The sequence below is a fragment of the Saccopteryx bilineata genome, chromosome 7 (genome assembly GCF_036850765.1).
Source record: "Saccopteryx bilineata isolate mSacBil1 chromosome 7, mSacBil1_pri_phased_curated, whole genome shotgun sequence".
NCBI classification, from domain to species: Eukaryota; Metazoa; Chordata; class Mammalia; order Chiroptera; family Emballonuridae; genus Saccopteryx; species Saccopteryx bilineata.
In genome coordinates, this window is record NC_089496.1 from 74,988,373 (window position 1) to 75,049,320 (window position 60,948).

General features: G+C 45.7%; 1 protein-coding gene across 1 annotated transcript; it reads left to right on the forward strand.

The window, feature by feature from the left end:
• Positions 1 to 27,505: 27,505 nt before the first annotated feature.
• BNC1 (basonuclin zinc finger protein 1) lies at positions 27,506 to 60,252 on the forward strand. Its single transcript, XM_066239855.1, has 5 exons — positions 27,506 to 27,719; positions 44,170 to 44,269; positions 45,256 to 45,491; positions 47,811 to 49,675; positions 58,039 to 60,252. Exons 1-5 carry the CDS (start codon positions 27,711 to 27,713, stop codon positions 58,721 to 58,723), a joined length of 2,895 nt encoding a protein of 964 aa, XP_066095952.1. The 5' UTR covers positions 27,506 to 27,710; the 3' UTR covers positions 58,724 to 60,252.
• Positions 60,253 to 60,948: the final 696 nt, after the last annotated feature.

Genomic DNA, 60,948 nt, shown 5'->3' on the forward strand with positions numbered 1-60,948 from the left:
AATAGAACCTGGCCTTAATTATTCATGATAATAGCCCTTAATATACTAGTTCGCTGCAGTATATTTTGTATCAGTAATGGAGGTCTCCATCCTTTAAGAACTTATTACAACTCTCTGCTATTAAATCTTCACTGAGAGGTGGGGTAAGAGCCTGACCAGGGTTTTCATGGGAATGTCATGGTCAAAGCATAATAATCAGGCTTTACTGTTCTGAAGACACTTTCATCCTAAGGAGCTCAAAGTGTTTTACAAGCCTTTATTAGTGCCAGGAATACCCTGAAGGCACCGGGGTTTTACTGTCTTTGTTTTATAGGTAAAGAAACAAGGCACAGGCTGGTGAAGTGACTTGCCCAAGGTCACAGGACAAATCAGCGGGACATCTGGGAGGGCACAGGCAGGTTTAGGCAGTGACTGTTTCTCTTCAGCCTCACAAGAAACCATTTGTGTGTCTTTTGAACTAGAGGGCAATGGCCGTGACTTTCCATGTTTGGGTAGCCCCCATCTACTCTGGTACATTCCAGGGACATCACAGCCCTCGGTGCCTGCTGAAGTGAAGAATAAACTTCCGATCCCAAAATTCTTATTAGTTACTCACACTTTTTTATTCACAATTTCTCATCCACTTCAAATCGCTTGAGGAAGAGCCCTGTGAAATATGCTAATAGCTACCACTGTCACTCCTTCACGGGCACACTCTAAAAAGAATTGAGTTTTGGGGGGTTCGTTCCATCTTCGATTAAACAGGATTTTCATAAAGGAGTATTGCTCAGTTTCTATTCTGCTGTTGTGTTGGAGAGTTCTAGATAATTAAGTGGCAGATTCTCCTTATAAATCCAGCTAGTCTTTCTAAACCCTCAAGAAATCTGAGAAATAGCTTTAAAAAGTTTTGTTTTGCTAGCAGCATCCATAACATGGGTCCTACTTTGCGGGTGGGTAGGGGGGAGTCTTTGCAGTTGGTGCTGCTTTAAACGTGTGCTTTGGATCCCAGCTCAGATTTACATTTAAAACATTGTAAAAACCCACGCACTCCCAGTTGTGTGGAATGTCAGGGAACGAGTTCATTCTGAGAGGAGGGAGCTTTCAGCTCTGTCCTTTGTGACAGATTCCAGAGCGTCTCTACCTTAAGGCAGGCGGGTCACCAGGCCGTTTCTTTGACCCCCCCTAACCTGTACCAGGCTGCCGGCAAGCACTCCTGTCAGCTCTGTTTACTCTGGCAAGACTGATGGCATCCAGGTGGATTTCCCAACCTCCGCGCCTCCTCACTCTCCGCCCCCACGGCTCTCCAGCCCATGACGACTGTTGTTGCATTTGCCAATTGAATAGTTAGGCAGTGAGCTGTCGCGCAGAAACTCCAGTCTGCGAAACGCTTTGCTCCCGAGGTTAACCGTTCCCCAGCATCGTGCCTGCCCGTGTGTCCCCTAGCCTCTTGGAAAATGTGCCTAGAAGATGTGCCTGTGTGCTCATAACTGCCCCTGCGTCCCTCGGTGAAGTCACCCCCCTGGGAGGGCTGTGCTGCTGGGCAGATAATCCTGTTAAGCATCTGGAGGCCTGGTCAGGAGATGCTCAGCTCAAGAATGTCAGGAGTAGATGGAATGGTGCTGGAGGTGGGCTCCTGGCTGGTGCTGAGGGAAAACAGGCTGCTGCCCTGGTCGGCATCAGCCCCCAGCCTGCCAGCTCCCACCAGCGGGTGATAAGCTGCTGATCATAAGAACTAATTATTAGTGGATGACTGTGTAACCAACCAGCTTTGTTATCCTGTTGGACGTGGCAGTAAGCACTGGGGACATGAGTAAGAGTCCTTCCCTGGAGTAGCGTGTGCAGAGGTGAGGGAAGGGAGGGGAGAAGTTAAAGGACAGGAGGGTACAAGCTGAATAACATGGCAGGGAGTCCAGAGAGGGAGTGGTCTGGAGAAATGGAAGGGGTCAAGGTGGTACCTGAAGGAACCAAAGGGAAGGCCAGGCGGGAGAGACGGGAGGGTGTTCCTGATGGGGAGAGACGACAGAAGCAAAGGTGCTGGAGAGGTCTGCTGGTGTCAGGGATCACAGGAGGCAGGACGGAGAGTGACTGGAGAGCCAGGTGGGGCCAGGTGAGAGGGCTTGAGTGCGGGTCAGAGGGCTTGTTCAGCAGGTAAAAGGAAAAGTTCAGGGAGGATTAGCCAGGAAGGTGGGAGGGTGACATGATCCAGGTGCTGTTCTAGAAAAATTAATCTGGCATCAGTGCGTAGATGGAAAGAGAGTGAAAGCAGGAAGCCAGTTGACTGTAGTAACACACACACTTTGATAAGGGCTGGGCGGTGGCTGCTTTACCTATTCATAGTCTAGAGCCCTCTTCAGCCCCTGCCTTCCACACCCTTTCATGGTTAACTTCATTCATCCCTTAGATCTTGGCTTAAATGCCACTTCCTCCTTCCTGCACAAGAGACCTCCCTGACTGACAAGAGATCAGGCAGGGTCCCCCTACTCTCTGTTCCCATAGAAGCCCACTTGCTTTGTCATAATTACCTCCTTGTAGTTTGGAGAGGGGATTAAAATAATACAAAATTTAACATCTTAACCATTTCTAAGTACACAGTTCAGTAGTGTTAGGTACATTCATATTTTTCTGCAACCATCATTGCCATCCATCTCCAGAATTCTTTCATCTTGCAAAACTGAAACTTTGTCCCCACTAAACACTAACTCTCCATTTCCCCCTCCCCTAGCCCCAGTCACCACCAGTCTACTTTCTGTCTCTATAAATTTGACCACTCTTAGGTACTTCATAGAATATATGGAATCATAGAGTATTTGTCCTTTCGTGACTGGCTATTTTACTTCAGCATACTGTCCTCAAGGGTCATCCATGTGGTAGCACATGACAAGCTTTCTATCCTTTTTGAGGTGAAATACTATTCCATTCTTTATGTATATATTACATATATGTCATACCACATTTTATTTATCTATTTCTCTGTTGATGACCACTTGCAGATTTTATTTAAAAAAAATATGGACTCTGCTAGTAGAGAACAGACTAAAAATGTCAGAGTGCATTCTGGTAACGGGTAAGTATTGAGAGGAAGACTCACTTGTCAGAGCTCTAATATCGTAGAATTAGCAAAACGGGAAACGAGATTTATATCGTGTCTCCAGAATTTAGTAACATGGGCCAATCCCTCCTCTATCTTGCATGTGGCACAAGTGTTAGGCTCAGTATGGAAGGCTCTATACCTGACTCCTCACTTTAAACTGCCACAGTGAGTGGCTGAGGAGTGATTCGGTGCTATTTCTCGTGGCCCACGTACCCTCCGTTCTTCGGCATCATCTGTCTCAGAATATGCACAGGCTGGCTGAGTGACCAGACCTCTTGGCTGCACGACCCTAGAGGCTCTCACAAAACCGGGATGCAAGTCTCTGTGACGCAGCTTCGTTGGCCACTGGTGTCAGGATTTGCTCCTAGTATGATCTCTAGAGCCCTCTCTCTCTCAATGCCCTTCAGTGTGCGCTCCTAGCACCTCTTGTTAAAGCCCGGACAGGAGTCCTCCCTATAGAGCAGGACAATGGGTATAAGATAGCTCTTCGAAAAGTGTTAACCTTGCAGCTACAGGTACATCAGTGTGGGGAGGAGACACATGTGCGCGCGCACACACACCCTGGGGCCAAGGGAGGAAAGAGAGGTTGCAGTTATACCTTGGTGACTGTGGGATACTAAGGAGAGGTTATGAGTGACTGTTACCACAAATCCTTCCCCTAGTTCATCTTCCCTCTCCCCGTGTTATCGCTTAGTTCTGGCTATTACACAGATGTCTGCATAATGTAAGTGAGCACCGAGATCCAGAGCCTCCCTGGGTGCAGAGGGGCCCCTCCTGACCTATGTCTACTGTGCTTGATTGCCCCCAGACCCCGGGACTGCACTGAGCTGGAGCACAGTCATCAATAAACAGCTCTGCCTGGGAGGACCGACCGAATCTCTGTAAACAAAAACTGAGAGTTGGAAATAACTTACACTGGTAGTTGTTCGATATAATGGCCACATCCCTTGACATATACACCCACAGTTTAAAGATTCATAAGGCATTTATGTTTAGATAGAAGCTCTGGTTGGGAGGATAGCACGTAATATGATTATGCTCATTTTCAATACAGCTAATGAAATAGAAATTCAAAGGTAAAGAATCATACCTAGCCTTGGCTGGGTGGCTCAGTGAATAGAGCCGCATCCCGGCATGCCGAGGTAACAGGTTCGGTCCCTGGTCAGGGCACATATGAGAAGCAACCAATGAGTACACAACTAAAATGGAACAATTAAGTGGAACAACAAACTGATTCTTTTCTCTCTCTCTCTCTTTTTCTTCTGCCTTTTCATTCCCCCCTCCCCTTTCTTCTCTCTTGAATCAATCGAAAAAATTTTTTTAAAGAATCACATCTAATACTTGCTTGTTGTAAGTGAACTTTAAAATTGTTCTTGGAAATTGGAACATGTTATTGAGATGTAGAGACACTGAAGATATGAAACTGATACTGAACTTTCAATATAAATTATAGTGGACACTTGAACCACATGGGTTTGAAATGCACAGGTCCACTTAAAATCCGTATTTGTTTTTCAGTAAATACCTGTACTGTTTTCAGTCTGGCTGGGAGTCCATAGATGCAAGGAGCTGACTGTTTGCATAGATCTACATCATTTTATATAGAGGACATGAGTGTCTGTGGATTTTTGTATCCATAGGTACTGAGGGACAACTAAATTCAGGGGGAGTCAAAGTTATATGTGGATTTTTGACTGCATGGGGTCAGTGCCCAGTTCTCCTATGTTGTTCAAGGGTCAAATGTATACATTTGAAAGGTCTTAGTCAAATTCAGTTCAGTTCATACTCTCATTCCCTCTCTAACTCCAATCACATGACAATGATAAATAAAAAAACAGAACACTAAAAATATATAGCCATGCTCAAAAAGAAAATAAACACCTCCATGGGCCATAAATGTATCAGAAAGTCAAGCTAATGAGTGGTAAGCAGAGCTGATGTGTTCAAAAATACTCTGTGAGAGCTCCAGGGAAAAGCAACCTGGCCTCATCTCTCCAGGCAGAGGAGAACAGAAGCTCCATCTCCACACATGCTGCAGATGGCTTTTCCAGTCTACCTGAATCATTACCAGCTAGAAGCAGCGGTCATTGGGACTTGGACGTGAGCTGCAAAGTATAGAATTGTGACAACAATTCCAGTGCCATGCGGACTTTTCCTGGATGTGGACTTGTCCTGGGCTCCTGCTCCTTGGGACAGCTCCTAACAGACTGAACTGGGGTTGGGTTGCATTTTTCAGGGATTTGGCATGGTGTTGGGGCCAACTTGGACTTGGTGAACATGTTAAGGACACTACTCTTTTATGGATTCTTGCTGTATTGGCCAAGAGTTTGCTTAAAGGCTTTTTTTTTTTTTTTGTATTTTTCCGAAGCTGGAACCGGGGAGGCAGTCAGACAGACTCCCGCATGCGCCCGACCGGGATCCACCCGGCACACCCACCAGGGGGCGACACTCTGCCCATCCTGGGCATCGCTCTGTCGCAACCAGAGCCACTCTAGCGCCTGGGGCAGAGGCCAAGGAGCCATCCCCAGCGCCCGGGCCATCTTTGCTCCAATGGAGCCTCGGCTGCGGGAGGGGAAGAGAGAGACAGAGAGGAAGGAGAGGGGGAGGGGTGGAGAAGCAGATGGACGCCTCTCCTGTGTGCCCTGGCCAGGAATCGAACCCAGGACTTCCTCACGCCAGGCCAAAGCTTTATCACTGAGCCAACCGGCCAGGGCCTAAAGGCTTTAATCACTGTAAAAAAAATAGAAGACTAGATAAAGAAGATGTGGCACATATACACCATGGTATACTATTCTGCCATAAGAAATGATGACATCGGATCACTTACAACAAAATGGTGGGATCTTGATAACATTATACGGAATGAAATATGTAAATCAGAAAAAAACAAGCACTGCAGGATTCCATACATTGGTGGGACATAAAAATGAGACTAAGAGACATGGACAAGAGTGTAGTTGTTATGGGGGGCGGGGGGGGGGGGAAGGAGGGAGAGGGGGAGGGGGAGGGGTACAAAGAAAACTAGATAGAGGGTGATAGAGGACAATCTCTCTTTGGGTGATGGATATGCAACAGAATTGAATGACAAGATAACCTGGACATGTTTTCTTTGAATATATGTACCCTGATTTATTGATGTCACCCCATTAAAATAAAAATTTATTTATAAAAAAAAATACTCTGTGAGAGATGGGGAACCAAAGGCAGCATCATTGCAAATCAGAGTTCCAAACACTGAACAAGGAGATGGCTGTTCTCAGGTTCTGGATGTTAGGTGAAGCTTCTGCCACCACCTAGATGGCAGAAGCTAGATGGCTTTTTTTTTTCTTTTTTTTCTTTTTTTTTCATTTTTCTGAAGCTGGAAACAGGGAGAGACAGTCAGACAGACTCCCGCATGCGCCCGACCGGGATCCACCCGGCACGCCCACCAGGGGTGACGCTCTGCCCACCAGGGGGCGATGCTCTGCCCATCCTGGGCGTCGCCATGTTGCGACCAGAGCCACTCTTGCGCCTGGGGCAGAGGCCACAGAGCCATCCCCAGCGCCCGGGCCATCTTTGCTCTAATGGAGCCCTGGCTGCGGGAGGGGAAGAGAGAGACAGAGAGGGAAAGCGCGGCGGAGGGGTGGAGAAGCAAATGGGCGCTTCTCCTGTGTGCCCTGGCCGGGAATCGAACCCGGGTCCTCCGCACGCTAGGCCGACACTCTACCGCTGAGCCAACCGGCCAGGGCGGCTTTTTAAGAGCCATAGATCCAGGTGGCGGTTTAATGAGTAGGGGAGTCCCAACTTAATCTGTGTTTTATATGGTGATCCTAACCATGTCCCCACTCTTGCATTTAGCTTTAAATCAAATGTGATTAGATAAATTCCTTCCAGATGAAATGACAATAATAGAATTGTCTAAAAACAAATTTAAAATAATGACGTTAAGATCTTCAAAGACATAAATGAATGAGTAACATCCATAAAAGAATAAAAAGTTATGAAACAAAATAAGCAAACATGAAATAAGAACAAAGGAATATGAGAAAGAACTTACAATAAAACTTAGAATTGGGCCCTAGCTGGTTGGTTCAGTGGATAGAGTGTCGTCCTGGTGTACAGACGTCGGGTTCAATACCCTGTCAGGGCACACATAAGAAACAACCATCTGCTTCCCTCCCCCTCCCCCTCCCTCTACTCTCTCTCTTCTCCTCTCATAGTCAGTGGCTCAATCGTTTTGAATATTGGCCCCAGGCACTGAAGATAGCTTGGTTGAGTCGAGCTTCGGTTCCAGATAGGGGTTGTCGTGTGGATCTTGGTTGGGGTGCATCAGGAGTCTGTCTCTCTATCTCCCTTTCTCTCACATAAAAAACAACAACAGCAACAAAAACTTAGAATTGAAAAATATATTCATTAATGTAAATAAGACTCCTATATTGGACACAAAAAGAAAAGTACCAAGTTGATAGTACCAGAAATATACCCAGAATGGAGTATAGAAAAATAAAAATAAATAAGGAAGAGTTATTCAGAACCCCAGGTGATGGATAGAGAGTTTCTAGCATATGTGTAATCATAGTTTGTTGTAAGAAGATAGAGAAAATGAGGGAGATCAACAGTGGAAGAAATGTTGGCTGAGAATTTTTGTTCACACTGAAAGAATGAACCAAATACTGGGCAGGATAACTGAAAATAAATTGCTCCTAGACACATCATCATGAAACTGCAGAAAATCAAAGGTAAAGAGAAAAAAATTAAAGCTAAGGTCAGCTTACATGTTATAAAATAATAATACACCAACAGTGGCCCACTCACCAATAATATCAAAAGCCAAAGGGTCCTAATGGAATAACATCATCAGTGTGCTGAAGGAAAAAACCATCAGTTCAGAATCCTCAACAGCTATACTATCATTCACAAGTGAGAGCAAAATAAAGGCTTTTCCAGACTTACAACCCCCAAGGGCATTTTCCATGCACAGAGCCTCACTGCAAAGACTACCAAAGGATTTACTTCAGCAAGAAGAAAAGCAAACCCAAAGAGATGAAATGGGTGCAAAGACTGCCCAAAATAGAGAAAAGGATATTGGAAGGTTAACTGTGGAATATAAATCTGGGCCAAAAGTCACCTGAAGATGCATAAGACAAAAGGGAAATGCTGAAATATGGGCAAAACAAAGAAATAATTCATCAGCATTAATAAGGAAGAACTTGATATGCTCCAGACCCTCTTTATTCGGCCATTCAGCAGAGGAGGGATGAGTGACCTGCATCTACTGATTGATTTATACTCATCTTATTCCAGGAGAGATTTCGGTTAGCTAACCTGCATCTATTCCTGGTCTATTCTTCATTTTCAGATCCAGGAACTTCCTAAGGGAGTCATTGGCAAGCTTTTGATTGAACCTTTGGCACCAGTCCCAGGGAGAACTCTCCATGTTCAAATGAATCATGGGATGTGAGTTTTTATGCAATCCAGTCCCTCAAGTCTTCCAGACTAACACGGTAAAAACTAAAAAAACAAACAAACAAAAAAAAAACCAAACACCTCAAACTGAAAGGAAAAATGGGACCTATGAAGAAATTCTGCAGTACACAGAGTATGTAAGATCCCAAAGGAACATATTCCTTCTCAACTAAGTTAACTTCAAGGTAAAGGTGCTTTATATTTCCAATGAGATAAAGGAATTCGTTATGTCAATCAATGAACAGGTCAGCATACTAAGAGAATGTAACAAAATTACACCCATAGTAGCAGAAATTGGGTCTTCATTAAAAACAGTAAAAGCAGAATGAAAACTACAAAGAATCTATTAATTGAAATAGATGATAATTTCAAGAATGACATACCAAATGCCAAATAAATCAATATAAAATATTTTAAATGAAGCAAAAGAAGACAAGTGTTGTGAAGAACAGAACACTGATCTGACAGCCAGATTGTGACTAAAACATTCCTGATAAAGAAGGAACAGCTGATTAAAAAATAATTATTATAGTTCCCATAATCTGAGGGCAGGGGGACTGACATTGGAAATCAAGAAGACTTACCTTATCCCAAATAAGATCAATAAAAAGGAAACAATATTAATACATATCTTGATATATTCTTAAACCTCAATGGAAAAATATAATTATAATTTGATCATCAATTTGGGAAGGAAGAAAGGTCATATTAAAAGGGTTAAATGAAGCTTACTTCATGTGTCTTTTCTAAAATAGTCAATGTCAAAAGAGAAAGGAGACCCTGGCTAGTGGCTTAGAAGATAGTGTCGGCCCAGTGTATGGACATCCTCAGTTCAATTCCTGGTCAGGGCACACAGGAGAAGTGACCATCTGTTTTTCTCCTCCCACTTGGCTTTCTCCTCTTTCTCTCCCTCTTCCCCTCCTACAGCCAGTGGCTCAGTTTGTTTGAGTGTGGCCACAGGTGCTGAGGACGACTGAGTTAGTCCAAGTGCGTCAGCCTCAGGCACTAAAAATAGCTCAGTACTCGAGCATCAGCCCTAGACAGGGTTGCCGTGGATCCCAGTCTGGGTGCATGCAGGAATCTGCCTCAGTATCTCCCCTCCTTTCACTTCAAAAAGAGAGAGAGAGAGAGAGAAAGGAGAAAATCTTCAGCCCACTAAAGTGTAGATGTGACACAAGGATTTTAGTCCTGGCCACTGTTTTTTTATTATAAAGAAAACAGAAAGATATTCTCAGATTTGCAGAAACTGGAAAACACAAATAAGCTCAGTGCTGTTTATGTGAATGTTCTTCAAAGATATTCACATCATTGTGGTCAAAATTAGTGAAAGAACTATTAAGGTTCAGGTCTGTGAATTCTTTTACCTTGCAGTTGAGCTGTACCTAGTGACACTCTTCTAACAAAGCTGAGGGGAGGAGCTGTCACCTCTGAGATTAGGTTACAAAAATATTCTGGCTTCCAGCTGGCTCACCATCTCTTGTTCTCTCTTGCTTTCTCCCTGCCGTGTTGTGAGCTGCCCCATGGATAGACCCACGTGACAAGTAGTTGATAACACTGGCAAACAGCCAGCCAGGATCTGACACCTGCCAACAGTCACATGGCTGAGCTTCCTTGGAAGCACATTCTCTCTCAGTTAAGCCAACACCTTGATTGCACTTTTACAAGAGACCCTGAGCCAGAGGACCCAGCTAACCACACCCTGTGAGATAATAATTGTCTGAAGCCACTGAATTTTAGGATAATTTGTTACACAGCAACATATAACTAATACACCTATTGTCTGGTTATATCTTAGATTTTTAGAAGAATGGGGAAAGGAAGAGAAAGAAGAGGGAAGCTCAGAAAGGCTGAATACTTCCTTCCTTTTTTCCATGAAAAGGAGTAAAAAAATAGCAGCTTTGATTAAGTATAGAACAAAAAAATTTATAAAATGTTTTAAGAAATTATTACCAGGATTAACAACATGGTGATTGGCTTTCAAGTAGCCAAAAGTCAACAGAACATATTTCATATGTCACCACAAAAATAGAAAAGAAAGACTGAGAAAGCATGTCATGAAATCTCTCAAGTCAGAGCAAGTGTAGCAATTAGATCAGGTACCATTTTAGAGAAAAGGAATCTCAGGTTGGCTTTAAAAAGAGAAGCCAACAATACTTATTTACTCAGTAAACAAATATCTAAAATATCTTTTGAATATCTACTTGGATTCCTGGTGAGCAAGGCTAAATTAACCTGATGTTGAATTCCAACAAGTGATTATAACACAGGATAAGGCCTGACTAGTGGTGGCTCAGCTCAGTGGATAGACATCCACCCAGAAGACTGATGTCCCAGGTTCAAAACCCCGAGGTCTCCAGCTGGAGCACAAGCTCACCAGCTTAAGCGCAGGGTCGCTGGCTTCAGCGTGGGATCATCGACATGATCCCAAGGTTGCTGGCTTAAGCAAGAGATCACTGACTCACTCTTGAGCCCCCCAAGGCATGTATGAGAAGCAATCAATAAAGAACTAGTGAAGCAACTATGAGTTGATGCTTTTCACTCTCTATCTTCTCTCTCTCTCTCTTCCTTCCTGTCTGTCTCTCTCTCTCAAAAAACCCCCAAATAATTTATTTTTAATTTATCATATAGGATAGTAAATACAACAATGAAGAAAGGACAGGACATAAGAAAAGTTGACTGATGTAACTATTTCTACCTTAATATTTTTAAGTTCTTTTTGTTTTGGGCTATCCACCAATCAGCACCACTCTCCAAGCAGCCTTCCAAGATTCCCAGCCCCTAACCCTCACACACCCACACACAGAACTGCAGTGAAAATATGTAATTCACTGTTATTAGGTGGTGACAGATTAATAGAATATGTACCAGGAAGATAATTAGAGAATATGAACAATAGAATTTTAAGGTGGAATTAGTAGATATTTTATAAGCAGAAACACAACTTATTTTTGTGTAAGACTCTCTCAATAAATTCAAATGAATAGAAATTGTATGTATATATATATATATATATATTAGCTATAATATCAGACCATAGTGTAGTAAAATGAGAAATCACATAGTTTAAGCAGTCATTAATGAATTGGAAAGCCTGATATGTCATTTGGCTCAAAGAAGAATAATACAATAAGAGATGGTTTAGGAAAATACATAGTTACAGAAATATTACATAAGATACCATAGAAAATGTGGCTAATGATACACTCAGAATTGAATTTATAGCATGAAATGATTTTTTTTAAAAGAATTTAGTGTTCAACTGAAATTTTTAGAAATAGAACACAGAAGAAATCCTGAAGATAATAAGAGTGAAGAAATAATAAAGTAAAAGAAGTTAATTTGTTGAAGGAACAAAAAAAGCAGACTATACAGCAGTAAATCTAATTAAGAAAAAAAAAAGAAAAATTAGAAGTGAGGAAAAATGATATAAGAATAGCATGTCCATGTTATTGAATTTAAATATAGCAATTAGATAAACATTTCTCCCTAAAAATAAGCAAAATAATTGAAAATAGAAGAAACAGAAAACTTGAAAAGAATAATAGAAGAAAAAGAATAGAAAAAAATTATAAAAATAAAACTTCTCCCCCTACCAAGAATTAGGAAAAAGGGGCCCTGGCGGGTTGGCTCAGTGGTAGACCGTCGGCCTGGTGTGCAGGAGTCCCGGGTTTGATTCCCAGCCAGGGCACACAGGAGAAGCACCCGTCTGCTTCTCCACCCCTCCCCCTCTCCCTCCTCTCTGTCTCTCTCTTCCCCTCCCGCAGCCAAGGCTTCATTGGAGCAAAGTTTGCCCCGGCGCTGAGGATGGCTCTGTGGCCTCTGCCTCAGGCGCTAGAATAGCTCTGATTGCGGCAGAGCGACAACCCGGATGGGCAGAGCATCGCCCCCTGGTGGGCATGCCTGGTGGATCCCGGTCGGGCGCATGCGGGAGTCTGTCTGACTGCCTCCCCGTTTCCAACTTCGGAAAAATACAAAAAATAAAATAAAATAAAATAACAAAAAATTAGGAAAAAGGAAATATACAGGTGAATGCCATAAAATCTTATAGAAACAAATCATTTCTTTTAATTTTTTTTTCTATTTTATTCTTCCTTTTCCAAGTGAGAGGAGGGGAGATAGTAAGACAGACTCCTGCATGCACCCCAATCAGGATCCACCTGGCAACCCCCATCTGGGGCCGATGCTCTGCCTATCTGGGGCCATGCTCACAAGGGAGCTAGTTTTAGCACCTAAGGTGGAGGCTCCATGGAGCCATCATCAGTGCCTGGGGTGATGCTATCTAACCAATGAAGCCATGGCTATGAGAAGAGAAGAGAGAGAGAAGAGAAAAGGGGGAGAGGGAAGGGAGGTAGTAAAGCAAATGGTTGCTTCTCCTGTGTGCCATGACCGGGAATCTAACCCAGGACATCCACACACTGGACTGATGCTCTACCACTGAGCCAAATGGCCAGGGCCAACAAATAATTTCCATGTTAGAAAAACTTTCCATAGCATTGGGGAAAATGGGAAGCTACCAACCAATTTTTACAAAATAAATGTATCCATGGACTCCAAACTTCTTTTAATTTACATGCATAAAATTACAGGCCTATTTTGCTAATAAATATAAATATGAAAATCTCAAATGCAATAGAATTCCATAGGATATTGACTACAATCAATCCTTCAATGATATTTTATTGAATACCTATTACTAGGCATTGTGAAACCCTGGAAGAGACTAAATTAGTATATATGGTCCATGCCATCATGGAGCTCAGAGTCTAATGGGAAGAAGAACACATAAAAGAACAATTAAAATATGTTAAATGCAAATGGAACTCATTCTCAGGGTATAGCGAGGAGTCTAGCCCAGCATGGAAAGGGAAACCATGGTGCTTTCGCAAAAACTTCTTGGAGGATGGTGTGCTTGAGTCTAAAAGAAGGGTAGGAATTAGCCAACAGGGAGGTGTGGGGAGCAGTGTGCCGCCTCCGTGGGTAAGGCTATTTCAGAAAAGGGAATAGAGGAATGGTGACTGGCATGCTTTGAAAAACTATTATGCACCTCAGTTGTCTACAAACCTAGAACTATGCATACTGATTTTCATATTATATCCATAGGGTCTAAAGCAGTGGTGTTCAACCTCTTCACATTTGGGCCCTGTTGAAACTAGGAGAATTATTTCAGGGACTGCCAAGGCAGAAATCATCCTAAGCACAAGTGAATTTGACTGAGATCATTGGGTCTATAAAGTGTGTGTGTGTGTGTGTGTGTGTGTGTGTGTGTGTGTGTCAGAGACAGATAGGGACAGACAAGCAAGAAGGGAGAGAGATGAAAAGCATCAATTCTTTGTTACGGCACCTTAGTTGTTCAGTGATTGCTTTCTCATATGTGCCTTAACGGGGGGCGGGGGCTACAGCAGACCTAGTGACCCCTTGCTCAAGCCAGAGACCTTGGGCTCAAGCTGATGAGCCTTGCTCAAACCAGATGAGCCCACACTCAAGTCAGAGACCTCAGGGTTTCGAACCTGGGTCCCCCGTGTCCCAGTCCAATGCTCTATCCACTGTGCCACCACCTGGTCAGGCAGAAGCATCAATTCTTCGTTGCAGATCCTTCATTGTTTATTGATTGCTTTCCCATATGTGCCTTGATTGGGGGGGGCTATGCAAAGCAGAGTGACCCCTTGCTCAAGCCAGTGACTTTGGGCTCAAGCCAGCAACCTTGGGTTTCAAGTCAGCCACCATGGGGTCATGTCTATGATCCCACTCTCAAGCCAGCAACCCCGCACTCAAGCTAGTGAGCCCGTGCTCAAGCGGACCTTGGGGTTTCAAACCTGGGTCCTCCGGGTCCCAGTCCAATGTTCTATCCACTGCGCCACTACCTGGTCAGGCGGGTCTAGAATCTTCATACAACATCAGGGTGGTTCACTCTTTTGTGGACAGGCACGAAATTACTGACAAACTGGCTGTGAACCCGTGATTGAAAAACATTGGTCTAAAGCAAATGAGGCTAGTGTGAAGTGTGCAGAGACTAATCCAGCAGAGAAGAGTGGTGCAGACACCTGGGAGTGCCCATTAGATTGGCAATCAAGGAATCAAGACCACAAGTTTAGACTACTTTGAAAAGCTTGGGGCCCTGGTTGGTTAGTTCAGTGGATAGAGTGTCCGTCTAGCGTGAAAATGTCTCCAGTTCGATCCCTGGTCAGGGCACACGTGAGAAGCGAGCTTCTGCTTCTCTTCCTCTGCATCTCCCCCTTAACTCTTCCCATAGCCAGTGGCTTAATTGGTTTGAGAGTTGGCCTCAGGCACTGAGGATAGGTCAGTTGATCCAAGCATCGGCCCCAGATGGGGGTTGCTGGGTGGATCCAGGTCAAGGTGCATGCAGCAGTCCATCTCTCTATCTCCCCTCCTCTCACTTAAAATAAAAGAAAAAAGAAAGAAAGAAAAGCTTGGGCAAGAAGAAAAAGAGTGGATTAGGTGCGAGATCAAGGGAACACTGTTCTGGGTTTTGTTTTTAGGGATGTTTCAGATACCTGCCACTACATACCAAACCACTCTAAAACTTAGGACTTAAAACAAGGATTTATTTGTCAGGATTCAATTAATGAAGTAGTTCTTCTGCTGGTCTCTCCTTTGGTCAGTCTTGGGTCTTCATTCAGTTAGGGGGCCATCCGATTGGGCTGGTTGGGACACTAGGCTTCTCTCTCCATATAGTCTCAGAGCCTCTCCACCAAAAGTGGTCTCTCATGCTCCAGGGCCTCTTCCACATGGCTACCCTCCCCAGCAGGACCCTCTGGCCTTCCTCATGACTTGGTATCTAGGCTCAGAAAGGGGATGATCCAAGGCAGGTAAATTCCATGCGTAAGCACTTCCCCGGTCCCTACTTGCATCACACCTGCTAATGACCTTTCAGCCAAAGTGAAGTACATAGGCAAGTCTAGAGGCCACCTGCTTGGGGATTACCCAGGAGTATGAATTCTGGGAGAACTGGGAGGGGGAATCTATCAATATAACAGTCTGCTATAAGGGTGGGGTTTTTCCCTTTAATACGTAAGAGAGTTAACAATGTTTTTAGGCTGAGCCCCAAAGAACTAGATGAAAGTGAGACTTTGAAGATATAATAGAGATTATTACTGATAGGATCCCAGAGGGTGTGCCTGGTGCAGGGAAAAGGAGAGCACCATCTTCTGAAGCCGGATAAAGAGAGATTAAAACTGGGTGTATTTTGGTTAAATCACTGAGAGAAATAAAAGGGAAAGATACCACGGAAATGTGGCCCTGAGGGAGAGACTTGAAATCAGTGGTCTCACCAACTCCATCAACATTTTGCTTCTCTGTCAACACTTAGTGTGCATGCTGAAGCCAAGGAGTCTGATGGTAGTATTGATCCAGGTTTAGAATTTGGTTATTAAATGCTACAGAAAGATAGAGGCACCAGGAAAGTATGGGATACTGGAGTTAATAACTTGAATAATAGAAACAGGGTTCTGATTCCATAGATAAGAAAGAGAGACCAGGAGGGGACTGATAGAGGAACAAGGTGGGGGGTAGGGGGTCAGGAAACTTGAGGTCTCTACAGGATCAAAGTGTGAATAAAGACATGAGAAAAGGAAGGGAAGTTGAAGCCCACTGAGGTCTGAGAATTATGGGGCCACATTCCTGGAAGGGCAGACCACATGGACATTTAAACCCAGGAATTAATGAAGACCCAGGTGGGGTGGAAAGTTCTCAGCCAATCTCCACTGTCAGCAGTGAATAAAGTGACAGTACCACTGAAGGGCAGCTCGCTGGGACAGAAACTCGGTCCGTTGTGTCCTTGGCATTGGTACAGTGCCTGACACATAGAAGACACTCAGTCTTAAGAATGATTCATGGGGCCCCGGCCAGTTGGCCCAAAATGCAGAAAGTTCTGGGTCTGATCCCTGATCAGGGCACACATAAGTAAGCGCCATTTCCCTTCCCCTCCCCCTTCCCCTCCTCCCCCTTCTCTCTCTTCTCCTATCGCAGCCAGTGGCTTCAGAAGTTCAAGCATCGATCCCAGGTGCTGAGGATAGCTCAGTTTATTCGAGGATCGGCCCCAGAGGTGAGTTGCCAGGTGGATCCTTGTCGGGGCACATGCAGAAGTCTATCTCCCCACCTCTCGCTTAGAAAAAAAGATTTATTCATGGAATAAACAAATGACTTTAATGCATCTCCCTCAGTGTACAGATGACAAAACTGAGGCTCCAAAAGGTAAAGTGTGTTGCTCAAAGTTACACAGTTCAGCCAGCCAAAGTATCCTACCTCCTTACAAAGCCATACTGAATGTGAATCTCCTTCCCAACCTTCCCAGAGGGGACTGATGATTTTATTATTTTATTATCTCAAAACTATTTAAATGGCATGTTGTCATTCTTTGGGTGCTGGCGTGTAATATGCCAAAGTTGAATGAAAAGAGTGATTTTAAAAAACTATTTGTGTCCTAGAGGGGTTTATTGGAAATACATCAGATGTATTTATGAGGCATTTCCAAGGAAGCTGGGCCTCACCAGTTTACTAACATTTCATCGTTCTTCCCTCTGCTGGTGCTGTGGTCTCACCTTCTTTGTTAAAGACTCAGAAAATCAGGAAGAAACACACACACACACATCCCATAGCTGTCCCCGGAGAGTCACCATAGGTTTTTCCACAGACACTACAGGATTAAAGAAATTAATTAGCCTTCAGCTGAGCAGGTCTGAGACGGCTAAAGCCTTCCTGACTATTATCCTGGAAAGAATAATGAAACCATCTCCCCCTGAAGGCTATTGTCCATTATGGAATCCAACTGAAGGAGAGTGGTGACATGCTCCTCTTTCCCACTGGACCGGAATTTCAAAGCTTCGAATGTGTGGTAAATCTAACCAAAGATAAAGATTTGCAGGTGTTTTTTGCATAAAAGCAAGAAGGGCAGATGTATCAGAAACGTGCTTCTAACCACATGGGACATCTGCAATCCATTAGGGGTGTCCTGGAGAGAGAAAGTGAGAGGGGAGGTTCAGGCAGAAAGCCTGCTCTGCAGAAACGCAAGTGTGAGGATGTGTGCCGGACCCTTCTGTCAGGATCTGAGGACACCGAGGTCCTCAGAAAGGTAACCTTTCCAGGGCTAAACTTGCATCCCTGCCAAATAACCCAATGCCTTTTTTTTTTCTTTCCTTCGGTCAACTTATCTTTGAAATGTCAGTGCCTTCTCTTCACTCAAGTACACCTACATGTTTTACTGTTTAAGACTTGGCAGCCACCGCAGATAAAGAGAACATTCTCCTCTTTGAATGCGTGGACCTTCCTTTCCCAACACTCACAGGAGTGAGCCATGTCCTGACTCGGCTTCTCACACTCCACAGAACAAAGCAAAATTGTCACCACGGGCATGACTTGCAGGTTACTCACTGGCTATTATGCGCCCTGTTTCAGACTCCCAAGAAAACCACTAACTTTTATTAAAGCGTGTTGTTACAAAATACCCACAGCTGTTAAAATAATCTGGAGGTGTGTGATACTAGAATGGACATTAAAAAAGTCGCTGGAGGCCCTGGCCGGTTGGCTCAGAGGTGAGCGTCGGCCTGGCATGTGGAAGTCCCGGGTTTGATTCCCGGTCAGGGCACACAGGAGAAGCGCCCATCTGCTTCTCTACCCTTCCTCCTCTCTCCTTCCTCTCTGTTTCTCTCTTCCCCTCCCACAGCCAAGGCTCCATTGGAGCAAAGCTGGCCCGGGCACTGAGGATGGCACCTCCGCTTCAGGCGCTAGAAAGGCTCTGGCAGCAACAGAGCAACGCTTCAGATGGGCAGAGCATCGCCCCCTAGTGGGCATGCCAGGTGGATCCCAGTCAGGTGCATGCGGGAGTCTGTCTGATTGCTTCCCCTCTTCTAACTTCAGAAAAATACAAAAAATGAAAAATAAAACAAAACAAAGTCGCTAGATTTTGTTTAATATGCAGTATCTGTACCCAGGGCTTGCTTTTGGTGTCCCTTGATAATCTTAGATTGATCTTCAGTGACTGGGCTCAAATTTGAGCATAATATGTAACCAACATGCTCCTTAACTGTGTTCCTTCAACAGCAGACCAGGTCTGTTTCCTGTACAATGTCTCTTACTTGCTTTACTGGCCTTTTGATAAACCATTAGTGCTGGGCATTTTGTTAATTACTCAACTCCTGGTGACAGACAAAATTAGCCTGTTACAACTTGTGTTGTAATTTGAAGATGAAAAGCCACACCTCTGGGAAACGTTGGTATCAAAACTGATTTGGTGTTGGAGAGAAGGTGTTAGGAGCCACCATTTGACAAAGTGGATTTCCAAGTGCAGTTAGCAATTACCTTTTTAGAAGTCTTCAATTATGCCATTTACAAGAAAGTACTTTTATGGAACTACAAGTCAGGAACGTGTTTTTAAATCTCTTCATTTATTCATTTATGGGTAATGCTCATGTTTATGAAGCACCTACTGTGTACAGAAGAGCACTGTGCTAAATTCAGTAAAAATCAACAGTGCCTTCCCTCCAAAATCTCAAAAGCCAATGGAGAAAAGTCTTTCCAAAAATTAAAGTATGTGGTCAGTGTACTTCTGGACAGTATTTTACTTTAGATCAAGGAGAAAATGATAATTAAAGCATGAACATGCTTTGATTGGAAGGATCTCCCCACTTGGCCTGGGGGTTGTGTATTATGAGCCTATGGTCGAGGGTCTCTCCTAATCCTCTATCATCAATGTCATCTAAAAGTGAACGAATGAACAAAGACATTATGACTGATGACACTTGATATTCTATTTATCCTTCAATCCAGAATAATCCCCAAGTAAAACTGAATGTAAGTTTTTATATCAGTTGAGACACTTTCTATTTTTTTTTCTTTTCCAAGTGAGAGGAGGGGACATAGAGAGACAGACTCGCATATATGTCCTGACTGAGATCCAGCCGGCAACTCCCGTCTGGGGCTGATGCTCTGTCCATCTGGGGCCATGCTCGCAACCGACTTATTTTTAGCATCTGTGGCAGATGCACTCTAACCAATCGAGCCATGGCTGTGGGAGAGAAAAAGGGAAAGAGAAGGGGAGAGGGAGAGATGGAGAAGCAGATGGTTGCTTCTCCTGTGTGTCCTGACCAGGAATTGAACCAGGGACATCCACAAGTTGGGCTGATGCTCTACCACTGAGCCAACCAGCCAGGGCTAAGACACCTTCTATTGAAAATGAGAAAAAAATATCTCATGTTAGTATAAATGATAAAAGTGATTTAATTGTTTACAAATATAAAGAGGCCAAAGGCTTCGGGCATCGTTTTCAGAGCATCAGCTGAATTTCCCTAAAATTCTCTCAACTCCACTCATCCTCGTGTATCAGTTCTGTTCTCTTTCCAATTTTTCTTTATTATTAACAAGATGGCTGCCTGTGATAACAGGAATTACATGTTTCCTTCTTCACAACTATGGGAAAAACACTTAACTTTTCATAACTATTGTTCTGAGAAGTCAAACAAATAAAAGTCCTGAGCTTTGAGCTGATTGGACCACCCTAAAACCAATCCCTGTGGCCACGAAAATACCATAGTGCTGATTGGCTTAAGCACAGGTTATTGAACCAATCACCTGTGAGATCGGGGTTGGGTACCTACCCAGAGCACATGGCAGCTACATGCTGGGGAAGGACTGAATTGGAATTTGAAGAGAAAATCACAACATAGTGTCTCCTATAATCCTTCCAGATTCATAGACTCTGGATTACTAAGTAATTTTTATTCAGTATCAGAGATAAACTCTGTAAGGAGTAATCTATTTCTTCTAAATTTGTTAAGTCAGACATTTAAAGATGGTTTTACTTTTTCAAAAATGTAAAATGGGTAACTTTAAGTTTGATTTTTCATAGCTCTTTTTTTCCCTGAAGAGTACACTGAGCCCTGGCTGGATAGCTTGGTTGGTTAGCATTGTTCTAAAGCACAGAAGTTGCCAGGTCGATCCCCCGTCAGGGCATATACTGGAACAGATTGATGTTCCTGTCTCTCTCTCTCTCTCTCTCTCTCTCTCTCTCTCTCTCTCTCTTTCTCTCCCTTCCTCTCTCTAAAATCAATAAGATAAACATTAAAAAATTAAATTAAAATTTTAAAAAAGAATACACTGAACTCCTCCTAAAAAAATGCTTTTAGCCTGACCAGGCGGTAGCGCAGGGGATAGAATGTCGGACTGGGATGCAGAGGACCCGGGTTTGAGACCCCAAGGTCGCCAGCTTGAGTGCAGGCTCATCTAGTTTGAGGAAAAGCCCACCAGCTTGACCCCAAGGTCATTGGCTCCAGCAAGGGTTTACTCAGTCTGCTGAAGGCCTGTGGTCAAGGCACATATGAGAAAGCAATCAATGAACAACTAAGGTGTTGCAACGCACAATGAAAAACTAATGATTAATGCTTCTCATCTCTCTCCGTTCCTGCCTGTCTATCTCTTTCTCTGACTCACTCTCTGTCTCTGTAAAAAAAAAAAAAAAAATGCTTTTAAAGAGTGATATCAGGTATTAATTGAGAATGATTCAAAATTCATCCTCTATCCCATCTTCCCTAACACTTTCTTCCCAATTTCCAAAAGCAATATGATATAATTTAGAATTCGCAGTTATAGTAACACAAATATTTTCTCCTTCAACTTGGATAATAGATCATTAAATTTGCAGAGGACACCATGTTCTAATGAGCCTAAATGTTTTCTTCAGATGCATATTCAACAGCCTCCCAAAATTCATCAAAGCAGAGCCCATCCTGTCTTCATAAAACTCACTCCAGGCCCTGGCTGGGTAGCTCAGTTGGTTACAGCATCCTCCTAACATCAGAGGTTGCAGGTTCGATCCCCAAGCAAGGCTCTTACAAGAATCAACCAATGAGTGCATGAATAAGTAGAACAACAAATCAATATTTCTCTCTCTCTCTTTGTCCCTCCCCTCTCTCTCTAAAAATCAATAAATTTTAAAAGTCACTAAAAGAGGACATTTGAAAACTCCCCCAATTCATCAACTCAATATGCAAAGTGCCAGTCTGAAAGATTTCAACAACGAAATATTTCTTCAATACTTTAATCAGAAATATATATAGCTCCTTGAGTTCAGAGATGTAATTGTAGCACTGAATAAAGTGTCCAGGGAGGCATCTACCTGTAACATATTCCTCCCATTGCCTTGGTGATGAGAAAATGAGCTGTTAGAAAGTCAGGACACAGCCTTCTTCAAACGATCACTATCATCGATCGTTTAAAGGCCACGGAGGACAGACTAAATAAGAAGCTAATGTCACGCACTTCAGACATATCAAAACAATGGTAGTGAACTTGCAATGTGTTCTCCAAGAACTACATTTGAAAGAACCATCCTAAGCTTTCAACCTGTCCATGTCAAAAACAGTATTCCTTCCTGACTGCCGAGGGTACCTGCCGCTGAGGCTCACATGTGGCATCCCAGGCAGATGTGTTCAGGGAAGAAGAATAGAATCAGGCTTGGGTTCGTTTTCAGTTTGGAATTTACTCGTACCCCTCACTCTTTCTCAGACATGCCCTCCTTGATTCTGGCAACCATGGCTGCCCAAACCCAAAATGCAAGGCACAGTACATTCCCCTCTATGGAGTAGGATCTACAGGCATTTTGGTCTCTTACACCCCCCGTGTTGTGTGAGTAGGGGAGCAGGAACAGTTTAGTGCCACCAAAACGCTATGCTACTTTGGAATGCCTCATCTCCTCTCTCAACAGGGAACAGCCTGGGGCTGGAGGGAAGAAGTTGGGACACCTGGGCCAGGTCTGTGGAGGGCTGGCTGTCCCCTAGAAGGCAGCTGTGTGTGTGGAGGCGGGGGGGGGGGGGGGCTGCTTGCCCCAAATGCTGCTTAGTCAGGCTCCAATGCCTCGCTGAGCTGCAGATGTGCCCAGACCTGCCACCACCAGGTGTCTGGGCTGGGAAGTGACAGAGCAAATGTGGCTCTTGTCTGCTGGTGTTCCCCTACAGTGCCCTCAGAGGTATGTGGAGGACTCATGCGAGGCCACCGCTGGAAGGCCTGTGACAGAGTAGCAGCTCTCTAAGCACCCTGTCATTGTCCAAAGCCCTGCACTGCTGGCTGTCACAAAGCCTTTCTGCCAACAGCCCCAGGGCCGGCTCCTCCTCCAGGCCATTGATGGGCTCAGGTGGGAGGCAACTACCCACCTGCCCTGCTGTAATATGCTCTTCCCATCATTAGTGCCCAAACCTCTACAGCTAAAGGTATTTTTTCTTTTTACTACAATGATCCCATGATTTAAAATACTTTTTTTAATTAAAATATTTTTTTCAAGCTTATTTGTCCCCACTGGGGAAAAATTTCTTGGGACAGCTTCCCAGAAGGAGAGGCTCTTCTGTATTTAATAGAATTATTAACAACTCCAGGGAATCTTATCAGGGTGTAAATACTAGAAAAATTTACCATCCCATTAGTGGACTCTGAATTCAACATAAAAAGGTTGTTACTAATCTCTGTGTGGCTTTGGAGAATTCGTTTTATTTATTTTTTTTAATTTAAATTTTTTTTTCAATTATAACATTCAATATTATTCTGTATTAGTTTCAGATGTACCGCATTGTGGTTAGACAATTATGTCCTTTACAAAGTGGTCCCCTGGTTATTTCAAGTACCCACCTGTCCCCATACATACTTATTATGCTACTATTGACTACATACCCTATGCTATAATTTACCTCTCTGTGACCATTCTGTAAATTCACTTTAAAGCTCAAGTGGGCTGTGAACCATTCTCCATCAAGAGTGATATTTACTCTACAAATATTTATCGCACACCTACCCATATACTACAAGCCCAGGCTTCAAGAAGCCATCACTATAAATAGCAGAGGGTGCAAATGAACATCACGTTGGTCAGATTCAGCCCACAAACATATTTTGTTTGACTCACAGCATATTTATCAAAAACTGTATTAGTTGCCATCTTTTCAGCATCAGAATATTTCTAGCTTCTCTTGAAAACTCGGGAAATCTGGCAAAACTGAGCACACATTCCTGGCTGATGACAAGCAGAGCAACAACTGCCCACTTCAGACAGGCACTGGCACTGAGTTCACACTGACCCCACCTGCCCAGCCTTTGGCATAAGCCATGGTTCCTGGGATGGGAAGTCACAGAAAACCCGCCCTGGGAACGGCCTCACTCTGGGACAGAGCGATCCAACCAAGCCTCTCATCTCAGAAGAGGTGCTTCTCACCTCCGTAAGAACAGGTCACAGCTATTTGCTGATTTTGTGTCTTTTCAACTCGTCCCCTTTTTAAAATAAAGATTTTTTTTTGTTTATTTGTTTGTTTTTTTTGTATTTTTCCGAAGCTGGAAACGGGGATAGACAGTCAGACAGACTCCCGCATGCGCCTGACTGGGATCCACCCGGCACGCCCACCAGGGGGCGAGGCTCTGCCCACCAGGGGGTGATGCTCTGCCCCTCCGGGGCGTCGTTCTGTCGCTACCAGAGCCACTCTAGCGCCTGGGGCAGAGGCCAAGGAGCCATCCCCAGCACCCGGGCCATCCTTGCTCCAATGGAGCCTCGGCTGCGGGAGGGGAAGAGAGAGACAGAGAGGAAGGAGAGGGGGAGGGGTGGAGAAGCAGATGGGCGCTTCTCCTGTGTGCCCTGGCCGGGAATAGAACCCGGGACTTCTGCACGCCAGGCCGACGCTCTACCACTGAGCCAACCGGCCAGGGCCAAAGATTGTTTTTAATCCTTGGTACTGTAAAGTTAGAGAAGACATTAAGGAGAGTAGTAGCAAGGTTGAAGTACAGAAAGATAATGAGGACTATGAGAGCCGGTGGCACTCCGGGATGCCCCCGATGGCCAGATGAAGAAGTTGAGGCCTAGAAAAGGGAACAGTCATGTCCAGGTCACATTATGACCAGCAGGAGAAACGTGTTCTGGATGGCCATTACCAGCTGGTAGCATGTTCTTTTCTATACGCAGGCATGGTTTCTCTGTCCCATTTTCTGCTTACATGTTTCCAAGGAGTGACAGAGAAGTCTGTCAAATCTGGGACTAAATGCAAGGACTGACTTTAGCATATCAGGAACCTAATTCTAAGTGAACTTGCAGGAAATTAATTCTCATCTAAACCTACTGATTTTCTCTATGTGGGTCATAGTATCTGAAGAATGCTGATCCTGGCTCTGGCTGGGTAGCTCAGTTGGTTAGAGCGTTGTCCCCACACGCCAAGGTTAGGGGTTCTATCCCCTATCAGAGCACACACAAGAATCAACCAGTGAATGCACAAACAAGAGAACAAATAGATGTTTCTCTCTCCCTCTCTCTAAAATCGGTTAAAAAAAATGTTGATCCCAATAGAGTGTTGATGACAATAGGCAGACTATTTTCAAATTATGTATTGCCAAAATCTTCCTTCTATTTGTAACCAGGAATAGAGTTAAACAGGTTGACCCTGATATTTGTTGCTAGTGGAGTTTTACTAAAATGAATATAATTCACTTGCAACAAATACAAAGATATTGATCAAAACCTTCAATAGGACAGATTAAAGATGTCTATGTGGGCCATTGCCTGGGACTTCTATACATTTTGGTATATTTATCATAAGCATATTATGGCCATTCAATAATACTGTGAGCAAGAACTCTTCTGATAACAAATTTAAATTAATCCAAAAATCAGTTTTATGTGTAGCAGAAAGGAAATGAGGAAGTATTTGCAGAACAGAGACTATCTTCTTTAGCCCTAGCAATCTGTCCAAGGACAGTTTCATACCTACTTTAAAATTTTTTGATTTATTGATTTTAGAGAAAGAGACAGAGGAACATCAATTTGTTCCTGTATGTGTCCTTACTGGGAATCGTACAGGCAATCTCTGCATACTGGGACAATGCTCTAAACCAGGGGTCCCCAAAATACGGCCCGCGGGCTGCATGCGGCCCCCTGAGGCCATTTATCCGGCCCCCACCGCACTTCCAGAAGAGGTGCCTCTTTCATTGGTGGTCAGTGAGAGCATAGTTCCCATTGAAATACGGGTCAGTTTGTTGATTTAAATTTACTTGTTCTTTATTTTAAATATTGTATTTGTTCCCGTTTTGTTTTTTTACTTTAAAATAAGATATGTGCAGTGTGCATAGGGATTTGTTCATAGTTTTTTTTATAGTCCGGCCCTCCAACGGTCTGAGGGACAGTGAACTGGCCCCCTGTGTAAAAAGTTTGGGGACCCCTGCTCTAAACCAACTGAGCTATCTTGTCAGGGCATACTTACTTTTAAAGATGATGACAGTAAGGCCAAGAAAGCTGACTTCTTCAGCCAATTTCTAATTGCTGGGAACCAGCTACACCCAAGGTCATTCTAACTCCAAAACCTGAGCTTTGTTTGCAATAACCCAATGGCAGCACAGAAGTCACTAAGATGAGTGGTGACCAAAGAAGTTAAGACAGGACACGTCAAAACTGGGCTAGAGGATGCGATAAGCACCATTTGAGAGGCAGATAAAAGTGCTTGGAGGTCAGAAAAGAGCAAAAGCACATGAAGTGGAGAGTTGGTGGGGGATCAGAGAAGGCTTTGGGGAGGCGGTGACATTTGAGAAAAGCCTTGAAGGATGCACTGTGTTACAACAGGCAGAGAAAGGAGGAGGAGCAAAGGCGGGGGGGGGGGGGTAGTTGCCACCAGCTAAATGGAAGGAAAGCAGCTGGGTTTGGAATTTACAAAGTAAAGCTTCATAAAGATGTTAGCCACGTGAAAAAAACAACGTCCTCACACCCGTGAGGCAGGGCCGAGTCCATCACCTGCCTGAATCCTGCCTATGGAGAGGCAACAGAGCCTTCTAGACCAGCGGTCCCCAACGCCCGGGCCGCAGACCGGTACCAGTCCGCAGAGAAAGAATAAATAACTTACATTATTTCCGTTTTATTTATATCATATTTAAGTCTGAACGATGACCAGATTCCCTCTGTTACATCCGTCTAAGACTCACTCTTGATGCTTGTCTCTGTCACATGATACATTTATCCGTTCCACCCTAAAGGCCGGTCTGTGAAAATATTTTCTGACATTAAACCGGTCCGTGGCCCAAAAAAGGTTGGGGACCACTGTTCTAGACCCCATGAAGCCACCTGAGATACCCACACTCTTCACATGCACCCTCTTCTCTCCTTTCCCTCCGCTTCCTCTGGGGCCTGCACTTCTCAGAGTTCAGGCACCCTCTGTCTGACTGCCGCTCTCTTCCTTTCATCTCCCTCCCCCCCACAATCTCCGATTATAGAAGGCTTTTGTTTCCCAGTCAAGGGTCTCCACCAGCAGCAAGGTGGGTGGGTGGAATAAATCGGGGAGGAGGCAGCAAGGGCCCCCAAGTGCAGCCTTCGGAGAGAACTGCCTTCTGCTGAGGTTCTGCGTCAGCCCGCCCTGGTCCTGCCGGCAGCTGCGGCCCATCTCTGTCAGCTCCCAGGGGTCAAGGAAGCCGCTTCTCGGGCAGGCCCTCCCCGTGGGCTCACGGGCTCGGCTCCGGCTGGGTATTTTAGGACACTTAATTTCATTTTATCCTCCGCACACAATAAGGGAGGTGAAAGTCTGATCCCACTGACAACCGAAGCACGTGAGGTTGAGAAAGGAAGCCCCTTGTCCTGGGAACGCCGGTCAGCTGGGGCTGTAACTCCCGCGACCACAGCAGGGAAAGGGGCTTATGTGGGTTGTCAGTAAAGCCTACGGCGACCCCATCTCCACGTCAGGGACAGTCCCCACACGGCCGCTGGAAATAAGCTCCCGGTGGCGCGCGCGGCGGGACCCCGAGGGCGCCCGGGGGGAGGCAGGCAGCGGCCTCGCCGAGACGCGAGCCAGCGAACTTCACAGCGCTTGGCCTCCAGGGGAAGCAGACGCGGACACGTCTGTGTCTCCCGACAAGTGCCTTCAAGCCCAGCGGGGCAGACACCTCCGCGCGGCCGCCGGCGAGGTCTCCGCGGGCTCCGCGCGGCCGCGGGCGGCCCCGGCGGGCGGCGGGCGGCGGGCTTCCCGGGCGGGGGCCCGGCGGCCGGCGGAGGGGGAGGAGCGGGACGAGGACAGCGCGGGGGGAGGCCCCCGCCCGGACGCAGGGGGCGGGCGTGCAGGGAGCCGCCCACTTCGCCGCGTCGCCCCGACGGCCAGAGCTTGGATGCGGCGGCGCCCGCCGAGCCGGGGCGGACGCGGACCGGGGACACGCGCTGGGAGCCGGGCTCCGCGGCGACCGCAGTATGGCTGAGGTAAGCGGGGCGCTGTGCGCGCGGGGCGGCCGGGGCGCCGCTCGGACCCGGTCCCGTGCGTCCCGGGAACGCGTCCTGTCCGCCGCCCGAGGCCACCTGCGCGGCGGCGCGTCCTGAGTGGGTGCCCGCGGCCCCGGGACGGCGTCGGAAGTGCGGGCCGGACCACGGGCGCCGGGCCGCCCCCGCCCTCAGCGCCGCGGCTCCGCCGAGTGCGCTTGCCTCTCGTCCCGCCGCCGACAGCTCGTACCTGGGTGCGGTTTCTGTGGAGAATGAAGCGCACGGTGGCCGTCGGTCCCTCTGGGAACCGCGGGGACAGGTGGGCGGCAGTCACCGGGATCCCGGCCGCGAGCGGGGACGCATCTTTTGTGTAAAGCCGCGGAGCAAGGTGCAGGCGGGCGGGGCGGGGGCGCCCTGAGCGGCGGCGACAGCGCGGGACGCGCGTGCTGTGCGGGGAGCGCCGGGACGGAGACCCGGACGGAGACCCTGACCGAGCGGGGATGGGCTGGGCGCGCAGAAGCAGGACGCGCGTCCCCGGCCGCTTCATGATGGCACACCTGCAGTGACAGCGGGGACTGGGCGGCTGGGCTGTGCTGGAGGCGCCGCGGCCGCCAGCGCCGCGTGCCCTTGTCGACTCTCCTCAGGAGCGCCGCGTCGGTTCCCTGCGGGCGGAGGAGGCCGTTGCGTGTCCCCGCGGCCCCCCGGCTCTGCCCGAGAGGCTCAGGATTTGTCAGCCAGATGTGACAAGATCGTGGCGAGGCGAGGCGAGGGAAGGAGGAGATCTGATATTAATCAGTGCATAGCTCGAAGCCAAACTTTCTCAAATGCGGTGTAGGAACATGTTCTTCTCATTTAAGGCATCCCTTTGTGGCTGTGCGGCTGCCACCGGCCTGGCTTTGACAGTTCAATGGAATGCCAACGAGCAGCCTTAATTGTAGGAGTGAAATTGTGTGTGCTGGGGGTGGGGGGGATCAGACACTCTAAGGTTCGGTAATGTCCCCTGGTTTTATGGCTGCGCTCACCGCAGTCCTCTGAAGACAGGGCATTTAAATCGGGCCAGACGCCTGGTCGCAGCCAGGCCTCTGCTGTTAACACTTAAGGGGCCTAAAAGAGGCCCCACTGGTGTCCTGGGAATCCCTGTCAGAGGGTGTGAGTGTGTGTAACTGTGGAGGGGAAAACATGTGTTACTACAGCTTTGGGTCCACACAGCAAATCTAGCAACAGTTTTTTGTTTTGTTTTGTTTTTATAAGTTGATTTCTTCTCATCAAAGCGACAAAGATTCTGGCTTGACCGTGGTTTGAAAAACAACACTTGGCAGGTCTTTTTTTTTTTTTTTTTTTCTTTCTGGTGTCATTTTAGTTCTTGTTTATTGTTTTAAATCACCATCGCGTTTCATGGGATCTTTTTATGAGATTTCTTGGATTCTTACATAGTTTGTGGATATGTTGTACATGTTAAGATTTTGGTGCAGTGATAAATATACTGGCTTCTCAATTGACCCTTAACAAATCTGTTGAGATATATTATTAAAACATCATTAAAATTGGGTATGTCAAAGTGAAATTTTTGCATATCATGTAAAAGAACATTACTTTAGTAGTTATGAATTGTCCAGGTTTTGATTTTGCTTAATAGGTGTGAAAAGATGGCCACCATTTTTGCTATGATGAATTTTGATACAAAACTTTATCCTTTTTGGCACACCTAAAAGAATGAGTTGTGAGTCATCATTCGATTTCTCATCCAGTAAGTTTGCCAACTTTAATTTCCCTAAGAAAGTATTATTATTCCAGCTCAACTATTGGTCAGATGTGTTCCTATTATAGTAAAATCGCTGAAAAGAGGTGGTGAAATCTTAACTGAGCACAAGTGCTGCTCATACTTAGGGAACTCATAATAATGTTCAGACACTTGGGTAATCTAATTTGGAAGAGCTTCTGTACCCATAGATTCTTCAGAATAGCAAAGGATGTAGAACATACTCCTCCTTCAGTCAGAGAGAAACTGGTTGGTTAGTTTGGAAGCCATTGATATCTACTAGGATGTGACAAAATTAATCTGTTTGCTCTGATTAGAATTCACATTAGAAGCGTTTAACCAACATGGAGTAATTGCCCTGGAAGCATAAGGTTTGCACTGAAGGCTATTTTTATTCCTATTTTATATCTCTCCCATGCAGCGCTTAGGCCTGCACCCAGGGCTCATGCCCTCGCCCCATTCTGTGCCTCAGAATTCTCAGTGTGGTGAGAAGGGTGAACCAACCTCTCGGGTGAGAAAAGCCATATAGATTCTCCTGTGGGATAAATAATAATTGTCCTGTAAGCACACTCTTATCATTTAGGAACGCTTAGGGAGAAATATAAATGGGAAAACGATTTAAAAGTGCGGTTTTTCAGTAAAATTAAACCGCAGTATGCAGGGTGATGGTCAGAAGTATCTTTTAGCTTTTCTATATGGCTTCAGAAGTTATTTTGACAGTGGCGGTTAAAGAGTTGCCCTGAAGGTTCCACGAGGTAAATTACTTACAGGAGGAGCATGCTTTTACCCCAGGGCGAATTTCCACCTCTACAGATGTCATTTTCGAGTGAGTTTCTTTTCTCAGAAGCAGCCCTGTTTAAAAAAGAATTAGAAATATCCTAGCTAAGGTGAAAAACACAATGCTGAGCCACTCACCTTTTTTGATATTTAAGACCAATGTTTAGGGAATCACTAAATTTTTAAATATATTTTGAGTATTCTGCTCTAGGTTTTTAATTTTATTTATGTAGATGTTTTATTTCTCGTGACTTATCTGGGAGATGTGAAAGATAACTGGGTTCTGCACAGAAGAGGCATCTGGAAAGGTTTTAGTTTTTTTCCTTTTAAAATCGGTTTCCACCTGAAAACCTTATTTCCTCTTATCTTGTCATTCTTTGAAGCCCTTTTTCCTAATTCTGGAAATTCCAAGATTCCTGTGTGGCCCCATTTCTCTACCCAGACATATGCCTATTTCATCCAAAAAGGGCGGATATGAAGGGCTGTTTGATATCGTGGTAAAAGTACAGAAAAGATAGGTCTAAGCAGAGAGCAGATCTTCTTCGCCAGGGTCCAATTTGGTGCCTTCTCAAACTTCGCAGAGTGGGAAGCAAACTGGCTAATCGCTGTTGCCGCGCACACAGAGACTCGTCATTATAACCCAGCCAAATGTATCACAGGAGGACTCGGCCTTGGGGGGATGATAATTTCACTCAGTTAATGTGAAAGAAAAGAGAGATGGAGAAATAAAATGTGGTGAAGGCCAGTTACTAGCAGCCAATGTCGAGGGAAATAGTTGTCTCAGGTAAACTCTAATTCAGGCTACTTTTTTTCATATAGTTATATTAATTTGTCTCCTCTTAAAAGTGATTTCTGTGATCCTTCTGTGCACTCTAACAAACATCAAAATTACTTACCCGCTCTATACTAGCTTCTAGAAGCGTTGGCCTTATTCTGTAACCTGATTGTTTCTTGCATTACTTACTATGAAGGTAAAATTTTTTCCCCAAGGTCTTGTGTTTCACGCTACACCAGGCTGAATTTTGAAGACAGTAATCAAGATAGCATAATTAGCTGTCAGATTTTTTTTCTTTTTCAAAAGTTGATTTTGAAAATCTAGGCATTCTTTTTACATTTTGTTTTTAAGATTTTTAAATCCAGTTCTCTTGTAAGTCCCTAAAAGAAATGTTCTCAAAGTTATACTTAGACATGTTCGCAGTTTCATTACTATTTAGCCTCAGCAGCAACATGAAATTGCATTGCTTGTGTAACTGGCCACCTTAGTTAAAATGATCCTAACATAAAAATGTTTTTTTTCTCCCGTTTTTCTTCCCACCACCACCACCCACACTGACCGTTTTATTCAGAAGTTCCCTATATGTACAGTTAGTGTCCTTCTATTTTTCTGTATCAAAGGTTTCTGAAGATTACCACTGAACTCTCCCAAACTTAACGTTACGAAGCAAATAATATATGTGTCACTTATATTTCTCTATAGTTTTGTTGTGGTTGTTAATTTAAAAAAATATATATTTGGTTTGGTTTCTACGAGAACATTTGCATGTTTCTCCTTTTTGTATTTTTTGTTTCTAGAACTAATAATTTTAAGAAAAAAGGCACAGCTCTTAAATTATTTTGGCACACAGTTTATACTTTGATTTATAGAGATCAAAGAACAAGTATTTTCCCCATCACTTTCTTTGAACTGAGCAGCAAGAGAATACGATGAGCGGTGTCATGTCTACTTTCTACTCACAGGTAGACTTGGCCCGACATCTGTCCCCCGGGTTCCACCTCACACCTGCCCGTTTGCTGCCAGACCCTTCCCCATGTTTCCAGTCTTCTTTGACTGGCTTCTTTCTTTTCATCCCCATGCTTGCGGTGAGAAGCCAAAATCTGTCAGTTTTCTTTCCGTGTCATTTTTATGTTGCAGATGCTGCCTACCTGGTTTCTGAGGCTTCCCAAGTGCCATCTTTCAACCGTGCTCATGGCAAGCAGTGTCTCCCATTGTGCAGAACCCTGGTGGCTTCATGAAGCCAACAGAGAGACTCCCAGCTGCCCATCTGGACAGCCCACCCCCACCCCACCCTGTGTGTAACTGTCTGGGCTGGCTCCCGCTGCCCATGATAAATCTGTGCTCTGAGAGGCTCAGCCTCCTGCGCTTGACACACATGTGCAGGGTGAGCCTTCTCTATGGCTAGGACTGTGGTATTTCCTGCACACACAGATGAGCACATGCGTGCTGCCTCCTGGAGGAAACCTCGTCTGGCCTCTCTGCCTAACATTGCTTTCTCCCTCTGTGTTTGCTGTCTCTCACTCAAAAAGGAAATGTTGGAGAGAGGGGGATTTTTGTTTTCTTTGCTTTTTTTTTTTTTTTTTTTCATTTTTCTGAAGCTGGAAACAGGGAGAGACAGTCAGACAGACTCCCGCATGCGCCCGACCGGGATCCACCCGGCACGCCCACCAGGGGCGGTGCTCTGCCCCCCAGGGGGCGATGCTCTGCCCATCCTGGGCGTCGCCATATTGCGACCAGAGCCACTCTAGCGCCTGAGGCAGAGGCCACAGAGCCATGCCCAGCGCCCGGGCCATCTTTGCTCCAATGGAGCCTTGGCTGCGGGAGGGGAAGAGAGAGACAGAGAGGAAAGCGCGGCGGAGGGGTGGAGAAGCAAATGGGCGCTTCTCCTGTGTGCCCTGGCCGGGAATCGAACCCGGGTCCTCCGCACGCTAGGCCGACGCTCTACCGCTGAGCCAACCGGCCAGGGCTTTGCTTTTTATTATAGAGAATTTCAAACAAAATAATTTAACGTAGCTGAGTGTGATACGTGCTTAGGGGTTCCACAGTGATCAACTTTGAACCAATCCCATTTCACCTACACCCTCTACCCCTTCCCCTACTGGTCCCAACTCTGGAGCATATCGAAGCACATCCAGGATGTCCTATAATTTCATTCATAAACATTTTAATACGTGGCTCTAAAAGAAAAGTCTTTTTTTAAAAGACAGAAGCAATAGACCATATATAACACCTAAAAAATTAACAGCTCTTTAATGCCATTTAATTGCTGGTATTCAGATTTCCTTGATTGTTTCATAAACTTCATATTGCCGTTGTTTTTTTCACATCAAATTTCAAAAAAGGTCCATTTGTTATCTCTCTGAATCTATAGGTTTACACTTTACCTTTTTCCTTGTAGTTTATCTGTTGAAAAAGCTGCGTTGTTTGTCCTGTAGCGCGCTCTTCAGTTTGGATTTTTCTTCCCTGTGGTATCAGTTCAACATTCCTCTATCTCCTGCATTTTCCATAAGCCAGAGTGGACCAGGACGCTTAATTCAGATTTGAACTTTTTTAGCAAGAACACCCCATTTATAATAGTATGTATCCTTCCACCCAGAGGCAAATGACCTGGTTGTCATCTTTTTAATTAGGAGTTGAGAAATGCTGGTATTTGAATTCTTCATTTATTTATTCACTGGAATACTTCTGTAAAGAGAATCTTAGTCTCATTGGCATTCTGTTGCCCTAAAGTACAGTTTTATAAAAAAGACTATGTACTTGAGTCTTCCCCTTTATTTACAAGTTTGGGGAATCGCTGGTTAGTTCCCTAGTATCTCTAAAGATGATCAATGAGTTTTACATTTGTTTTGAGTATCGTTTGAATTGCTAGATTTAAATAGAGTGAATGGCTCACACTAATTTTTGACAGATTGTGGCGTCTCTTTGGCTCTTCGGCTCTTCTTGACCAATCAAATTGTAAGACTTTTCTCCCCTGCCCCATGCTCCCTTGGATTAGACACTGGAAGACCCTCATCTCTGTTTCCCCGAGAGGCTCCACGTGATACCTGTATGTACATGGTAGATGCCTTAGCAACAAGCAAACAACAACATAAAAAACCAGTTTGTTAAATGGTAACGTTTTTGTTAAACGACTAATGGAAGACAATGGGCATAAGATAGACATCTACTGTGTTTCCTCAGTGTGTTTCCCCAGGTGAGCCTGTCACGTGCTGCAATCAGCAGGAAGATGGACCTCCTGGGTGTTATTCTCTCTTCATCCCAGTTGTTCTGAGACATCTAGTAAATCGTTATCATTTTCAGAATCCTAATCGTACCTCTGTGGGTTTGCAGATGTAAGAAAAATAGTAGAGCCCTGGCCGGTTGGCTCAGCGGTAGAGTGTCGGCCTGGCGTGCGGGGGACCCAGGTTCGATTCCCGGCCAGGGCACATAGGAGAAGCGCCCATTTGCTTCTCCACCCCCACCCCCTCCTTCCTCTCTGTCTCTCTCTTCCCCTCCCGCAGCCAAGGCTCCATTGGAGCAAAGATGGCCCGGGCGCTGGGAATGGCTCCTTGGCCTCTGCCCCAGGCGCTAGAGTGGCTCTGGTCTCGGCAGAGCGACGCCCCGGAGGGGCAGAGCGTCGCCCCTGGTGGGAGTGCCGGGTGGATCCCCGGTCCGGCGCATGCGGGAGTCTGTCTGACTGTCTATCCCCGTTTCCAGCTTCAGAAAAAATACAAAAAAAAAAAAAAAAAAAAAAACTAGTAGAAAATTTAAAAAATAAAAAATGAAAGAAGTTAGAAAAAATGAGAGGAGGGACAGTAGGGAGCAAAAAAAAAAATCTGGTTCTAATAAGAGACGTGAGAAAAAACACTATGTGTAAGAGGCAGGCAGAGCAGTAGTTGAACGATACGTTTGAATGGTACGTTTTCCTGAACCAAAGAGGCTAGTTCTGTAACCACAGAGACAGTGGGAGCGACAATGTCATTGTAGGCGAAGAGAAGCCCAACCCGCTCCCCACAAGGTGAGGTGGTTTAGCTGCTTGTATTATAAGATCGGCAGTTTTTTTCCAGGACTCTAACATTTTAAAAGCAATCGTCTATATTTAATATTTAAAAATACAACTTGGAAAAACCTGAGGCATTTTTATTCTAAAGCTTGGTGACTTGTAAAAACTGATTTGTGACTTAGCAGACTGAGCCATTCTCTTTTAAGTTTGGAAATTGGGATTTTTACCTCTGAGATTCTGGCGCAACCTTAGAATCTCACACTTAAGAGAAGACCACACACTCTAAACTTGGCCATAGTGATCTCTGCTAGTTAGCCATGTTTCACATGGTTTTATGTGGCCCTCCCCGTGTAACTTAGGAACCGTATTTGGCTGCTAGAAAAAGAGCTTCTATATAAGATACCATCTTTTCTGCTCAGTAGTCCTTAGGTTATGACTCTGAGGTTGCCTCATGATTGCAAAATAGCCTGTGAAGTCCAGGCATCATGTTTTTGTTCTGAGGAGAAGCAAAGAAGTCCCTCAGCTGAGCCACCTCCGTTTATAAGGAGCTTTCTGTAAAGCTCCACCTAACTTCTACTTGTATATCACTGGCCAGTAATTAGTAACCTAGCCACTAAAGGAGATAATGGAAATTAAGGTTCTTTTACCAAGGCGCAGACTGGGCAAAAGGATATTGGGTGGGCATCTATAATTAGTAAGCATGGTACAGCTCTCTATTGATCCATTTGTTATGCTCTTAAATAATACATTGAAGCCCTGGCCGGTTGGCTCAGCGGTAGAGCATCGGCCTGGAGTGCGGGGGACCCGGGTTCGATTCCCGGCCAGGGCACATAGGAGAGGTGCCTATTTGCTTCTCCACCCCCCCCCTTCCTCTGTCTCTCTCTTCCCCTCCCGCAGCTGAGGCTCCATTGGAGCAAAGATGGCCCGGCGCTGGGGATGGCTCCTTGGCCTCTGCCCCAGGCGCTAGAGTGGCTCTGGTTTCGGCAGAGCGACGCCCCGGAGGGGCAGAGCATCGCCCCCTGGTGGGCAGAGCATAGCCCCTGGTGGGCGTGCCGGGTGGATCCCGGTCGGGCGCATGCGGGAGTCTGTCTGACTGTCTATCCCCGTTTCCAGCTTCAGAAAAATACAAAAAAAAATAATAATAATAATACATTGAAAGTCTTACCAAGTGTCAGGCCCAGGGTCAGCTGCTAGGTGTTGATTTTAAGTTGCAGTTTTGTTGCCTCTTTCAGGAATGATTCATTGTGAAGCAACTTTTATATAGAGGTTTTTATCATAAGTGATTTTGGTAGCTCTGTCTGTGCAGAGTCAGACCCCCCCAGAGCCCAGAGGACCTAAGAACCTACTTGCTATTGGCCTGGCAGTAACACCACTGTTACTGTGCTAATTGGTCTTTTCAAGTCTCTGTCTATATCTTCTCATTAATATGGCTAATGAGCCTCTGAAGAAGGCAGGAGCAGACATCCAGCCCAATATATAGTTGGGCTCCAAGTCATGGACGCCCTTATACGACTTAACAGGAAGTAAGACACAGGTTGCCCGAGGCCAGTCGTAGATTTATATTACCACCGCCCCCAACCCCGTGAAAGATGCTCAGTGTGTGAGGGCAAAGGAGCCCTTTCCCCCCAGCTCCGCATCCAGAGATGGCATTTTATTTCTTTTAATAAATTTTTTATTGATTGATTATTTTTAGAGAGAGAGAGGAAGGGAGAGACAGAAACTTGATTTGGTGTTTTACTTATTTATGCATTCACTGGTTGATTCTTGTGTGTGCCCTGACCAGGGATTGAACAACCCTGGCATGTTGGGATGATGCTGTAACCAACAGAGCTACTGCACCAGAGCCCAGAGGTGTCATTTTAATAGGAAAATCACACTAATTTTATCCCTTGTTCAAAAGCTTATCGTTAGACTTACAATAAAACATACCCCTTGGCTGGCCCCCAGTCCTATGCAGAGTGATCCCTGTCACCTCTCTGACCCCCATTTTCTACCTTTAACTGTATTAACTCCACTCCAGCTCTACAGAGGTCTCTTTTCTGTGCCATGAAAACTCTTGCCTCTTTTGTGCCTCGGTGCCTTTGCACTGGCTGTACCTGCTACCTAAAACACTCCCTCTGCCTCCAATTCTACACAGGCTTCTTGCTATCCTTTAGGACTCAGTTCAAATGTTACCTCCTCAAAATCCTTTGGTGATGACCCTATCAAAGAGGCACTTACTTCTACCTCTGCCCCTCCTTGCCACCCAGTAAAATTGCTAGCAGAGATTTTTGCTTGGTTCTTTCATAGCATTTAGTCTTATTCTGTGTACAGTACTTATATATTTTCTCTCTCCTCTAGAATATAAACTCCTGAAAGGTAGGGACCCTGATGGTCTTTTCAACACTTGAACACTCAGAGGTTAGAATGTCAGCATCATAAATGCTTGGTAAATATTTGGATGATAATGCCTAATTCTCAACGTTGTTGTAGGGATTAAATAAACCCATAAATGTAAATGTGGTTAACACCAAATATTAATATTGCAAGAATAAATCTACTTTGGGTATTGAAATTTGAGGCTACCCTGATAGTCTGTAAATTCCTCAGTTTCCTTGTCTATAAAATGGGAATAGTCATACCTACCTCCTGGGTGGGTTTAAGAAATGCGGTAGCAGCCCTGGCCGAGTAGCTCAGGTGGTTAGAGCATCGTCCTGATACACCAAGGTTGCAGGTTTTATCCCATCAGGTCAAATACAAGAATCAACCAATAAATGCATAAATAAGTAGACCACCAGACTGCAGTTTCTCTCTCTCCCTCCAAAAGTCAATAAAAAAAAAAAAAAGAAATGAGGTAACACATGGGCACTGTTTACTGCTGCACACGTAATAAATGCTCGGTAAAGTTCACCAACTATGTGACTTTGGGCAGATTACAAATCTTTCAAACATTTAAGTTTCCTGAGAATAATTCCCTCATCACAGCTCTGTAGTGAGGATTAAATGAGCCCACCTAAATGTGAAGGCTACCCCGTGGAAGGGCAGATACGGGAAGAGGAGCTAGCTGGTCTTACCGTCGGACTCAGAACTAACTCTCCAGTGGTACTCTCTATAATGACAGAAATGTCCTCATCTGCACTCATAGTAGCCACTGGCCACATGTAGCTGAGCACTTGAAATATGGCTGTTACCAAAGAACTAAATTTTTAATTTTATTTTTAATTAATTTTAATTTAGATAACCACTTGTGGCTAATGGCAGCTGCATTGGCCAGGGCAGATGAACATACTTGAACCTGCGGAGCCGCCTGGTTGGTGCCTGGTTGGCTTTTGTTCCTGAGCCAGATCACAAGTGACCCCCTGAAAGGATCAATGCCGTGAATCTGGAAACCCCAAAGTTCCTCTGTCATTTTTTTCCTCCTCCCTTCCATCTAGTCCCCCAAGAATATCCACCTGAATGTATCTTCCACGATATGAAAATATTTGCATGTAGTAGAGATGAAAACATCTTTGAAGTAGACATTTTTATACTCTAGTTCAATAATTCAAATCCCATCAAAGACACACACTGTCCAGCAGTGGTCTGGGCATCTACCTCAGTGTGTCTGGGCTGGCCACTGCTAGAGTTTCAGAGCAGCATCTCCCTGACAAGAGGCCCATGGCAGCATCTCTCCAAACTGAAGGTGTAGCACAGGTGTCCAGAAAAGGGACCCTCAAACCTTCCTAAAGACTAGGTCATAACTGCATCCCAAGACTGCAAGTAACCGAAGCACCCATCACATATTAGGTGTGTTAGTAATTTCTGGATGGATGAATGAATGAGCAAAGGATAATTACCAGAAAAGCAGACCAGAATTTTGAAAGTTGATTTGTAGCACATCGAAGTATCTAATAACAATCGAGTGATAGTCTGATTAAAACTGAGTGCACAAAAAGCAACAATCGTGTCTTGATGAGTTGGGAATATTGTAAACATCTGCTTTGTGTTTCCAAAGAAAGGCATGTCTATCAGGAGTCCAGAGGAAAGGATAAGGATGTACGTTTCAGGAGTTTTCCATTTTGATTTTACATGAGCCTCTTCGACCTGTAATTAGAATTTTGGGGTGGTTTGATTTCATTTTAGAAATTTTACTTTAGATAATGGTGCTATAATTTTACTACATTATGGAATTCTGAGATAGGTGGAAAGCTCAAGGGACTTATTTTAAAAGTTTTCTAAGACCACGATCATTAGCTTTTTTAGTTCATAAATAATTCCTCTGAGATTTACTTCCAAAGATGTCTAATGAGCTTTATTAAGCCTTATTCAAACAGTTTCATGTAGAACCACATGAACATTTCTTACAAAGTAGGATTCATACATTGTGATTATAGATAAAACTACTTAAGTTTCTGTCCCTAGACTAGAAACTGCTAAAACTGAATAGTCAGGTTAGGTCAATGGGTCTCAACTGGGCATGGTTTTACCCCCAGGGGCATTTGGCAGTGTCTGGAGACATTTTTGGTTTTCACAACTGGGGGACGGAGTGTTACTGTGGCATCTGGTGGGTGGAAGCAGGGGAGGCTACAAGACATCCTACGCTGTGTGGGCAGCCCCCACCACCAAGAAACCACCAAGAACTGATTCAAAATGTCTATAATGCAGAAGGTGAGAAAGCAAGTCTCGGGTATCAAGAGAAGGAGAAAGAAATGTTTCATCCTTAGGCTTTGACATGTGCTGTGAGTTGTGCCCTGTATGGTTTTGCTGTCCTAGCCCTCCGGCAGTCACCCAGGGTGTCCTAGGGCTTCACATGAATCCTTAGGGAGGAGCATCTTGTTTTTAAAGAGTGAGTGGCATTTTCAGGTACCTCATCCAAAATATGAACCTTCCTCATTTTTACAATTTTCTTTAAAACAGTCATAGAATGTAGGTTGTAAAATACCTCAGAGGCTTAGGACTGAGTGTGCTGGTAGCTCTCAGGAGTACAGATGATTGTTTCGTCTGTGAGCTGACAGTCAGAGAGCTGTGGGAAAGTTTGAGAAGCTGTATAACATATCATGTGTGCCACAAACTAAACCTTTTTTTTTTTTTAATTCAGTGAGAGGAGGGGAGACAGAGACAGACTCCCCGCATGTGCCTTTACCGGGATCCATCCAGCAGCCCACTAGAGGGCAATGCTCTGCCCATCTAGGGCTTGGCAACTGAGCTCTTAGTGCCTGAGGTGAGGCCATGGAGCCATCCTCAGCACCCGGAACCAACTCGCTTCAATTGCGCTATGGCTCCAGTAGGAGGAGAGAGAGAGAACTGAGAGAGAGAGAGGAGGGGTGGAGAAGAAGATGGGTGCCTCTCCTGTGTGCCCTGACCAGGAATCAAACCCAGGACATCGACACACCAGGCTGACGCTCCCTGAGCCAACTGGCTAGGGCTTAATGTGTGTGCCACAAACTAATAGTGCCCTTCACAATTTTTTTTTCACAGTATATAATAAAAATTAAGTTATTATTGATTTTTATCTTTTAAATGACAGTCAAGATAACTATAATTTTGTATACAGGTGTATAGATGTATGTGTTCACTTATTTTTAAAATACTAATATATGTATATATAAGTAGAGACCATATAACTAAAAAGCAAATTAATTTCTGGCATTTAAGCAGTGTTTCTCAATCTTTTTTTCTTTTCTTTTTTTTTAAAGTGAGAGGAGGGAAGATAGTTAGACTCCGGCATGCACCCTGACCAGGATCTACCCAGCAACCCCCATGTGGTGCCGATGCTTGAATCAGCCAAGCCACTGGTTGCGGGAGGGTAAAAGGGAAAGGAGGAGGAGAGGGGAAGGGGGACAGAAGCTGATGGTCACTTCTCCTGTGTGCCCTGACCAGGAATTGAACCTGGGACCCAGGATGTCCATATGGCAGGCTGACACTCTATCCAATGAGCCAACTGGCCAGGGCCTTCATGTTATTTTGAATTTCTCCCTGCACCTTCACATCTAAGAAGACTTCAGAAGTTTTTCCCTAATTATGATTCCCCAGTGAAATTTTATTGTCATATCATATATTATATACCTGTTTATATAAGGTTTACCAGAAAGTTCTGTCCATTTTTGGAATAAAACAAAATACAAATTTTTCTTACTGTCAATAAACTTTATTAAATAATATAATTGCCATTATTATTAATGATTTCTTGCCAGCGTGAAGGCAATTTGTATATCCCATTTTTGAAAAATGTTTTATCTTTTGATGCGAAAAATGGAACCAGTGCTTCTTTGATATCTTCTTCATTTTTAAATTTTTTGCCCTTCAAAAAATTTTGTAAGGACAAAAACAAGTGATAGTCTGAGGGTGCTAAGTCTGGGGAATATGGTGGATGTGACAGACATGCTTCTGTAGCATTTCTTCCTTGTTGAAATTCGTAAAAATTATAGTGGCGTAAATGAACTTTATCAGTAGCCATGGGTACACTATTGCTTCACACATAAGACTAATGTGAATCAACTTTGTTTTAATTTGCTTCATCAGTATGTATACATTAAGTGATAAAAATAGAGAGGCACACATGCGCCAAATAAACATGTGCTTACGTGTCGAAACTTGTTGTGATAGAAACGGACAGAACTTTCCGGTAGATCTTATATATGCATATCTGTGCTTTGCACATAAAAAAGAGTAATATTTTTTCACATACACACCCCAGTAACAAATTGCCACCTCGTTGGGACAATATCACCTGCATTGGGAATGAGTACATTTAAGAAGAGAGTGTTGTGCTTATTTGGAATTCTTTGTGTTATAAGACTTAACAAAGACTAAACCCTTTTGTTCCGTGTTTCCTGTTTGTTAGTAATTAGATACCACTGTTGCTGTCTGCTACACATCTCACTCATGAACAGCCCTAGTCCTTCACCTGAAAAAGCTCTATCTAGTTGCTCCAGTCGGGCCTGTTGTAATGTGAAAAGACTTGTAGATGACAGTCAAATCATGTAAATTTTAACTTGTATCACTGATTTGTTTTTATGACTTTATTTTTTAGAACACTTTTGGATTCACAGGAAAATTGAAAAGTACAGAGACTTCCTATGTGCTGTCTACCTCTACACATGCACAGCCTCCCCCATTATCAACATCCCTCACCAGGGGACACTCTTGTTACAAGGATGAACCTAGGTTGATTCATTATAACCACCCAGAGTCGATCATTTACCTTAGAATTTGCTCTTGGTGTTGTACATCCTGCGGGTTTGGACAAATGTATAATGATTTATTATATCTACCATTGTGGTATCGTTGGGAGTATATTCATGCCATCAGAGTTGTCTGTGGTCCACCTGTTCATGATGTGTTGGTGAGGATGTGGGGAAATTGGAGCCCTCATCTGTTGCTGGTGGGACTGTAAAATGGTTCAGCCACTTTGGACAACAGTTTGGCAGTTTCTCCAACAGTGAAACAGTTACTATATGAGCCAGCAATTCCGCTCCTGAGAATATACCCAAAAGAAATTAAGACAGTGATGTCCACCATAAACTCATTACCAGGGTTCCTTTTGGGAATGATGAAAATTAGATTGTAACAATGGTTGCACAAATCTGTGAATATACTAAAAAATCATTGCATCGTAGACTTGAAATGAGTGAATTTTATATGTGAATTGCATCTCAGTTTAAAACAGTTTTTTTAAAAGGTGAAAACAAAGAAATCACTACTCTCCCCTCACTACCACCCATTAGTAGTCCCTCCCCACTTCTCATCCCTACCTTCTCCCCACATCCCTCATAAACACTGGTCTGCTTCCTGTCTCTATGGAATGACCAGTTCTTGACATTTCATGTAAGTGGAATCACACAGCGTCCAACTTTTTATACTTCTTTAATTTTTTGTGTTCTTTTTCCTGTAGCCTCATGTTTCCAAGATTCATCCATGTAGTATAGCATCTATGAGTACTTGATTTTTTCTTTTGTCTAATAATATTCCATTGTAGGATGTACCACATGTTTATCCAGTTATCAATCAAAGGACATTGGGGTTGTTCCGGCTTGGAGAACAGGTTTTTGTGTGGACACATGTTTACATTTGTCTTGGGCACATACCTAGGGGTGAAGTTGCTGGATCGTGTGGTTTTTGTAAATTTCTGCCCCGCTGTTTCCAAAATGTCTTCACCCTTTGCAGTCCTACCAGCAACTGCTTTTTAAGTGAAGACTAGTTGTAGACTCCTTACAGTGAGTTTCCCAAGTCCTAGGCCAGATTTCCCCTTTCTGTCCCCACACAAGGCCACATAGTCCCTTAATTGGCAGATGGAGGTTTAAACCCTTAATTGTGGGGCTTTTCCATCCCCCCCTCTAAACACACACACACACACACACACACACACACACACACTTCCCAGTTTCAAGGCTCTCTTGAATCACATAGATCCTACCCAGCAACTCTTCCTGGGAACCTCTCTGTCCCAGCTCCCGTGAGACCTTTTTCTCTTTAATAATAGATTACATTCTGCAGGCCTCTATCCCCTTTTGAGGAATTCATCTTAAAAATATATGTGAAGCTTTAATGCTAATACTAGACTTTTGTCACATCTCTTTTTTTTTTTAATTTCATCCATATGTTAGCACACTACACACCCACACAGCACATACAATACTTGAACATGCAACTGGGCATCTGTGCAGGGCTGGTCCAGCCTGTGTCTGTCTCCCTCAGTCACACAGTCCAGTGCGTGGAGTTGGGGCCATCAGCCCCTACATGACCTCACCTCTATTTTGGTATTTGGCTTCTTCCACATCTTGATGAGTAACAAATTCCACGTGTGGGTTACTTGTGGGTTGCTCTCAGTTCTGATCAATTCCCCTTTACTTGTTCAAAGGCAGTCTCGGTGTACATTTCAGCATTGCTGCTCTGGTCAGCTTAGAGATTGAGTGAAAATATGTCTCTTCACCCTTTCTCTGTCCATAATAATAACAAGCAAGGTATTTCCTTCCAAGCCATAATCTTACAAAACATTCTGATGTGTGTAGCCTAGTCTCATGCAGAATATCTGTGTGACATATTCGCCATCTCCAGGTCCTGGGCCAGCTATGCCTCTTTCCAGGAGTTCAATATGCAGGTCCGGGCCTGGCACAGAGTGAGCATGCATTGCTTGGTGACTGTTGCTGAATGTCCCACACACTGCTAAACAGGCTAAGTTTTCCTGTGTTCTCTTCTGCAGGCTATTGGCTGTACTCTGAACTGCAGTTGCCAAAGTTTCAAACCAGGGAAAATAAACCACCGTCAGTGCGAGCAGTGCAGGCATGGATGGGTGGCCCACGGTAACTATTCTCCCCCCTCTCTTGGCTGGTTGTAGTCCCTCTAAATAACTTACATTTATTCAGGAATGGATGTAATGTCTAAGAATGACGGCGAACATTTAGTAAGTTAGTACTGTGTGCCCTGTAATAGGCTAAGTGCTTTATATAGGTTATCTCTTAAAAACTCCTAGCAATAAATGTTTTGTTAGACCTGTCCTCCTAAAGATGTAGGCCCTGGTGCCTCAGTGCCTTCCCTTTGCAATGATAGAACTGTTCTGTGCAGTCTAATACAATAGCTCTAGCCCAGTTAAAATGCAGACTGCTCAGTTAAGTTTGAATTTCAGATAAGCAATAATGATTTTAGCTTAAGTATATCCCTCTTGTTTGTGGTTTGTCTGAAACTTACATGCAGATCAAACTGAGCATCCTGTATTTTCATTTGTTAAACCTGACCCGACCCTAACCATGTGTGGTTACCAAGTGCTTGAAATGTGACTGCTATGACTGCAGAATTGAATTTTGATTTTCTTAATGTTAACGAATGTAAATCTAAATCTGAGTAGCCATATGAGGCTGATGTCTGTGTCATCAGACAGCGCAGATTCTGGGGGTTCGATTTGCCACGCCTGACAGCCAGAAAGCGTCAGACCAGGCTCCAGCCCAGGGCTGCCGGGTTCCCAAGGCCACGGTCGTCACTGGTGATTCCTGATTTTCCTTTTTCTTGCTTAAGCTCCTGCCTCCTTTGTTTTACCCCTGTTTTTTGCACTTCCCCTCCTTGTGGCTATTTTCCTCCTCTGGGATGCCACAGGAAAGGGAGACCAGAAGGGTCTCAGGCCCATCCACTTCATGAGTTCCCACCACAGCTGTTAAGATAATTCATCATTTGTATAGTCATGTTCTGTTCTGTGGGAACAGATCACTGAGAGTTAGCGCTAGCCTATCCTATGCAGTGTTTCTCTTGAAAGTAGAATCTTTAAAAACACTGTTCCTTCCATTTGGTTTTCCAGCTCTGAGTAAGCTGAGGATCCCCCCCATGTATCCGACAAGCCAGGTGGAGATCGTCCAGTCCAATGTGGTGTTTGACATCAGCAGCCTCATGCTGTACGGGACCCAGGCCATCCCCGTGCGCCTGAAGATCCTCCTGGACCGGCTCTTCAGTGTGCTGAAGCAGGACGAGGTCCTCCAGATTCTCCACGCCTTGGACTGGACCCTTCAGGATTACATCCGCGGATACGTGCTGCAGGTACGGTGACCACGGCCACCCTTCTCCTCAGATGTCCTCAAATCCCCATCCATGTAACTGATGTCACCCAGTTGCCTGCCACTGCTACAGCCGTTGTGCTCATCCTTCCTTTTATTATTTTTTCTAAAATATACCGCTCACAAAAATTAGGGGTATTTTATTGCTTTATATTCATTTTGAAATATCCCCTAGTTTTTGTGAGCAGTGTATTTTACTTATTGATTTGAAAGAGAGGAGAGAGAGAGAGAGAAATGGGGCGGGGGAATGGGAAGCATCAACTCATAGTTGCTTCTCGTATGTGCCTTGACCAGGCAAGCCCAGGGTTTCAAACCAGCGACCTCACCATTCCAGGTTGACACTCATCCACTCTGCCACCACTGCTTAGGTGCCTTTTTTTTTTTTTAAGATTTTATTGATATTAGAGGAGAGAGAGAAAGGCGGTGGGGGAAGAGTAGGAAGCATCAACTCCAGTTGTGGCTGTTCATTATGTGCCTTGACAGGGCAAGGCTGGCATTTCAAACTGGTGACTTTAGCATTCCAGGTCAACACTTTATCCGCTGCACCACCGCAGGTCAGCTACCTCTCTTTTTATAACGAGCTACAGGACAAGCCTCCTGTTTGACACCCAGAGGTTATCAAGGTGTTTTCATGAGCAAAGAACACATTTCCTGATATGAATTATATCCTTTCTCTGACATATGGAACAGCTACAGCATTTTTTTCTCTTGCCACTACACTAGAAAATGTCAGCTAACTTGGGTTAAAATTTCAGTGAAAGGAGCGTATGAATATATTTCTAAGACTAACATACACGTCGGTGTTAGATAGGCTGTATCTCTAACATGAACACTACTAACCATTTTTTCACCTAGACCCTCTTCCAGGAATCTTAGGAGGTAGGTAGATTATCCCCATTTTTCAGTTGAAAAACCAGAGGCTCAGAGCGCTTCTAAATCTTGCTGAAGTCATTCAATTCCCAGGTGGCAAACCGTGAATTTGAACCTGCATCTTTCTGAATTTAAAGGTTGTAGTCTTCCTCTGGAAATGCTTTTGCTCCTCTCGCATGTAGGACCCCAGCAAGCTAGAAATAACGTTTTATGTAGAATAGCATTATGATCTTACATTATGACATAGATCAATATTTAATGATCCTAATAATCTTGCTTTCTAGTGTTGGGATTAAAAATATGGAATCAATTACCTTGAACCTCCAGTGCATGAAAAATTTATGATGTTACATTCCTCATCATCTTCAAAACTCTTACATGCACTGTGAAAAATCTCAGTAGGCCATCAAATACATGCTCTGTGATAAAATATTTATTGTAGTTTTGGGAAAAGTTAGGCCTTGCTAGAGTTTGAAAGATCTCCAACACTCCAGTGTAATTATGGCTCTGCTTGAACACGGGCCGTAGATCAATACAGGTTCATTTGTTTTCCGATGGTAGTTGCTTGGGAAGATTATTAAAATTCAGTGAATAAATAAATAAATACTCGAGCTATATCTGTAGGTCTGATTGCTTCATCTAGAGTCTCTAAATAAAGTTACTATTGTTCAAAAGATACATATTTTAATTTTTGTGGGGAGGATTATTCTGCCTAATGCAGGATGTCCACTTCATTTGAAATAAGATGGGAAATAATCACCGTTTCCCTGAGGCATGACTAATATAATTTTATGTCTCTCTTTTGGGCCGCTCCTTAGGTTTGTGCATATATTTTCTTTTACTTTTTCTCTCTTTTTTATTAAGTAAGAGCAGGGGAAGCAGAGAGACAGACTCCCTCATACTCCCCGACCGGGATCCACCTGGCAACCCACATCCAGGACTCACGCTCTGCCCATCTGGGGCCATACTCGTAACCAAGCTATTTTTAGCACCTGAAGTGGAGACTTCACAGAGCCATCCTCAGTGGTCTGGGGCCAAGTCGCTTGAGCTAATTGAGCCACGGCTGTGGAAGGTGGGGAGAGAGATAGAGAGGAAGAGGGGGAGGGGTGGAGAAGCAGATGGGCGCTTCTCCTGTGTGCCCTGACCAGGAATCAAACCCGGTACATCCACACACTGGGCCAACACTCTACCACTGAGCCAACTGGCCAGGGCCTGTGCATATATTTTCTGCACCGAGTTCCTGGCCTGGGAGAGTGGTGTGGATGGGCTGAACTCAAGCCCCCTGATCATCCAGAAGGAGTGTCATTTTCTTATATGCACAGAGGTGCCCCGTGGTGGTACCAGCGGAGGTGTGACCAGGTGGCTCCTTTCTTGGGGTAAAGGGTAAGGAGTGGGAAATTAACCGCACTTTTAAATTCTGGTTTGGGTGTAGGACGCGTCGGGAAAGGTGTTGGATCATTGGAGCATCATGACCAGCGAGGAGGAGGTTGCCACCTTGCAGCAGTTCCTCCGTTTTGGGGAGACCAAGTCCATAGTTGAGCTCATGGCCATTCAAGAGAAGGAAGAACAGTCCATTGTCCTCCCACCTTCCACAGCGAACGTGGACATCAGGGCTTTCATCGAGAGCTACAGCCACAGGGGCCCCAGCCTCCCCACTCCCGTGGACAAAGGGAGCCCCAGCAGTGTGCACCCCTTCGAGAACCTCATAAACAACATGACTTTCATGCTGCCTTTCCAGTTCTTCAACCCCGTGCCTCCCGCACTGGTAGGCTCGCTGCCCGAGCAGTACGTGCTGGAGCAGGGTCGGGACCAGAGTCCGGACCTCAGGCAGGAACTCCACGGCCCCTTCCCCGACGGCAGCTTCCTGACGTCCAGCTCCACACCGTTTCAGGCAGAGAAAGAGCAGTGTCTAAGCTGTCCCGATGCCATCGCTAACAAGGAAGACAATGCCCATTTAAGTGACTCCAGCTCCTACAACATCGTCACGAAGCTGGAAAGGACACAGTTGTCCCCCGAATCCAAAGTGAAGCCCGAGAGGAACAGCTTTGGTGCGAAGAAAGGCCGGGTGTTCTGCACTGCCTGCGAGAAGACCTTCTATGACAAAGGCACCCTCAAGATCCACTACAACGCCGTCCACCTGAAGATCAAGCACAAGTGCACCATCGAGGGGTGTAACATGGTCTTCAGCTCCCTGCGGAGCCGGAACCGCCATAGCGCCAACCCCAACCCCCGGCTGCACATGCCAATGAACAGGAACAACAGGGACAAGGACCTCCGGAACAGCCTGAGCCTGGCCGCCTCTGAGACCTACAAGTGCGCCGGGTTCACAGTGACATCTCCAGACTCGAGGCCTCTCGCCGGCTGCCCTGGTTCAGGCGAGGATTCCAGGGGCCAGTCAGCCTTCCCGAGCATTGGACAGAACGGTGTGCTTTTTCCCAACCTAAAGACAGTGCAGCCGGTCCTTCCTTTCTACCGCAGTCCGGCCACGCCAGCTGAGCTGGCGAACACACCCGGGATGCTGCCTTCCCTCCCCTTGCTGTCTTCCTCAATCTCAGAACAGCTGGTTTCAAATGAAATGCCATTCGATGCCGTTCCCAAGAAGAAATCGCGGAAGTCCAGCATGCCTATCAAAATAGAGAAGGAAGCTGTGGAGATAGCTGACGAGAGGAGGCACGCGCTCAGCTCGGACGAAGACGTGCCACTGCAGGTGGTCAGTGAAGATGAACCCGAGGCCTGCAGCCCTCAGTCCGACGGGGCACTGGAGGAGCAGCACATGCCAGTGGCATGCTTAGGGAAGGTTCTTCCTGAAGGGCAGAGGGTCTGCCACCTCCAGTCAGTGATCGAGCCCAGGGGAGCCCTTAGCGGAACCCCTGAGCAGGCCACACTCAACTTGGAGAGGGAGATGGAGCAGAAGCCAGCGCTGACCATGGTGCCAAGGGAGGTGGAGGACGGTGGCCAGGAGCTGCACCTGCCACCTGGGATGGAGCCCTGTGTTCCATTCAGAGACTACGTCAGACTGCAGCAGCGCCTGCTGGCTGGGGGGCTCTTCAACACGTTGTCCACCAGAGCAATGGCTTTTCCTTGCTTCGAAGAGTCTAAAGACCTGGAGCACATGGGTCAGCATGCGTTGGTGAGGCAGAAGGAGGAAAGCCGCCACCAGTGTGACATCTGTCAAAAGACCTTCAAGAATGCTTGCGGTGTAAAAATGCACCACAAGAACATGCACGCCAAGGAGACACACGTGTGCACAGTGGAAGGCTGTAAGGCCACCTTCCCTTCCCGCAGGAGCAGGGACAGGTAAGGTGCCTGTTGGCAACTGTGTGCCCTAAGGTGTTGCTTCTTAAACTTTAACCTGCATCTTAATCACTTGGAGAGTTGTAAAAGTATACTTTGGTGGCCTTGGCCAGTTGACTCAGCAGTAGAGCATTAGCCTGGCATGTGGAATTCCCGGGTTCAATTACCAGTCAGGGCACACAGGAGAAGCAACCATCTGCTTCTCCACCCCTTCTCTCTCTCTCTCTCTCTCTCTCTCTCTCTCTCTTCCTTTCTCCTCCCCCTTCCCACAGCCATGGCTCAGTTTGAGCAAGTTGGCCCCGGGTGCTGAGGATGGCTCCATGGCCTCACCTCAGGCACTGAAATAGCTTGGTTTCTGAGTAATGAAGCAGCAGTCCCAGATGGGCAGAGCACTGGCCCTAGACAGGGCTTACTGGGTGGGTCCTGGTCAGGGCACATGCAAGAGTCTGTCTCTCTGTCTCTCTGCCTCCCTGCCTCCCCACCTCTCATTTAATTAAAAAAAAATTACCTCGGAGCCCTGCTCCCAGGACTTCTGTGTCAGGAGGTATGGATGGGGCCTGAGAAACTCGCTTTTCCAAGTGCCCAGGGATACAGATTTTGCTGGGCTGGGGACCACATTTTGAGAAACACAGTCCTGTATCCATAATTTTCAACCTTTTTACACTTGGGGACCCATGAAAATAGGAGAATTAGTTCAGGAACCGTTAAGGCAGAAATCACCCTGAATTTGACTTAAGATCATTCATCTAGTAAGGTCTATAATCTTCGTTTATAAGGGTGGTTAACTCTTTTACAGACAGCTCAAAATTTCTGGTGGACAGGTCTACAGACCAGCAGTTGAAAAACACTGTTATAGATCCACCTCCTGAATTTTCCATTCCAAAACCTAAATTCATTTGGCCACAAGACGTGACCAGAACAGATGTGAGACTATTTGTTATTGTTTAATAAACACCTTTTAAGTGGCTTTTTGTATCTATTCAGTGCAGAAATATGAATGGATTTATTAAGAGGGCATCAGTATGCTATTACAGTATATGCATCGTTCTGCTTTTTCAAATGTTTGAGAAATGCTGGATTCAGAGACATGTCTGGCCCCAGCGGTTTGGCATAAGGAGTCTTGAACTAGTCCTCACATTAGATGAAGAAGGAGGGCGCTTATAAAATGGTCCTTGTAGCTTCCTATAACTTGTCTAATTTTCATTTTATAACATGAAGTCCATTGAATGGAACATTTTCTCTGATTTCTAGTAACCCAGCTATTCAGTCCCTCGCCGTATCGCAGTTCACTTTTCATGGTCTCACTGAATTGCGGATCTTTAAATTGTATATATCTAATTTTGTATCACGGATTTTTTTACTATATTGCGGGATTTTGCAGTATATAGGTATTTTTATATGTTCTTTAAAATTATATAGGTTTAAGAGTGTAGAAAGTGTTTAAGAGCATAGGAAGTGTTTATAAGAGTGTGGGAAAGGTTAATAACAGTGTGGGAAAGGTTTATAAGAGTATGGGGAGGATTTATAAAGCCTTAAAATATATATAAGTAATAAAATAAATATAAGGTCACTACTTTGCAGATTTTTGCCTATCACAGGGGGATTCTGGAACCTAACCCCTGCGATAGATGAGGGACCGCTGTATTTGAAAGGAGTAACTGCTTGATTAAAGATTTTTAAAATAGTGAGCTATCAGAGAATAAAGACACTTAGCAGGTTATTGCAGAGAGGTTGGGATGAAAGATGAGAAGTCGGCCCGACCAGGCAGTGGCGCAGTGGCTAGAGCATTGGACTGGGACGCAGAGGACCCAGCTTTGAAACCCTGTGGTCACCAGCTTGAAGCACAGGCTCGTCTGGTTTGAACAAGGCTTACCAGCTTGAGCATGGAGTCACTGGCTTTTGCTTGGGATCATAGACATGACCCCATGGTTGCTGGCTTGAGCCCAAAGGCCGCTGGCTTAAAGACCAAGGTCGCTGGCTTGAGCAAGAGGTCACTCACTCTGCTGTAGCCCCCTGCCCCATCAAGGCACACATGAGAAAACAATCAACGAACAACTAAGGTGCCTTACAAAGAATTAACACTTCTCATCTCTCTCCTGTCTATCTGTTTCTGTCTGTCCCTCTCTCTGTCTCTGTCACACAAAGAAAGATGAGAAGTCGATCACTGTTGGGTGTTCATCACACTCAGAGTCAAACCTTTTACAGAGTGCCAGGGTACAAATTGTGTCTCATCACTCCAGGACATAGCACTGGCATTACCATCTTGAGTATGCTTTTATTCATGAACTTGAGTCATGTGATCCCTCTTCAGGTCACCTTGCTCCTCAGCCTGTAAAGGGAGGAACCTACCAGCAGAAGACCCCAGTAGGCTGTCAGGAAAGGACCAGTTCTCTGATGAAATGCAATCTGATTAATGCTAAACATGGTTTGCAAAAGGTTAAAATGTTATATTTTTTACCCTGGCTAGTTAGTTCAGTCAGTAAAAAGCCTAGTCCTGAAATGACAAGGTTGCGGGTTCGATGCCCAGTCAGGGCACACACGGGAAGCGACCACAGAATACACGACCAAGTGGGACAGTAAACAAATGCTTCCCTTCCACCTGCCTTCTCTCTCCCTTCCTCTCTCTCCCTTCCTCTCTCTCCCTTCCTCTCTCTCCCTTCCTCTCTCTCCCTTCCTCCCTCTCCCTTCCTCCCTCTCCCTTCCTCTCTCTCCCTTCCTCTCTCTCCTTTCCTCCCTCTCCCTTCCTCCCTCTCCCTTCCTCCCTCTCCCTTCCTCCCTCTCCCTTCCTCTCTCTCCTTTCCTCTCTCTCCCTTCCTCCCTCTCCCTTCCTCCCTCTCCCTTCCTCCCTCTCCCTTCCTCTCTCTTCCATCCTCTCTCTCCCTTCTTCCCTCTCCCTTCCTCCCTCTCCCTTCCTCCCTCTCCCTTCCTCCCTCTCCCTTCCTCTCTCTCCCTTCCTCTCTCTCCCTTCCTCCCTCTCCCTTCCTCTCTCTCCCTTCCTCCCTCTCCCTTCCTCCCTCTCCCTCTCTCTCCCTTCCTCTCTCTCCTTTCCTCTCTCTCCCTTCCTCCCTTTCCCTTCCTCTCTCTCCCTTCCTCTTTCTCTCTCTTCCTTCCTCTCTCTGTCTGTATCAGTATATTAAAAGTTAAGCTCTGGTTGGGTAGCTCTAGAGCGTCATCCTGGGGCATGCCAGTTAGATTCCCTGGTCAGGGCACATACAGGAACAGCTCGGTGTGTGTGTGTGTGTGTGTGTGTGTGTGTGTGTGTGTGTGTCTCTCTCTCTCTTTCCTTGCTTCTCTTAAAAAAAAAAAAAAAAAAAGTTAGGCCCTGGCCGGTTGGCTCAGTGGTAGAGCATCGGCCTGGCGTGCAGAAGTCCCGGGTTCGATTCCTGGCCAGGGCACACAGGAGAAGCGCCCATCTGCTTCTCCACCCCTCCCCCTCTCCTTCCTCTCTGTCTCTCTCTTCCCCTCCCGCAGCCAAGGCTCCATTGGAGCAAAGTTGGCCTGGGCGCTGGGGATGGCTCCTCGGCCTCTGCCCCAGGCGCTAGAGTGGCTCTGGTCGCAACAGAGCGACCCCCCGGAGAGGCAGAGCATCACCCCCTGGTGGGCAGAGCGTCGCCCCCTGGTGGGCGTGCCGGGTGGATCCCGGTCAGGTGCATGCGGGAGTCTGTCTGTCTCTCCCCGTTTCCGGCTTCAGAAAAAAAAAAAAAAAGTTACATGTGCTCAAACAAGCTTGATTTGGGGCAGTTCAACACCACCACTACCTTAGTTTAGTCCAAATTGTAAGGCCTGATTTATTAAGAGGGTGAAATGCACAGGCTCCCACACTCATCCTGGACAGGGCTCACAAGGACACATGTGGAGGATAGAGCACAGGTGATATTGGTTAAAATGCCTGTTTCTGTGGCTGGGCTGTTGGACCAAACTACCTGGATGCCCTAGTTATTTAGTGAGCTGATCTTCCCCGTCCATCCTCCAGAGGAGTGTCTCTGTCCACGGGTAAGCTGCTACTGTGCAGAAGAGAGAGTTACTGTGCCTATTGATGATACTGTTCTGACCTAGGATGTCTGCTAAACTAGGAGTTACACTGAATTCCAGGTGTTTTCTATTTCTTTTTTTCGTATGTTTAATATATTCTGATTTTCTGACCTACTTGGACAGACAAGTGTCCTCCCCCCAGCACAGGAAGACAGCTTGCATTCTAAAGTTAAAGGACTAATTCTAGTAGCCTAGGAGACAGCATGCATCCTACCTAGAATCTGTGACTCTAATGGCACCACTTTAACTAGGACTTTGTGGGCGGGCCCAGGTCCACCACCATTTCTGAGTCAGAGGTGAGGACTGTGTTGCTGTGAGGTGACTGTCTTCCCCTCTTCGAGAGGCTCTGCTGCCAGCAGCACCCGCTGGGCCCGTCAGGAAGCGACTGGGGCAGCACCCTGGGTGCTTCCGGTACTGAAGAGCCTTCTGTGTTAGATGCTACGAACATGTCCTGCCCATGAAGGCCAGTCATGGGGACAGACCAGTAAACAGGGGATTGCAGTTGATGTGGTGGCTGGTGGCTGCTACAATGGGAGAACATAGGCCACTGTGGGCACATGGGAGGGTGCACCAAGCTCTTGGAGAAGTTAGGGAAGGCTTCCCAGAAGAAGGGGTATAACTAAACCAGCGGCTCTCAAAAGTTTGGTCTCACAGTCCCTTTATAAATTCTTAAAAGCTCAGGACCCTTAAGAGTTTTTTTCTCTTTGGTTTTATATCTTTCAGGATTAACTATATTAGGCCCTGACCAGTTAGCTCAGTATGTTAGAGTGTCGTCCTGAGATGCTAAGGTTGCAGGTTCAATCCCTGGTCAGGGCCCATACAGGAAATAACCAATGAATGCACAACTAAGTGGAGCAAATGAATTCGAATTCTCTGTCTCTCTCTCTCTCCCTCCCTCTCACCCTTCCTCTCTGTCTCTCTAAAATCAAGCAAAAAAAAAATGTTACTGTATTAGAAATTAAAACTGCAAAAAGTAATTTTATATCACTTAAAATAATATTATATGTTAACAAAAATAACATTTTAATGAAAAATAACCACATTTTCCAAAACAAAAACTTGGTGACATGAGTGACTTTGTTTTATGTTTTCAGAAATGTCTTTAATGTCCGGCTTAGTAGAAGGCAGCTAGGTTCTCACTGTCAGCTTATGCATTCAACCGGTGGCAGTGTCACCTGTCACTCGGCCTCTGGAAAACTGGTCGGTACACACATGAGAGAATGAGGCTTAAAAAGGCAAATAATGTCTTAGAATCATTATGAAATGAGTTTTCCCTTCAGGGACCCCTTGAAAGGGTCTCAGGGACCACTAGGGGTGGCAGACCACACTTTGAGAACCATGGATCTCAACTCATCTGAGTGGTCAGAAATGGGGGTGGGGGGAGGCAGGGGGGATACAGCCCCGGGCAGTGAGCATGGCGCCACCCAAGTCAAAAGCCAGATATGATGCACAGAGGGTTTCTGCAGTTGTGGTCGTCATTGGTTTTAGGGGACATGGTACCTCGGAAATGCATCTAACTCTCTAAGGCTTAAGGAGAATGTTAGAGGAGCTACAAGTCAGCTCTTGGCATTCATGGGACTCTCAGGAGCTGAGCATGGGGCCCAGAGCTGGGCTTTGTCACAATAGAACCTTTCTGTACAAGGGGCCAGTGTCTGGGTTTTTGGTTTTTTTAACCACTTGTATGTACTGGAACCTGTACGTCAGCTTCACGTCTGTCTGGTTTTCTGCTGACACATTCCTGCCCCTTCAACCCAGAGCGCTGACATAATCACAGGTCAGAGTTGTAGTTAAGAAGAGCGGCTTGCAAAGTGGGTGATCTGGGAATATAATTCTGATGATGTCCAGAAAAAGAATGTATGAGGGGACAGAGCAGAGAATTGAATAGTCGATTCTAAATAGGATTAGACCTTCTCCCCTCCTCGTGTGTCTTTGGAGATTTAGAAGAGAAAATACAGTTCTTTTTTTTATTTAAAATTTTTATTTTTAATTTATTGTGTTGACATGGTTTCAAGTGTCCCACTCAATATAACACCCTCTCTACCCACATTGTGCCCCCCATGCCCCATGTAAAGTCTCCCTCCACCTCCACCTCTCTGCTCTTTGCCCTAATCCTTATTTATTTTGAAGGTGTTGTTCCCAGGTTGACCCTGGCATGCATTCTGAGCTGTGCTTAGGGAGAATTTTCCCTGTTCAGAGTCATTCTTCCTTCAGCTTTAAGATTGTAGCCCTTGGTAAGGGTCGTGTTTGCTAGTCAGGTTAGCAGGGGATCTCTGAGCAAGGCCAACACTGATTGACAAGTTACATCCAAATGATATCGTGTGAGTCAAAGAAATGTGTCATAATGGATACTCACTGTCTGCGCTTCAGGAGTAATCACCAGGTGGGAGGTTGGTGATTGGTGGTGTGCCTACAGTGCTGCATTTGCAAAACCCCCGTCTGGTATCCAGTGAAACATTGCAAATGTGAACTGAAGTTAGTGTGTGCTGTCTGTCTGTCTGTCTATCTGTCTCTCTCTCTCTCACACACACACACACACACACACCCTACTATATCTAGCCAATCAGATTTTCATATCTGTAGAACTCCTTGGGCAATATGTATGCAAATGCTTTAGACCCTAATGCAAGACATATAGAAATTTTCTTTTTATTAGATGAAAGGAAGGGAGACAGACAGACTTCCACCTGTGCTCTGACTGGAATCTACCTGGCAACCTCATCTAGGTCTAATGCTTGAATCAGCTGAGCTATTCTAGCACCTGAGGCTGACGTGCTCCAACAGAGCCATCCTCAGTGCTCGGGGTTACAATCAAACCAATCGAGCCACTGGCTGCTGGAGGAGAGAGAGAGACAAGGGGGAGAGGGAGGCAGGGAGAAGCAGATGGTTGCTTCTCCTATGTGCCCTGACCAGGAATCGAGTCTGTGATGTCCGTATGCTGGGCAGATGCTCTATCCACTAAGCTACTGGCCAGGGCACACATAGGAGATTAAAAATTTTCTAATAGCCACATTAAAATGGTAAAAAAGAAACAGGTGAAGTAAGTTTTAATAACATTTTTTTTTTTTTCATTTTTCTGAAGCCGGAAACAGGGAGAGACAGTCAGACAGACTCCCGCATGCGCCCGACCGGGATCCACCCGGCACGCCCACCAGGGGGCGACGCTCTGCCCACCAGGGGGCGATGCTCTGCCCATCCTGGGCGTTGCCATGTCGTGACCAGAGCCACTCTAGCGCCTGGGGCAGAGGCCACAGAGCCATCCCCAGCGCCCGGGCCATCTTTGCTCCAATGGAGCCTTGGCTGCGGGAGGGGAAGAGAGAGACAGAGAGGGAAAGCGTGGCGGAGGGGTGGAGAAGCAAATGGGCGCTTCTTCTGTGTGCCCTGGCCGGGAATCGAACCCGGGTCCTCCGCACGCTAGGCCGACGCTCTACCGCTGAGCCAACCGGCCAGGGTTTATTAACATTTTATTTCATCAGTTTATCCAAAATACTATCATTTCAGTATATGACACAGCTACATTTGAGGTCCTCGGCCACCTATGAGTGCAGCTGTAGAAGATTACATTTCCTGGTTCCACTGAGAAAAAGCCCTCTACTTAGTTCCCTGTCATTTGTGACCAGTTAGTTGCTGGGAGCCCCTGGTTGCAGGGTCCTGGTCAAATTGACCTGATTGAAATAGTCTAGCTATTCTCTTTATTTTTGTTTTTTTGTTTTTTGTATTTTTCTGAAGCTGGAAACGAGGAGAGACAGTCAGACAGACTCCCGCATGCGCCCGACCGGGATCCACCTGGCACGCCCACCAGGGGGCGATGCTCTGCCCCTCCGGGGCGTCTCTCTGCTGCAACCAGAGCCACTCTAGCACCTGGGGCAAAGGCCAAGGAGCCATCCCCATTGCCCGGGCCATCTTTGCTCCAATGGAGCTTCGGCTGCAGGAGGGGAAGAGAGAGACAGAGAGGAAGGAGAGAGGGAGGGGTGAAGAAGCAGATGGGCGCTTCTCCTGTGTGCCCTGGCCGGGAATCGAACCCGGGACCTCTGCACACCAGGCTGACGTAGCTATTCTCTTTAGATGAAAGTCCAGGAAGTTAACATGTTCATCAGATGGTGGAAACTGAAGAAAACAACAGTCTCCAGACTGTTGACTTTCCGTGAATGCTAATTTCTGACCAGCAGTGAACAGCAGTGGGCCAGTGTCCACTAAACACGTGTTACATCCCACACCACTTATCACTGCTTATATGCCACAGATTTTTCCTAGTATCTATCTACTGTCTCCACTCAGAATGACTGTTTTTAAAACATCAGCCCAACCTGTTGCTAATCATGTTCTCACTCTCGTAGACACAGTTCAAACCTAAACCTTCATCAGAAAGTACTGACCCAAGAAGCACTGGAGAGCGGCGAGGACCATTTCCGCACAGCCTACCTGCTGAAGGATGTGGACAAAGAGGCCTTCCAGGAGGTGGCCTTCCCGCAGCCGGCCCCCCACCCGTCCGTCATCTTCAAGGGGACCAGTCGGATGGGCAGCCTGGTTTACCCGATGACCCAGGTCCACAGTGCCAGCTTGGAGAGCTACCACTCCGGCCTGCCGGGCGAAGGCACCATCCTGGATCTGAGCACTACCTCGAGCATGAAGTCGGAGAGCAGCAGCCACTCCTCCTGGGACTCGGACGGGGCCAGCGAGGAGGGCGCCGTGCTCACAGAGGACAGCGACGGGAACTGTGACGGGCCGAGCCTTGTCCCCGGGGAAGACGAGTACCCCATCTGTGTCCTGATGGAGAAGGCCGACCAGAGCCTCGCCAGCCTGCCTTCTGGCTTGCCCATCACGTGTCACCTCTGCCAAAAGACGTACAGTAACAAAGGGACCTTCAGGGCCCACTACAAGACAGTGCACCTGCGCCAGCTGCACAAGTGCAAAGTTCCCGGCTGCAACACCATGTTCTCGTCCGTCCGCAGCCGCAACAGGCACAGCCAGAACCCCAACCTGCACAAGAGCCTGGTCTCCTCTCCGGCTCACCTCCAGTGACGAGACTGGAGGAGCGTTTGTCGGAGTTCAGGAATAAGGTGGTCCGAGGATACGTTTCTAACTTTAATGCCACTCGGGACGAGCCAGGCCAGAGGCATTTGCGTTGACTTTCTGTCTTCTCCAGCAGGAGGAAGGACGGACAGGCCCTGTGAGAAGCTGACAGGGGGCCAGCCTTTCCCATTAGTTTTTTACTGACATAATGAAAACATGCAGAAACACGGTTTCTCCCAGATTTGTTTACACATTCTCTGGGAGAGCTCCAGGTCTGCAGATTGACAACAGGGGCCCGGGCCTGGGGGCGGCTTAGAGTGAGGCTCGAGGATTAGGGGTCAGTGGAGAGTCCTGGGGAGGCAGGCTGTCACCATGGGTGAGGAGCCAGTCCTAGAGATCACAGTTTTTGGTTCCTGCTTTCATGAGTCTGAAATCTAGCCTTCAGTTTGGGAACATGACTTTTGGAGACAACCCCTCCGTTTGGAGTGGAAAATTACTTTTGTTCCCCGTCCCCCACATGAAGGTCTCTTACTCCAGGGAACTCTCAGAGAAGGCAGGTTGGCCCCTAACACACAGGAGCACAGATGTCACCAAGCACGTTAGTTCTCGTTCTGTAACACATCTGGGGGTGGGGGGTGGCTGTGCACTTAAAAATAGTAGTCTTCAATTTAATTTAAAATAATTTTGATAATATTTAATTTGCATTTGTATTATGTGAGTATTTGGGGTGAGTGCAGACATGTGTGACCGCTGGGTCTTGTTTGAAAGCAGAACGAGTGACGACCTCAACTTTAAAACCACTGCCCGTTTGAACGTCAAGTTCAGAGCCTGTTCCAGGTGATCCCTTGCAGAACGAATGCGGGCGTGGCTCTGGAGGGACCACTTGTACATATTTGGCCCAGGCATTGAGAGAATGTGGTTCTGATGGTTGTTGCGCATAATCAATATCACTGGACCCCCTCATTGGTAACCTTTATAAACGTGTAAGATTAGGGTGATCTTCTGGATTTACATGGTAGAAAGAAACGGACACTGTTGCCATACTATATATCTTAATATTTAACTTATTCTGAAATACAGTCCCCTTTGTTGTGCACATTTGTGCTGTTGGAGAAAGGAAGCTTTGGCCCTGTGGGATAAGGCCATCTCCTGAGGTTTGGCCTTTATGACAATCTAAAAGCCCGTGGTAGGGAGAAAGAAATTGATTTCATAATTAAGACTTCATGTTAACTATCTTTTAAAGTTATAGTTGGTTTAAATAATGAAAAACAGCCTCAAAGAGAATTGGGGGTTGTAAGAGAGAGTGTGTTCCTACGGCCGAAAAGTGAGAGAAGCCGACAACCTGTTACTGATTATTTCAACATTTTTAAAAACGTAAATGTGACAACATAAAATTTGTTTTTGCTTAAAGTGAGATGTATCATTCATCTGTTTTGTTACCCAGCTATTCGATATTCCAGTTTCCTCAAAGTGGAAAAAAATGTTTGTATACAAATGAGTTTTCTATGATTTAATTAAAATATATGGCATATCTTTTGTTTCAGAAGGCAAACTTTTTGTAAGATTTTGTCCCAGGGACTGCTCATTGTGAGTGCTTCTGGTTGCGCGCAAGCGCGCGCGCGCACACACACACACACACACACTGAATCTTACAAAGCTGTAAACCCCGGGGGCTGGAGGACTAGACGAGGATCAGTTACTGCGGCCACCTCAAGATGGAAACTGCAGCAGTCCATGAGGCCTAAAGGAATGGAGTGGTTACTTCCCTGGGAAGAGGGGCTAAGTATTGATTTGTTATCAAAATTAAGTGACTTTCAAAAAATACCGTGCTATCAAAGTAAGTCTCACAGCCAGTGTTCAAAACAGAATACAATGAAAGGCTTAAGCCTCTTTTTTCATTCTTACAATTTTTTTTTAAAGTGAGGGGAGGGGAGATAGACTCCTGCTTGCACCCTGACCGGGATCCACCTGGCCACACCTATCCTCGGCTCCTCAGACCAATGTGCTTGAACCAATGGAGCCTTGGATGCGGGAGGGGGGAGAGAGAGATTGGGATAAAGGAGAGGGGGAAGGATGGAGAAGCAGATGGGCACACTTCTCCTGTGTGCCCTGACTGGGAATCAAACCTGGGATTTCCACACACTAAAAAGACACTCTAGCCCTGGCCGGTTGGCTCAGCGGTAGAGCGTCGGCCTAGCGTGCGGAGGACCCGGGTTCGATTCCCGGCCAGGGCA

Bases quoted from the DNA above. Each gene is read 5' to 3' on its own strand.
- BNC1 (XM_066239855.1), top strand. The intron at 44,270-45,255 runs GTAACTATTCTC...TTGGTTTTCCAG, and splicing joins GCATGGATGGGTGGCCCACG to CTCTGAGTAAGCTGAGGATC. The intron at 49,676-58,038 runs GTAAGGTGCCTG...TCACTCTCGTAG, and splicing joins TCCCGCAGGAGCAGGGACAG to ACACAGTTCAAACCTAAACC.